This window comes from Zingiber officinale, chromosome 9A, assembly GCF_018446385.1.
Source record: "Zingiber officinale cultivar Zhangliang chromosome 9A, Zo_v1.1, whole genome shotgun sequence".
Classification (NCBI taxonomy): domain Eukaryota; kingdom Viridiplantae; phylum Streptophyta; class Magnoliopsida; order Zingiberales; family Zingiberaceae; genus Zingiber; species Zingiber officinale.
Window position 1 is genome coordinate 116,111,134 of NC_056002.1, and position 53,290 is coordinate 116,164,423.

At 33.4% G+C, this 53,290-nt stretch overlaps 1 protein-coding gene across 2 annotated transcripts; it reads right to left on the reverse strand.

Moving 5' to 3' along the window:
* Positions 1–1,718: 1,718 nt before the first annotated feature.
* LOC122018964 (MADS-box transcription factor 51-like) lies at positions 1,719–48,365 on the reverse strand. Of its 2 annotated transcripts, none has more exons than XM_042576456.1 (5): positions 48,063–48,363; positions 4,501–4,579; positions 2,861–2,919; positions 2,690–2,786; positions 1,719–2,227 (listed from the first exon to the last, which is right to left on the reverse strand). In XM_042576456.1, exons 1-5 carry the CDS (start codon positions 48,248–48,250, stop codon positions 2,117–2,119), a joined length of 534 nt encoding a protein of 177 aa, XP_042432390.1. In that variant the 5' UTR covers positions 48,251–48,363; the 3' UTR covers positions 1,719–2,116. The 2 variants fall into 2 exon arrangements, 1 of the variants encoding a protein (XP_042432390.1); XR_006121964.1 differs by lacking the exon at positions 1,719–2,227 and adding an exon at positions 46,891–46,985 and having other exon boundaries at positions 2,696–2,786; positions 2,861–3,017; positions 48,063–48,365.
* Positions 48,366–53,290: the final 4,925 nt, after the last annotated feature.

The window sequence follows — 53,290 nt, forward strand, 5'->3', positions numbered from 1 at the left end:
GAAGAAAATTATTAAAATAAGATCTTTTTTTAAAAAGTAGGGTCTTCCATATCTTTTTAAAAACAGCTTATAAGCCCCAAAACAGCTTATTCTGACATCTTATAAGCTATTTGAAAAAAAATTTACTAAACAAATTTAAAAAGCTTATAAACTCCAAAACAACTTATAAACTGTTTTAGAGAGTTTATAAGCTCAGCCAAACACCCTCTAGTTGATGAAGGTACTAATATAATACATTTTTTAACTAAGCTTGAGGATCTACCTATATGATACTGCTTAAGACAATTTAATCATATAACTTTTATAAAACTAAGTTAAACTAAACATACATATTTTGCTTAAAATTTTTGAAAACATATAATCAAAATAATTTCACTTGAGAAGATAATGGATTCTTTAACATTTCAAATATTAATGATTATGTAACCTTGGGATCAACCCTCACTCGGACATAATTCTTTCGGGGAGCAAACACTAGTTGAAGAATGGAAGCCTTACACCAGAGGGAGATCACGTAGTCGTCTATGAAGAGCTGAGAGCTATGGTTCTTGATTTCATTGATGAGGCATGAGCGAGACTAGTGAAAGTGCTGGTAAACATTAAATGGAGGTAGGATGGTGAAGTAAAAGTAGGCTTTTAGGTCATTTTCGTATGTGGGAACTAGGGTTTTCGATTTGTCCAATGAAGTGAAAGCGAGGCGGTGTCAGGATTTTTTTTTTTTTTTTTTTTTGCAAGAAAATGTGAGTGGTTCGGTGAGATACCTCATACGGCCATTTAAACCATCTCTTCTTTGGATGATCACGCGACCATGCACATGATTTTTAGGAAAAGTAAAATGGGAAATGAACCCACATGAGGCTATGCGATTTGGACAATCCCAAAACCACCAACATGATTTGGGTAAAATGCATAACGGCCTACGCGGTTTGGGAAATCATCGATTTTTTAAATGGATTTGTTATTTTATTTTTTGTTACTTAAATTATGCCCTAAACATGCGTTTCTATATTTCTTCATAGGTATCCTTGGTCTATTTAAAAATCATGATAGGAATGAGATCTTTAGTTTATTTCTAATGTATATGTAGTTCTTTATAGAAATGATATTGCAAGTTGGTTTTGAAGGAAATTGAAATATGTATTAACGAGGATCTTAGTCATTCTAAATAAAAGTATTGATAAGGAAATTGTCATTCTAAATGGATTTATTTTTAATAAGGGAAGTCGGAAGGATGATGGAGTTGGGAGAAGATGCAAGTAACAATCTTGCCATTATAATGACTGCCGTGTTTAAGATGCTCAATTATACTTCTTTCATAATACAAATTAAAAAAGTTATAAATTTTTTAAAGAAGTACTCGAATTGTAATTTTGTGAGATTAGAAATTCAAGAGGGGTAGGTTGGATTGTAGAAAAGAAGGGCTGTAAATAAGGATGAATCGGGTGTTGGATGAAACTGATCGAGCCATTTGGGTAAGTTAAGCTGCTCAAGTTAGTTGAGCTAGATAAAACATGCCGAGTATGCCAAACAAACCAAGTATCCTTGCTAGGCACACTAATTTTCGCTCAAGCTCTAACATGCCAATCAAGCCAAGAGGACCATGATAAGTTGCTCAATTTGGTCAAGTTAATTGAGCCAAGTGGCCCAAGCCTATCTCGTCAACTTATTTCATCTAATGGTAAACTGATCGTGTTGATCAAGCAAGCTGAAACTTAAAGTAAACAAGCAGAAAGATTACACTACTTACATTCATGTCACCATATTTATCCACAACTGTCCAAAGTATCATTGATCTTAAATCTGTTTGTCGTGTACTAAGTTGATTTATGTCCTAAAGTTGCCATCTTTCCCCGGCTGCACAATCAGAAAGAAAGAACAGCAGACGTCACAGCATTCCTTAGAATGTTTCTTAAGAAAGGGAGGATGATTACGTGAGAACCTTTAGAATGTGCCATGTGAAAGAAGAAAAATGCCATTAAATAATTGGAAGTCATTGTACGGATTGAACACTTGTAAGGGCAGTGAAAGCGGTGGAGGTTCAACAGTGATGGAGCAGTCAGCAAACCACGGCGTTGTACGTGTCTACGTCCGGCTGACCACCAGCGACGGTGGTCCTTCATGCGCCTTCGTGATCCCTTACCTCCACGATCTCATTCCCGATGCTGGCACCTTTATTGCCGGCGTCGACGTGGACACCGTTACCCTGTATGCGCACGCCAACTGCCGCCTGTCTTGCAGGAAATCAGAGTCAGAACTTATTCGTGATCTCTGATAAATATACAGGAAATGAATGGAAAAAAAATGTATAGCCGATGTGTTTCTCGCATCTTCCAGGTACACCTCCACTCCTCATGGCATCTCCTGGACCTTGACAAACAATCCACTTGATCATCCATGCATGTTCATGTAGAGAGGTACACAAGCTTTTCTTACTGCTTGTCCAACAATCCACATTTTGTTTTACTTTTATTTTTTCAGTTTTTCTTTTCATTTGTTGAGTCTAATCCTATATTAATTTGCTTTCGGATTTGATTGATAAGCTGACTTAGTGATGATATAAGATTCAATCTAATTCTATTTTTTAATTAAGTATGATATCATGTTGAATATTCTAAAGTGCATCCTATATATTTGTTTATGATATGCGTGGAAAATCAGTGAAGAACTATGATCGGTGATTGTATCTCACCTTTCTTTTACTTGTGCGATTTAATGCATAGCTTAGGTCTTTCTCCAATGCTTCAAGCTCATCTGCGTTTAGCTTTGAAAATTTTCTCTCTTGTAATCTGCCAAGAAACTAGGATAATTTTAGATGGCATTCATTGAATCTTGGTATCAACATGGTAGGAAATACGCCAACCTTTTACCAATCTCCAGCAATTTGGGATCATCTCCTAGACAAGCAATTTCTTCATGACTCTGTTGTTATAATGAAAGCAATTAATATCGCAATAAGAAAGTAAGGTGAGTATAACATACCCTGCATTAGTTCGCCACGTTTGTGATGCTGAAGACAACTGAAACAAATTTCAGTAGAAACTGAAAATATAAGACCAATGATCTGATATCTATATATATATATATATATAAGTTAGCAGATATATATTAGTTATGACACAACAGTATTCTAGTATTATGAGTTCAAAAATTTGAAATCTATATAAGATTCCAAAAGAGTAAGATTGTTAGTTGACACGTTTTAGAAGCTAAAATCTATCTATAAAAATTTTGCTTATTTAGAAACCGGTGAAACAACATTGAGATAATTTAGGATTAATTTATCAGAGTGAGTTCCACAGTTTTGGTTGCTTTTGTTTGTTTGGTCAGGACATCTCCCACTTTGGGATCTACTAATAAAGAGACATTTTATACTCTTAAAAAAATTGAAGAATTTGAATCAGGTTGAAAATTAGAAATGTTGAGTACATCAGTCAAACTACCACTATCCTAATGGGACCAATCAAAACAGATCACCTTGGTTAGATATTGGTGCTTTCTTCAAAATGACAGGAAACATTCAATCATATAAAAGCACAATAAGCATGGCCTCAATGAAGATAAGTTTGCCTATGGTATAAGTCAACTGTCATTCATGCTCATGATGTTTAGGGTATAAGCCATATATTTTAAGTTGATATATATGGGGAACAGCACATCTTATTCTATGGATATGATATTTACTTTTCCATTGTCAACAATGACCGACTTAAAATTTTATATCCAATGTTTGAGATCAAATAATTTGGATTTTCAGGCCATTGTTTCTTTTTGGCCCATGTTCCTAGTTGGACCAGCAGCAACTAAATACCTTTTTGATTCATGTCAGTTTTTTTAGTATCTATCTACTTCTTGCACGTCATGCATAAGATTTTTTTTTTTTTCTGTTTTGTAATCTTGATTCCTCTAGCAAGTAGTTACCTCTTCTTGCTAAAATACTTGGAAATAAATTGAAAAGATTCTTCTACATCTGATGTCTAGTCTACGGTCTGTCTCAATTGTGTTCTACAATGCCATTATGGATCTCCATTGTTCTGTACGACAACATTATGCTGCCTTTCAAGGTTAGCAGCCACAGAAATACAAGAAAAGATATCATCCCTCTAGAGTCTAGAGTTATTTTATTATTTAACCAAGAGAGTTTGAAAGAGAATAAGACGAATATCAAAAGGGTCAGCCTCAATTGTGTGCTCCATTGTCACTAGACTTTGTCCAATGAGTTTAAATCTAGCTCAGATTTAGATAGGGACCAATTTGTCCCTCTAAAACCATTTTGTTCCAAAGAATATGAGATCAAGAGTGGATAGGCATAGAGAATGATGAGCTAGAATTGATGGACTGCCTAATTCAGACCATGCCAATAGAATTTTCAAATATCCATTTTCTCCCTGTCGAACAATGGTCAAATGGCTTCTCATGGTAGTGTTGAGTTGCTGCTAAGCTCCTCAAATTTATTATTAAACCACGGAATGGAAAGGAATATGATGAACATTGGGAAGTTACCTGAGCGTTAACATCAAGTTTGTCAACTGTTTTCTCTGAATCCACATATTTCTTGCTCCGTTCCATTGTGCTCTCCAGACTGAACCAAACAATATAGTCTATCAGCCGCTGTACAATGTAAATAGAGAAGAGGGTACTACAACAATTTATCATAATATGACTAGATTTCTCCTTTTAGTAAAGTCTTGTTATGTATAACTTGGAAAATCAATAACTCTGTCAAGTATTGAATATTATTCATATCACAACCTTTCAGGGATTGTAGAAGTATGTCAAGGTTCCAATGGTCATTTATTTTGTCAGTTATAAAGGTAATTGGTCTCAACTTTTATGATTTCTAAAACAATATCCGCACCTAAGTACTCTCTTTAACATATGCTATTTATTATTATAATTTTTCCATGAGTATAGTGGGTTTGAATAACTTTATATTACATGCCTACTGAACCATGTTTCTCCAGTCAGAACTGCATAAGTTTGGCAGCAAGAAGACATTAGAAACATCAATTGTTCACATGGCTCTAAGCAATGCCAAGAGGTACTGAACACTAAATGCCCTTCTGGATGCCATAATATCGTTAGCTTTAAATTATTTATTGTGCATTGAGGTTTTTTTCCTTAAAGTTCTAAAATTTATTTTTTTCAAATCCTTCTGAGGACATGCATCCCATGTTATGTTGCCATGCCTTAAAAAAATCAAACCTTTAAATTCTCTCTTTGAGATCAGTATCCAGTTTGCCAATATAATACAGCATAATTTGAACAGTCCAACCATTGTATCATAAACAGCAGCCTATTACTCTCAGTGGGCGTCTTATTGATTCATCATCTAATAAAAACTCAAATTAGCTTAATATCCAAAGATTTCATGTGCTAAAATTACATTCAAAGTCTACTTGTAGTAGAACATATGTAACAAGACACCTGTTCTATAGTCACCTCATTGTAGTTTTACTACTACTCTGCAAGCGTTGATAGACTCATGGTGTATCTGTACAGTGAAGTGTAATTATCTTTCCTTTCTTTTTCCCTTTTTGTTAAATATATGCCTTTTTTGTTTTACTTTTCTGTCATTTACATTTTATTAGAGGCAAACTTTTCTCTGTGTTTTGCTTAACAAACTAACTCAGTAATCATATTTTGACATATTCAAGTCAAATTGATACATCTCAAGTGGCGGGATAAGATACATGTAAAGCAATAGCATTTAGTTGGAAACAATAGGTTGTTATTGTTTGTGGTGGCATCCCTTCAATAGGTTGACCAAAGCCTATGATTCATCATATACTTCGACGAGCAACGTGCCATTATACCACTCGTGCACCCTGCACTAGCAATGTTGTTACATTTATCACCTCTCTTTTTATATTGGTTTCTTGTGTTCCTAGATGATTGTGCTTATATATGGAATAACGATCTTAAATAGCTCAATACAAGGTAGAAATGATCTGGCACGGCAACATGCATGATCATTGCACAATGAAGCATTAGAAGGGATGATAACTCGCCAACTCCAATAAATGTAAGAGTTTCAAAACTCATTAGATGGTTATCTAAGCAACTTATATGTGACAAATTTGAAAGCCAAGCAAGCATCAAAGCTTAAAGTTTTCAAGGGGATGTACCATATTTAGTGGTGTCAATGGAGATGAATAGATAATAGCCGTGCTGATCACATGGGCTCGCTTTGTCTTTTTCTTTTTCATGTTGTGGCCAGCATGACCTAGGTTGGGTCATGCCAGGCACTAACAAGATAAGACATTTTAATCTTACTCTATAACATGGATGTATATACAATTTATAATAAAACCTTAAACCTTGTACTAACGTAGGACTAAGCCAACTATACCTATAAATCCAATACCTCTCATAAGACAAAGCAGAAATGCATGTTCAACTTATTACATAAACAAAACTAATGAGCAAAAACATATATTAGACGTGATGACCGGAAACAATTAATGCTTCATTTGGTCTGTAAAGATCTAGAAATAGCTGATGAAATACACAAATTGTTGGGTCATGAGCAGATGAATCAACAATGTCCACATTGGCGCAAGGTATGAATATTGCTGGGGGCTATTGGATTCAAATAGTGGGTGGCAGAGATAATCTTGCATTATTGAATGTCCTAGTAATGAAGGCAGGCAGTTGGGATGTGAATTGTGGCTAGTATTGTCAGTTCTCCCCATTGATTGGTTTCGTCATTACTTTTAAATCTTTAAAGGGAGAGTTAGTGTTTTCTGATCCCCGAGGTCTGTTGGACATGCTTGGTGGCTAGAATATTACCAAGCTATCAAATTGTGAGAAATGGATCTTCGTGATAATACTTGAGTTATCTGATGTCTTAGTAGTGAGCAGAGGTTGAACTTCATGAGTGCTTTTATCATTGCTTTCTTATCCTCAAAGGGAGATCTACAACTTTATGATTAGTAGGTGAGATAATGTCTTCACCCTCTTTGTATTCATCACCATCATCTTCATCCTCATTAGAGTGATGAAGGATTGCAGTGGCAGTGAAGACGGCATTCAAGCAGACTTGAAATTTGAGCAAAAGTAAAATTAAAAAGACACTCAAAAGGAAAAAGTGTAATAGGGAAAAGAAGAGGGTAGTTCAACGCTTCAATTGTAACCATGAATGACACACAAAAGGATAGTTGCCCCAAATGAAAAGTGAAGAAAAAAGTGGGGAAATATGGAAGAATAAAAGCAGGAGAAACATGCGTCTTTGCGAGCAACTTGGGATGATACATCAACGTCCAACAAAGAAAAACAAAAAAAGAAAAGCCAAGAAACAAGTACAATGTTACACAAAACCTAGCACTAATGATCATGATGGGGTGTTGTCCAAGAAAGAAGAAGAAGCACAAAGCCCTAAAAGCATGTACCATCAAGCACTAATGGCAGTTCATGACAGAGTAGCTTCAAGTGATGAGGAGAGACTCTAGCACTAGCCAAGGGGAGTTTTGCACAACACTAATGATAAATTCTCCCCTAGTTGATGAATTGCTTGATACAATTACTAGCTTATCAAAATCATTGAGGAAGGGCAAAAGCAAGACCAAACACTTAGAGAAATTAGTTTTAACTTCATAGGATAAGATTAGGGCATTACCACCACCATGTGATGAATCACATGAAAATGAACAACTTCGAATTGAGGATCTCGAAGTTTAAATTGAAGATCTCAAGTCACAACTAGTGAACTTAAGTAAGCCCCAAGAGAAGTTTACCATTACCTTAAAAAGCTATAGCCACTCAATTCTGGATTAGGTTACAATGTAAAATTTAAGGAAAAGATCTATTCATCGATTAGCATCACAGGTCAACTTAAAGTGAAAAAACATAACAAATGGACCAACTTGGGTAGGTAAAAAGGAAAAGAACATCTCTAGAAGATGGATCTCTAAGAGGTATTTTGTAACCTTCATGCTAAATAATATGCTTTATATACATTTGCAATTTGTATTAAATAGACAATAATAAATTTATATGCTATTCATGCTAATGAGAGTGATTCATGAGTGGTATACTATGTTTATATGCCATGATTGCTTATATAATATGAATTTCTATCTGTATGGAATCATGATGGAGTTTATGGTGGACAGATAAATGATGCATGATAACTTTTGTATAAATGTAATTAGCATGCTCACATAGCAAAATTTGGGATAACACCATTGACATCTCACATTAAGCTTAAGACATACTATTGTTCATGAATTGAAAAATGCACACAACAAGTTAAATGTTAGGATGATATTTTGGTCCATCATGTTATGATGCATTTATTTGGACTAGAAGTATCAAAATTGTAAATAATTATGCAAATGACCAATCATGGAAAAACATAACAAATGAACCTATTTGGAATGAACATTAAAGGCAAAGAACATTTATAGAAAATGGATTTATATGAGATATTTTGTAAATTCAGTTGGATCTGAACTTTATTAGTTGCCCAAATCATCTAGATGCCAACTATTGGGGAGAATGATTTATATGTTATTCATGCTAATGCGGGTGATTCATGAGTGGTATACCATTCTTATATGCCATGGTTACTTGCATATACACCACGCTTGCTTATATAATATGAATGTCTACATGCGATCTGCCTTAGCCTACTGGAGTCATTTTCTATTGGGAAATCTCAAACCCTATGAAGATAATGGTCAATGAATAAGAGAAAGGCTATTAAATCGCCTTTGAACCTTTCTAAACACCTTAATGCACTCTGTAGTACTCTACAATTAGATAAACACAAAATATATATCATTCATTGTTCGTAATGTTAATTGATTAGGATTGTTACAAGTGATGAATCTTAGTGGAATGAACTCTAGGCAAGAGAAAAAGTCTCTAGGCAAGAGAAAAAGTCTTAGAAGTATAGAAGCTTCTTGGCATGATAAAGTCACAAAAGGATGGAGGCTTCTTGGGATGGTGAAGTCACGGAAGCATATAGGCTTCTTGGCATAGTGAAGTCCCTGAATCCTAGAGGTTTCTTGGTAAAATGAAGTCTTGGAGGCACGAGATGGCTTCTTAACATGATGAAGTTCTGGAGACATGAGGAGTCTTTTAAGTTGAGGTCAATCGAATACTAGGTTCGGATGAAATCTTGGTAAATCAAAGTCAACTTATAATGGGGGGAAAAAAAAAAAGAAGTCCTGAGACATGGGATTTCTTAGCACAATATGAATTCAGCCTTGATATGATTAAAATCAGAGTTAGTCTGGTGAAGAGAAATAGCCGATTAATGAAACTAAAACTACAAAGTTATGGTTTGATTAAATTTAGAGTTTAGAGCACCGACCGATATGGATCTGCAGTTGATTGATGGCATAGTTAACTGATGGAATGGTGTAATCAACTAAATAACTAGAAACTATGAAGTTTAGATTTGGTCAGATTTGTGGCATCAATTAATCGACTAACACTATTAGCGATTGACTAGTGGAACACTCGACTAAGCAGTCACGTTAGGTATCAATGAAAGCAAATACAATGTTTCTCTTTGATTTAATTTATTTTGCGACCAATCAACTAACAAGTCGATTGGTGCATCAACACTTGACTGAGATGGTAATATGAGTTGACTGATGTCAAACTATGCTTTCTTTTTAATAGTGACCTATTGCTTCCCCACATAATAATCCTTTCTTTTTAATAGTGAATAATTTAAGACAAAATGTTCTAATCCTAAGATTTAATTTAGAAGTGAAAATCTTTATTCCACCATACCAAAAATTAAACTTAGAATAAGTTATTATCTCGAAACTAAAATAAAGATCTAAAATGAATAAGTCAAATAGACAGAGCAGTTGACCTAATTTAATTGATGAAGAGAGACCTTGCATTGGGATATGGATGGAATAGTCTATCAAGGGGAATCAATCAGACTAGTCAAATTGAGTAAACTAGTTAGTTAGGAGATTGGGCAGAATAGATAGGCCACATATTAATTGGGAGTTCTAAGTTGAGTGAATCAATCATGTTGAATAGCTAAGTCATATCAAGTTGGTTGAGCGGGCTTCATACGCCAAGCATGCTAATATAGCAAGTTAGGCTTGTAAGCAAGCAAAGTAATCAAGTCAATCAAATATTAATTTATAATATTGATTTTTACAATGCAAGTTGATTTGCAATTTAACTTATATTATGTTTTTAAAGGAAGATTACAATAGAAGGTATTGTGGAGAAAAAGAAATGTTTTTTGATGAATAAATTTATAGAGTTTTTTAATTGAAGATATTAAACTTTGAAAAGCAATTTTAGTAATAATAATAATAATAATAATAAAAGGTGCCAAAGGTGGAGCGACTAACTTTTTATATTAACTATGACAGGAAATTTTTGATAGATGATATTAACAAAGTTACTAAAGCTGACTAATTACTTAAAAGATAAAATTTTGAAAGTTGATATAGATGCAAAAAAATGAATATAATGTGTGAACTTGGTCCTATCAAAATTAGGGGGTAAACAAGCTAAGTTGCTCACGAACTATTTGAGTCTCGGTTCGAAAAACTTCATTGAAGTTTGTTCGATTAAGATAACGAGTCGAGCTCAAGCCTGATTTCAAGCTCGAAAATATTATTGAGCCAAGCTCAAACTTAACAGTATTATATATATATATATATATATATATATATATATATATATATATAACTTAAAAACAAAACAACATCGTTAACTCGAGCTTGGTTTAACGATATGAAAATGATATGCTAACGACTAAGCTCTAACTAAACTCATTTAACTTTTAACAAGCTCTAGCCATTTGCGAACTATTTAATTTCATTACGAATCAAGCTCGAGTTTAAGAATTAAAGCTTGAATCAAAATCGAACTCGAACTCGAACCGAGCTTAAGGAAAAATCAACCAAGTCGAACTCGAACCTCTTATTGTTCGGCTTGATTCAATTACACCCGTAATCAAAATATGATTTAGATAATCTATCTAGTCCGCAGCAAACAGCTAATAGTAAAGACACATCAAATCCGTTTATGGTTGGAGCTTTGCCAAAAAGCCCATGAGGGTGAATAGACCTACCATAAAGGTCTATCTAGTCCGCAATAAACAACTCGTGATAAGGACAACATCAAAATTGTTTATGGTTAGGGCTTTGCCAAAAAGCCTAGGAGGATGCATAGGCCAACCACAAAAGCCTATTTAGTCCCCAGCAAGCTGTTCGCAGTAAAGATACATCAAATTTGTTGACAGCTAATCACTTGCTAAAAGTGACTTCATGAGACTTGGATATGACATCAGGCGATCCTAGACTCATGACACAGGAGGAGGTTGACAGAGATATTTGGAGTCATTGGTGGCTCACGGACATATGATAGAGATACACGGCATGGAGGGTGTGGAGGCATATGCTGATAGAGGATGTAGTACAGAGCATGGATAGTGATGATGCGAAGACATGAGCAGTATGGACAGAGATCATGGACAGTGCTGATTGATACCTCAACTTCGATACCTCATATGGGGGATGAGTAGGCAATCAACATGCGTCGTAGAGAGAGTGAGAGATGGTACACGAGTTAGCATATGTACGCGACCGTGATTCTCCTTCCAGATCTGACAATTCGTCAGATATGACATAAGAGGCTTCGTGATTATTTTGTATGATTGTGTACATTTTTATGGTACATATTTATCTTTTCATAATATATATATATATATATATATATATATATATATATATATAATATCTCAGGCATTTATTTCAGAGGAGTGCTATTAGGATTAATCATAGATAAAAGAGGAGTGCTGTTAGGATGATTGATGTGGTAGAAAAAAAGTATATTTAAGTAGTTTTATTACAAGCTACTTACCTATAGAGAAATATGGACAATGTTGTAGCAACATTAATAAACTCACTAATTGTGCTAGGCACGAGTTGGGTTAGCTTGGATCTGGATTGTTTAGGTAAATTTAGATCATAAGATCCAAAGGTGTGGATCACAATCTTAACTATCCTGATTAGAATTATGAATTGTGGTTTAAAAAAATAAATAGCACAACATTTGTTGCCCATTTTTCAATTGCAAACTATTGCCATTAATGGAAAAATTAATTGATCGATAACTCTTACTAAATTTAATCACATAGGATCATAATGAAAGTACCAACAATGGGCAATGACCATTATGAGTTATTTACCAAAGGTCCTAACTATCTTAAATGGAAGTGTTATAAGAATGCCAAAAGAATCTACAAATGCATGTAATAATCCCATAGGATCATAAAAGGAAAAAGGATGTTAAAAGAGGTGTTTCATGTGGTAGATGAGAGTAGGGACCTTATGAGATCATGGAAGAAAAAAGAGTTGCTTTAGGGACATTAAATATAGAAGGGACACAAAGTGCAACATGGAAAGAGAACAGATCACATAGATAGGGGTAGTGAAAGGGGTGAGTGATGGAAACAAATTGATCAGTCTTGTGAGATCATGTAATGATGGAAAGCAAAAGATCTTTAAAATTAAAAGGAGAAGGCAAATAAATCATGACTATTGGTGCAATCCGGCCGATCATGATTGATGGAAGGTTTTAGGTTTTGATGTTTAAGTAAAGAGTTTTAGGGCATATGTTGTGCTTGATATATGTATTTGAGTCACACAAGACTCACTAAATATACACATTGAGATGACTTAACATGGGCAACATTAGTGAGTACATGGATGTGTAATGGCTCGAGATTCAAAGAGATTAAACAAGGGTGACATCCGATAAATCCTACAAGACTCAAATACAATATATATCCTATCTTTAATCCTTTGTCCAAATTAAGGTTTAAAATTTTAAGCTATGTCAAAATTTCAAACGGGATCAGAAAAATACACTATATTGATACAGTTTTCATACCATATCTAAATATATGTGATAATTTATAAAAATATTTAAACTTATTATACATATCTATTTGAAAATTTAAATTATTTTAATCAATCAAAATATATAATTAAAACATAAAATATTTAAAAAGTAAATGAATTCTTAAACTAATTTATTTTAAAAAAAATAGAAGTTTTTATACTTTTCAAGTGTTTAAGAATAATTTTAAAAAATTTATTATTTTTTTAATATATAAGCTTTCAAATTATTATTAATTTAAAAGTTCCTATTTTTTAAAAATAATTATCAAAAATATTTTAGAATACATTTTATATATTTTTTAAAATATTTTAAATTTTTAACAATTTTATTTGATTATATTTATTTTAATTATTAATTATGTAGGAGTTCTCATACTATAAGAATAAATATTAAAAAAAAAATAATTATCTAAGATTTGAAATATGAAATTTAGGAACGCTCAATAGAGATAGTAGATACGATAATTAGAAAACAATTAATATTTTATGTATATAAGAGACAAAATGGGTAAGGGAGAAGATAAAAATAATAAAGAATTAGAGTTTTAAATTATGAAAAAAAAAAACAAAACCAAAAATATATTAGATATTACGGTAAATAGTTTGTTAAATGATGAAATAGTATGGGTAGTTAGAAAGGGGAATGGGATTATAATTCATAAGATAGAGATGACGAAATAAACTATTAATGTAATTAGTTTATATGCACCTTAAATAGGATTAGAGGAATATATCAAATCTAGATTTTGGGTCGACTTAGATGAGGTATTATATTATATTATGTCAATTTCGAATCAAAATGATTTTAATAGAAAAACTAAATGGGCATGTGGGAGTAAAAAATAAGGAATATAATAGGGTGCATAAAATTATAGATTTGAAAAAATTGAAGAAGAGAGAACTATATTAGATTGACCTTATATTAGTTAATATGTTTTTTTAAAAAAGCAAAACAAGAATACCATGTTATGTTCAAAAGTGGGAATAATAAGTTGTTAAATTGATTTCTTTATGGTTAGAAAGAAGTATAAAAAGATCTGTAAAAATTGTAAAGTTATATTTGAAGAAAACTTTAATACACAACATATATTAATAATTAATAATGTTGGACATGCACTTCAAGTAGAAGGAAAATGTGCAAAGTTCCTAGAATATGTGGTGTAAGTGGAAAGGAAAATATATTTTAGGAGAGATAAGAAGTACAAGTATTAGGAGAAATACATAACGACTTAAAGATAATATGAGATAAAATTGTATAAAAATTGTAAATAATCATCAAAAGTATACTCGATGAATCCAAGAAACATGCATTACCAAATAAAAATCTTAGTAGTGAAATAAAAAAGTACAAGAGAAATAAAAAAATGAACAATTTAGGTGTTATACACAAAACAAAAAAAAACTTAAGAAGAGTATACAATATCCAAGCAAAAGGTCAAGAATGAAAGAAAATTATATACCAAAGAAAGGGAATGGACATTTATAAAATAGTTAAATTAAGAAAGAGATAGACAACAGATTTTATCCAAATAAAGCGTATTAAAAAAAATATAATATGCTATTATTAAATAATGAGGAAATAAAGGAACGATGATAGAGATAATTTTAATGAAAATTTAGATGATCAATTTAATTTAGATAATTTAAGTAGATCAAATAAATATAAAAATTTAAATTTTTATCGTAAAATTTAAATTTAAAAATAAAATAAATTTTAAATGGAATGTAAAATGAAAAAATAGTTAAACTATAAAATGAAAAAGTAGTCAGACCATATGATAATCCGATAAATAGAAGTATAGAAGTGCCTAGGGAAATAAGATATCAAATAATTTATAAAGTTATTCAACCTGATATTAAAAAAAATCTAATTAATGGAGAGTAAGCACTTTAGTTCCATTATATAAGAACAAAAGAGACATATAAAATTGTGTAAACTATAGGGGTTTAAATAATGAATCAATACCATGAAATTTTAAGAAAGAAGAATAGAAAAAATCTTAAAGGAGACCACGATGATTGAAAAATAATTTAAATTTATATCTACAAGGTCAACAAAAAGCTATACATCTTCTTAGGAAATTAATTGAAAAGTATTAGGAACAAAAACAAGACTTACATATGGTATTTGTCAACTTAAAAAAAAAATTATATAGTAATTACATGAATTTTTTTTTAAAAAAAAAGAGTGGTTAGCATTGCATATATTGAATTAATTAAGGATATGTATGAAAATATAACGACAAGAGTAAAAATTTTAGGCTAATTGATAGAAATGTTTCCCATAAAAATAGGGTTATATTAAAGATTAACGTTAGATCCCTATCTTTTTACATTAATCATAGACGAACTTTAAAATACAGTACCATGATATTTGTTAATTGTAAATGATATTGTTTTGATAGATGAGAGTGAAGAAGTAAATGTTAAATTTGAATCTTGGAAGAAAATGCCAGAAGTGAAAGGTTTTAGGCTTAATAGAGTCTAGATAAAATATGTAAAATTTAAATTTAACAATATTAGATGTAATAAGATAATTATTGTAATTAAGAATTTTAAGTATTTAAAATCTTTTTTTATAAAAGATAGAAAGATTGAGAGAGATGTGTTACATAAAATACAAACAGGATGGTTGAAATAGAGGAGAACGTTAAATGTTCTTTGTGATAGTAAAGTATCTTTAAGATTTAAAAAAAAATTACAACAGAACGATCAAACCTGCTATGTTATATGGAATTGAATGTTGGGCTATAACTCAAGCATATAAAAGAGATGAGGGTGTTAAGGTGGATACACGGGCATATAAGCAATAAATAAAAATATTAGATAGAAAATCGTAATTGTACCTGAAGAAAAATTCCTAGAGATGCATTTAAGATGGTATGAACATATGCATACAACCAATAAATACTCTAATTAGACAAATAAAACTATGACAAATATATCCATCAAATAAGGAAAATAAAGATAAAAAATAAACTTGATTAGTAACAATAAAATAAAATAAATTTTATTTAAATATAAATGATAATGTAATAGGGGATATAACTCATTAACGTAGAAGGATTTATACAATCAACCTCACTTAATTTATTGTATTAATTATAATAATTTTAATTAATACTTTAATATTTTCTATTTAAATTGATAAATATTAAATGGTTAATAAATATATTGTTGATATTTTAAAAATTAATTAATTAAATATTAATTTTTAATCTATTTAATTAAAATGACAATAAAATTGATATATAATATATTATTAATATTTGATTAATTAATTAAAATCACATCAATTTTAATTAAATTGATATGTTTTAATTGAAACATGAGTTTTTTTATGATTTTAAATTTAAATTTTTGTCGCTGCTCTCACTTCCTCCCCATTGTAATTTTGATGATGATCATTGATGATTAGCCAATGGTCATTTGCAGTTGCGCCCTTTTACTCTTAACTATAATTTATTAGTTGGGTTGTCATTACTCCGAAAAAGAGTCGACACTTGTTGTTGTAGTGTTTGTTCCTTATGGCTCGTCTCTAGTAACTTCTCATTGACGCTCGCTACTAAGATCCTTAGTTTTTAGCTTTTATGACCTCTCATTCCTCTTGAGCTTTTATAGCTTCTCATGAGTGTCACCATCAATGTTTCTTCTATGATTTTGTGTCTACCATGAGCATGCGAGTTGTATGATCAACTATGAAAGTCTCGTGCAATACGACCAACACAAGTGTGTCAATAGAGTTTTAGTGTTGATCTTGTATTAGATGAGTAAACCTCCTTTATCGAACAACAAGCGTCAACCTTGAAAACACGAATCCAAACATTAAAAGCCTTGATTGATCCTCATCACTTAAGGCCTAATTGCATTAACAATTTTTTCTTTTTTTGTGTTTAGAAATATGCAACCTCTGATGAACAATTTCTTGATCACTTAAAGCATAATTGCACTATCACTTTTTAAATTTTATTAATATGTTTAAGCTAGATAAATTAGAAGGGAAGCCTTGGTGTAATAGTAAAATTGTTGTCGTATGACCTAGAAGGTCATGAGTTTGAGTTTCTAAAATAATCTCTTGCAAAACACGATAGATTGCATATAATAGATCCTTACTGGAACTCCATATTGACGAGAATTTTATACACCGAACTACCTTTTTATGTTTAAACTAGGTAAACAATGAAATAAAATTGGAATCTAAAATAGACTCCCTCTACATTTAAGCTTGCCTAAATATATAAATTTTAAGGTTTAAATTTTCATTTTAGTCAAAAGAGGAGAAATTAAGTTTTCTAAAGTAGATCTCATCTCTTTTCCTCTTACATCCATCAAAAACATCTTAAATGGAATCCTCAAGCTTATTTGGACAAAATCAAGTTAAAAGTTTCAATGTTGAACTTTCATGTCTTAATTAAGTTAATTTCACCCCGTTGCTAGGTTAATTGCTCCTGAACTATACTCATGCGCCAAATTCAAAATACATAAAATTATACAAATTTCTAGACAAGTTTGCAAGAACATTAGTTTTAAGGCAATTTATCAGGGAAAAGTATTTTTTTCCATGATAATTCAAATTAACTTGTCGAAGGGGGTAAAGTTGTCATGTGATCTATAGGTCACGAATTTGAGTCACAGAAATAATCTTATGCAATGTAGGATAAGACTGCGTATAATAGACTCAATATGATTTGACTCTTCCTCGAAATCCCACATTGACAGGAGTTTCGTACATCGAATTGTCTACATTTTAAATTTAAATTAACTTGCTCAAATTTTAAAAATTTACATAAACTTTCAGTTATGTATTAACCATGTAATGTTTTGTTTTGAAATCTTATGTTTGGTAAGAGTTACCTTAAGTTTTTAAAACATTAGATTATATTTTTCAAAATAAATTTTCAAGGAAGATCTTAGAATGAACAATATACTATAAATACATTGATTTTCTCTACAATTAGTCAATAATTATTACATTTATAATTCATCTAAATGCCTAAAGCATTGTGCATCAATAGTATTACCCTAGCATCTCACATTATATTTAGGTTCCTAAATACAACAATGAACTTTTTCCTATGTTTATATGTGAGATGTAGATCAAAGTGTTTCTAACTTAGATAGGTGAGCATTCAATTCTACTCAATCTAAGTATTAAGTTAACTATGCATTATAGATATTGATAGAAACCATTATCATTGACTATATAGGTTATTCTAAGAAGCAAATATGAATTTGGATGCATTTTTTTTTTCTTATTAGTTTTTTCCAAATATATGATTAAACAAGAAATTACATCTAATAAATTCAGATAGGAAAGTTCTTTACCTAACTTACCATGTTTTCTAATTCAACTCCCTTTCATTTCAATTCTCTTTTACTTCTTCCTTGGAGGAGATTGATGTTGGAGTTGTAAGATTACAAACAAAGTTTCACATTAAAAATATATGAGAAAGATTATGGGTTTATAATGAAACGATATATTCATTGGTACGAGGCTTTGAGTAAAATCCAAAAATAAAAACTAAGATGGCTTAAGATCAAAGTGGACAATATCATACCATTGTATTAATATCTAAATTTCTTCAGTCCTAAAATTGGTATCAAAGTCCGGACTGTCAGAAGATCTAATCGCCAACTATACACAAGAGTTATGCTCTAATCGAACTATATGAGTAGAATATTAATCTCAAACAAAAGAAGTGGGGGCTCCCGTGTCTGGATTAAAAGGACCGGACACCAGACAGAAAGCCCTAGTGGATAGCCAGGCAGAGAAGCTCTAGTAGTATCTATACAAGAAAGACGTAGTAAGTTAGTTGGACTGAGGGGCAAGAAAGTCCTAATAGATCGATTGGATCAGAAGGCGAAAAGACCTAGTAGGTCGATTAGACCGAGGGGCGGGAAGACCTGGTGGGTCGAGGATCGAACGTCAAATGTGTTGGTTCAAGTTGGTCGACTAGAGGAGGTGAATAGCCCAACGAGTAAAGTTACCACTTCTCTTGCTTTCGAACTAATAAGAAACACATATTAATTAATTAAAATAAATAACATAAAAAAGGAATAAGCGACCAGAAATTTACTTGGTATATAAGCAAAGAGTGAAAGCGCACTAAAGATCTTTATCATTGAAGGTGGATAGCCTCTTACCGAAATTAAGAATATAGTCTTAAAACATAATTAAGAATTGAAAGTACAAGTGTGCTGTCTTGAATCTCGAGTATCAAGGCTTATTTATAGCCACTATGCTCGAAGTGACCATTTGTTGGCGTGGCAACTTCCGAATGCCTGGAAGTAATTCGAGCACGTGGTCGAGATCAATTCACTTGGCAATGGCCCACCCAATGGCTCTGGATGACTTTTCCGGATTCAAGCGCTTGGAAGCAATCCAAGTGTATGGAGTCTGTTGATGTGGTCGTCGTCCTCATCCGTTTCGATAACAGGATTCTGATGTGGCCACCCAGTCCAGCGCCTGGAATAGAATTCCAGATTAACCATTCTTTGACCTCCATTCGCCTAGGTGATTGTTCGATCGTCCGAAGTTGAGCTTATTCGAACTCAACTCCGGTCTTCTTCTTGAGCAGGCCTCCTCCCGACTTCTCGTTCCTCGGCTGCACCGAGTTCGTCGATTCTCTTCCCGTGTCATCTTTTTCGCTCGTTGAGTCTTCAACTCAACATCTTATGTTCCTAAGCTCTTAGATACCCGACATCATAACTACATAGGATCTAACTTAATCGGGTCGATCACATCAAAACTATCCTGGAATATTTACAATCTCTCCTTTTTTAATGTGCATCAACCCGAGTTAAGATTAGGATAATGAAAGAACAATTGATTAAAAAAATATTATACAATTCTCTTCCTAAATTTAATCCTCATAAAATCTCTCCTTTTGATCACATCAAACAATAGAGTAAGGATATAAAAACAAAAAAATATATATAGAAAATCTAAAAAATTTTCTAGAGTTGTTTACATTGGATCTAAGATTTAAAATTTTTATCAAAATTATTTTATAAACGAGAATAATTTTTAAGAATTTAATCTAAGATATACCAAAATAATTTAAATTTTTAAAAAATTATCAATATTCAAGTTAATATGATCATAAATAAAATTTTCACGAGTTATTTTATAAATTAAATACTTGAAAATAATTTGATTCATCAAAATAATTTATAATTTTTCTGAGCATAGAAAAGCTAATATTTATCTACAGAAAAATCAAATAATTCAAACATCAATGTCTGAAAATTTTTAGCTTAAAAATTTATTTTTTTGATAAAAAATTATATAACAATCAAAAAAAAATTATGTTATAAGATAATCTATTTATGCATCACAGAAAAAATTTAACCTTAAGAAAATTTGTAAAAAACTATATGAAAAATATTTTTTAATAATAACTAAAATAAATTAATTTCTAACGTGTAACTTGAAAAGGCTAAACAGGATTTCAGGATTTTGAAACCAAATATAGATTTTTACCTACTGAATTTATCAAAAAAAATTTAGATATTTTATTTTTATAACTTTTATAATTTGACCTATATGATTTTTTAAAATATCAATTTAGTCCTTCATAATATCTAATTTTTGACCTTGGTAAGAAATTTGAATATATAGAATCTTTTCCTAATATCAATGTTTATATTTCTACGTTTAATTTAAAATTTTTGACCTTTATTGTATCAAAATCTTCTAGCAGACATGCATAATTTTTCTTGAATTCCTAGTTTTACAAAGTGATTTACTTAGTATTTTAGTAGCTTCATATAACTAATCGAAGGATAGAAATTGTACCTCATTTACCGTATCAAACTCGAAGGTAGATGCTCCCCCTTCATCAATGAGTGGTTGGTAGCTTCAATCTTGAAAAGATTTTATCGTCTTCAAGTACATGGATGGTTGTTAGCGCTACTCCAATGATTTCCTCATACTCGAAATTCTCTTATAAAAATTCATAGAAGAATCAAATTCTTCTTCTTTTTATTTTTCATAGAATTTCAAGAACTTTTTTTAAAGTTCTTGAGTAGCATTCTCAAAACGTGGAATTCGACTTTTCCATTTGTCATAAATTTGTTGCACTGGATTTTAGTCCAACGATACTCCTTGAATTATTTTCCATCTTTACTTTTCGGCACTTTAAAACCCAATTTAATTAAGAGCATTATATCAAAATCAATTTGAAAATATACCTTCATTTGTCATTTCAAAAATGCGAACTCTGGTGGGTGGTGATCATCTTCTTATTACTTTAGTTGGCAGTTAGTCCATCTAAAGCGGTTGGACTCTAATACTAATTATTAGTTCGAGTCGGTCGGCTAGAGGGGATGAATAACCCTGCAAGTAATGTTAACACTTTATGTTAACACTTCTCTTGCTTTTGAACTCAGGAAAGAACGCACATTAATTAATCAAAATAAATAACATAAAAAGGAAGAGATCAACAGGAGAGGTTGTTAATCTAAGGTAGTGTAAGCACACTAAAGATCTCCTATGTTGCAGACGGAGTAATCTCTTACAATAATTAAAAGTACATACTTAAAATAAAATTAAGAATTGAGAGTACAAGTGTGTTGTCTTGAAATCTCGAGCATCATGTCCTATTTATAGCCACTATGCTCGAAGTGATCGTTCGCTGATGTGGCGACTTCCGGACGCCTAGAAACAATCCGGGTGCCTATACTTGATCAAGGTCGATCCACTTGGCAACGGTTCATCCAACGGCTCTGGATGACTTTTCCCAATCCAGTCGCTTGGAAGCAATTTAGGCGCCTAGAGTCTGCTGATGTGGCTAACGTCCTCATCCATTTCAACAACGGGCTTTTGACGTGGCCACCCAATCCAGTGCTTGGAATGGTAAACTTCTAGGTTTACCATTCTTTGACCTCCATTCGCATGGGTGATTATTCAGTTGTCCTGAGTTAAGTTTATCCGAATCTAACTCTGGCTTTCTCCTGGCTTCACGTCCCTCGGATGCGCTGCGTGTATTCTTCTCGTCCATCGGTGTACTCTTCCGTAGCTCTTTTTGTCTCTCGGATGCACCAAGTCCATCGACTTTTCTCGTGTCATTTTTTTTTGCTTGCTGCGTCTTTTACTGGACTTTTTGTGTTCCTAAGCTCCTGCACACTTTGACATAAGATATCAAAACTACATGACCTAACTTAACACGGTTAATCACATCAAACTATCCCGAGATACTTATAAAACGGATAGGCTTTCGCTTAGAAATTGTTGAGGCTGCAAGGTTGCAAACAAAATCCTACATTAAAAATAACAAGATCATGAAATTATAAGGGAAAGATATCTTTATTAGTATTAGATCTTTTGATTAAAAACTTAAAAATAAAAACCATGAGGGCTTAGACCAAAATGAGTAATATTATATATTATAAAGATATCTAAATTCCTTTAGCCATAGCAATTGAGACTTCATATCAATTTACATGAAAATAATGTTGGTCCTACTTCTTTCAATCATGAGGAAAACATCTCATCATCCCAATGCTCTTTAAACTTTTTCTCTTTCCCTCAACCTTTGAATTTTCATTTTTATTTTTCCTTCTATTTTTTTAAACCTGCCAACATTGATCCAAACCCGGATGAAAAATGACAAGGATTGCATGTCAAATTGCCAGGTATCTTGGATTTTTAAAAAAATATTTAATGAATGAATCCATCAAACTATTGTACTAATGTAAGGATGTCTTTCCTTATACCTTGGCCACCTGTAATAATGACTAGTAGTCACCCGTGATTTACCTCTTCCGTGTTGGCCTACGGACGGGTTGACTAGGGCGCTGGAGACGAGCGAATCGTCTTTTGCCATATGATGTTAGGATGTTTCCAGGAAGGAACATATTGCAATGCCCGACTATAATATCTTAACAAGAATCACATCTCAACGAGAATTTGAGTATAATATTAAATATACAAGAGTTCTCACATCGAGTAAGCAATAGAACAAATATTATAAAAAAAAAATAATTGTCTAAAATTTGAAATATAAAATCTAGGAAGGCTCACTAGTAAGCGGGGAGAAGAATTAATATACAAAAGACAATGTGTAGGAAAATTTGGATTTTTAAGTTATGAAATACAGAAGGAGTAGTAATTCTTGTCGATTCATAAAGGATGAAATGACATGAGTAATTAGAAGGAGCACAAGATTATATCTCTCAAAATAATGATGAAAAATAATTATTAATATAATTAGCATACATGCACCTCGAGTAGGAATAGATGACCATACCAAATTTAAATTTTAGGAAGACATAAATAAAATATTACAAAATATTCTACCAATCAAAGTGACTTTAATAGATCTAAATGAACATGTAGGAGTAAAAAATGAGAAATATGATAGGGCATATAAAAGTTATTAGTTTGAAATAAAAAATGAAGAAGAAAAAATTATATTAAATTTTATAATAGGATGTAACCTTATACTAACTAATATAATTTTTAAGAAAAGAAACAACACTAGGTACGTTCAAAAGTGGGAATAATAAATCAAAATTTGACTTTCTTATAGTTTTGAAGAATAATAGAAAGATTTGTAAAGATTACAATGTCATCCCTAGAGAAAACTTAACTACCAGTATAAGTTAGTAGGGTTGAATATACACTGCTCTACAAATTAAGTGGTGGAAGTTAAATGATGAAAAATAAAACAATGAGAAGATGAGAGTACAAGTATTAAAAGAAATATACGATTCAAATATGACATGAAATAAGATGATATCAAAGTTGAAAACAGTAGCTAAGAGAACACTCAATAAGTCAAGGGACGTGCACCATCAAAATAAGAATGTTGGTGGTGAAATGAGAAAGTATGAGAGAAAGTAAAGAAAAAATGAACAACCCATAAGTTATTATATACTTATAAAAATGAGAAAATTTTTAAAAAAATATATAGAATAGCCTATAAGAATGAACCTATGCATAAAATTTTTAAATGCTTATATCGAAAATTGAATTAAAAAAATGACATTTACAAAATAGTTAAAACGAAAGAAAAAAGATGAGATCTTATTTGATCTTATCAAATAAGATCTATTAAATATGAATGCAATATAATACTAGAAAATGATGATAAAATAAAAGAGCAATGTATTAAATTTTAAATAAAAATTTAAGTAACCAACTTAACTTAGGTAATTTAAGTATGTCGAATAAATATAAAATTTAAATTTTTATCATAAAATTTAAACTTCAAACTTTAAAAGTAAAATAAACTTTAAATAGGATACAACATAGTAGAGTAGTTGAACTTATTCCGATAGAGATATGAAAGTACTTAGGGGAATAAGATGTGAATGACTTACAAAGTTATTCAACTTATATTAAAAATATAGAAAATATCTAATTAGTGGAGGGTAAGTACTCTAATTCTCTTATATAAGAATAAAGAATAAGTATAAAATTATACAAATTATAGGGGTATTAAACTAATACGTTATACTATAAAACTTCAAAAAAAGAATAATTGAAAAAAAAAATTAACAATACCAAGGTAATCAAAAATTAATTTAGACTTATGCCTGAAAGGTCGACAATAAAAGTTATATATATTCTCAAACAACTAATCGAAAAATATTTGGACAAAAGCAAGACTTAGAAAAAATAGAATCATAAGAAAAATTATATGGAAAATTCTAGAAAAGATGTTGTAATAACATATATTGAACTAATTAAAGATATGCATGAGAATATAATGACAAAAGTGAAGACGTCAGATTGATTAACTGAAGTATTTCCAATAAAAATAGGGTTATATCAATGATCAACTCTAAGTTCCTATCTTTTTACACTAATTATGGACAAACTCACTAGACACATTAAAGATACGGGGCCGTGGTATATATTATTTGCAAATGATCCGTGAAAGAATAAATGTTAAATTTGAATTTTGATGGAAAACACTAAAAGTGACAAATTTTAAGTTTACTAGAGTAAAGATATAATATATGAAATTTAAATCTAATGTGACAAATGTTATTCTAGAGATGACGAAATGTTTATAATTAAGAGAGATGTCTTACAATATGTTTTATACAAAAAATGATCTTTAGGAGTTTCTCATATCTGGCAAAGTACCAAATCAAATAAAGCACGTAGGTACCAGTATACATGAATTTGCACACTTGAAGATCCTTTCTATGCTTAATTGTCCCTCACCAAAGAAATTTCTATTTCGATCCTTTCATACAAAATGAATTATAGATAAGGTAAGATGACGAACCTTTGTCAACATCCGGCTCCCACGGTAATATTTTCCGTCGATAGGTGGATAACTCTAGTTGCATATGGAGTTAGTTTATGATCCTCCACTATAATTCTGCAATAGGGGGCACCCAAAGAATAGGTACTCTTGTATCTACGATACCTAGCTACAAAAGGGCACTATTGATTTTCTTAGTAATCCTTTCTATCTCTGATGGGGAGACGTATCTGTGCCAACATCTAAAAGGTGATTACATGACTTGATTATAAGTTAGTCTTCCACACTATCTGGGTCGTGACTTCTTAAGACTAGAATGTCTAAAAAAATCATATGTCCGAGCTACCCCTCCATCCTAATTGAACCAGTCTCTCTCCGGCAGTCTCTGGGGACAATGGTCGATAATATAAGATCCTATAGCAATCACTTGATCAAAGAGGAATCTGAATGAGCTACCTCTCATGTCCCTACATCAGCACACCTCAAGTATGATGGATCCATTTGATCCAAATGGCGCTCTTCGTCTGTATCCGCCACACAACCTTAGATAGGAGGGCTAGGTTCTAAGACCGCAAATCCTAAAACCAAGTCACTTTCTTCTTTAGGTATGTAAATATCTTCCCATGACACTAGGAATGTTTATAGGCCCACATGAAAGACATGTAAATGTTGTAGATGCGGTCAATGGTACCTATGATAGTGGCAAGATGGATAATCAATAGCATCCCACTCCCTGAAGCACAAAAGTGATGAGTTATGTCTTGCCAGGTAGATCCCCAAAAATTTGAAAGGCATTATGCCCTCCTAAAAATCGGTGATGGAAAGCAGCCTCCTGCGTGTTGTGTATTAACTCCTGTCAAATAAATGTTCAACCTCAATTATTCACTTGAAATATCGCTATCATCCCAAACTCATGTAAATAGGAAGATAATATACTAACCAAGTCATATCTCCCATGCAAAAAAAAAAGAGTAAATTATCTGTATTTACCAGGTGTGCTAATATGAGTTAGGTACACTAAGAGTGGAACCTAAAGCCCGGTATGGTTCAGGTTGAAATGGAGAAATACAAATGGGGTGATTGAAATGGAAGAGAGCGTTAAGTGTTATTTGTGATCGTAAAGTTCTTCTAAAATTTAAAAATAAAAAATAAAATGACGATTAAATCTGCTATGTTATGTGGAGCTAAATGTTGGACTATAACTCGAGCATATGGAAAGAAAATGAGAGTTACATATATGAGAGTGTTAAGATGGATGTATGAACATACAAGGATGAATAAGATAAGAAATAAAATCTTAGATACAAAATTAGGGTTGCATCTATTAATAAAAAATTTTAGAAAACACGTTTAAAATGATATAGATATGTACTTACACAACCCATAAATGTTCTAATTAGACGATATGAAATCATGACAAATGTGCATATTAAATGAGGAAGATCAAAAAAAGACTTGGTTAATAACGATAAGATAAGATATAATTTATTTAAATATAAATGATGATATAATAGGGGATAAAGTTTAATGGCGTAGAAGGATCCATATAACCAACTCAACCTAGTGAAATAATACTTGATTATTGTTGTCGTCTCCTATCTCTTTTTTTTACTTTGGGCATTGATCTCTTATAACTTCTGGACAATTGTAGCATCTCATCATTTTTGTTTCGTCTTCCTTAGTATCTTTTTAATATCACTTGCCAAAGTTTAGTTTTCTAAAGGTTTTACCTACTTGTCTTACAATGTAGGCCTTATTTAGAAGAAGATTTTGGTGTAGGATACTGCTTCACCATTCTTACATTTGACAAGAGTTACTCGACTTGTCCTAGGAGCTTCCCTATTATTCTTGCAATTCCATAGTAAAAAATAAATATTCTAAACTACATACTTCGAGGTTCCTAGACATATAAAATGAGTCCATCATAGATACCCATTAAGCTTCTTGGGATGGCAGCAATGACGCTCTACAACATCTCAATTTGATTAGTTTTCCCAAGTGCTTATCAAAACTTCTTGAATCTTCCATGCAATTTTTCCATTGATTTAGGCCGTTGTGTCAACAACTCTCTCTTGCTTTTCAGATGCAGCTTAAGTCGACTCCCCACTTGAATTAATGAGGAATAAAAATATTCCACTTCTAAGTGATCAGCTGGAGTCAATTGTCTGGTTCACTTAGCCCAACCAATTGACTAACCACAATTTTAGCCCCAAATAAAACCATTTTATTCGTTGGCATTAAGTCAAGTGTTTGGTTCGTTTTTCAAAATGTAACAATGTCTCAATGTTTTACGTTGCACTGCTACATGAATTATCATTTATTTTGCTCTTACTTTTAGAATTCCCCCTCATGCTATGCACATTTAGTTGCACCACTACAAGACTACCATTAACCAAAATTTTGTAAAATTTCAAGATAAAGAATAATAATGATGTATTGGAAAACGTTATAACTTATGTAAATTTAATATGTGCAAGGTTTTCTATACTATAACTTTCATTTATATAGATTTATATAAAAAGGTTTAACATATAATATGAAAAGAGAAGTGTTTGTTTGTGAATTTAGAACAGTTTAGCCATATATAATAGTTAGCTACTACATAGTTTTAAACTAATCTATATTTAGAAAAAAAAATAGACAAGGTGCATAGCGACCTTAGAAGCTCTGGGAAATAGGAAATGTATAGTAGTGCCTTTATGAATTTAGGAAATGTATAGTAGTGCCTTTATGAATTTAGAGTTAAAACTACTATATAATCCAAAATCGATCAAAATAAAAAAAAAAATAAAAAAAGTATATAATCACATGGTCTAAGGAACACGAGAGTGTTTTTTTTTTTTTCAATTTGGAGTAGTTAGAATAGTTAGAATCATGTGAGAGTTTTGGGCAACTCTGCTAAATTAAATTGCCTTAAATTGGAAAAGGAAGGTAAATAGCAACACTTGAGGGTATAAGGAACCTTATAAAAAAAAAACCTATTCATGAATTTAGGACTATATATATATATATATTATTAATCTAAACTTGTCAAAATTAAAAATTGCTATATGCCTCTAAATTAATTTAAAATTAAAAAGGAAAATATTTTTGACTTTTTTTAATAACCCTATGTGACTCTAAACTTACTTAAAATTGAAAGAGAGAGTTTTTTTAAAAATTTTTTTAGAAATTTATAGATCACATAACAAATTTTAAAAATTTATATATTTTTTCTTTTTTTATCTTTTTAAGATTTCTTTGAGTACTTAAATTTTTATAAAAAAATTTAATTTAGTTAACAATTTTGATCAAAATTATTATATGAATTTACTTAGAGGCACACTTCGAAGGAGTTAGACACCTAATTTAACTTTTTTAGGCTAGCAATAAAAGTGCACCAAATTTAGTTGAACAAATTTAAAAGAAAACACCAAAATAGAGAATCTTGAGGCGCTATTTCAATGCTAAAAATATAAAGAAGTGCTTATTTGATGACTCATATGAGAGTTTTGGGCAACTCTGCTAAATTAAATTGCCTTGAATTGGAAAAGGAAGGTAAATAGCAACACTTGAGGGTATAAGGAACCTTATAAAAAAAATACCTATTCATGAATTTAGGACTATATATATATTATTAATCTAAACTTGTCAAAATTAAAAATTGCTATATGCCTCTAAATTAATTTAAAATTAAAAAGGAAAATATTTTTGACTTTTTTTTTAATAACCCTATGTGACTCTAAACTTTTATAAAAAAATTTAATTTCGTTAACAATTTTGATCAAAATTATTATATGAATTTGCTTAGAGGCACACTTCGAAGGGGTTAGACACCTAATTTAACTTTTTTAGGCTAGCAATAAAAGTGCACCAAATTTAGTTGAACAAATTTAAAAGAAAACACCAAAATAGAGAATCTTGAGGCGCTCTTTCAATACTAAAAATATAAAGAAGTGCTTATTTGATGACTTTAAAAAAGCTATATCCTTTTGAGGATATTTTTATTGTATACAACTCCAGCACTCAAGTTCCCATTTTTTTCAACTATTATAAATAGATCTTCATAATTAAGTCATGGAATGAAACTCAAAAGACAGTCCACCCGCCAATCTATACAATTCTACATGAACTCCACAATCATTATTATATTCTTGTAATAATTGTGGTGAATCTACTCAACTAGATGAAGTTACTTCCAACTCCTTGTGACAATAAGCTATAATAACAAGCCCGTCTTATCCTATTAGGTGAGATGATTCTCATGCGTTATTAAACTTTATCTTCTACTATATCTATATTTAAATAAATTTTATCTTATTTTTTCTTAATCAATCTCGTTTCATTTTATCTTCCTTTTCTTCGTTTAATGTGCTTATTTGTCATAGTTTGATATTACTTAACTGAAAATTTTGTCGGTCATCTAAATAATGACCATCATAAGCACACCTCTTGAAATTTTTCCTGTTCACTTTCTTTCTAATATTCTCATTTCTTATTTATTCATCCTAGTATATCCGCACATTGATCTTAACATTCTCATCTCTATTACTCTCATTTTTAATTTGTGTACTAAAGTTATGGTCTAACATTAAGTTCTATATAATATAGTAGGTATAACCGTCATTTTGTAGAACTTTCTTTTAAATTCTAAAAGTACTTTGTCAATAAATTCTTCTTTCATTTTTGTTATAGTTGTATATCGCTTGATTACCTCTCTAAGTTTTCCATTATTGTTGTATATATCCTTATAATTATTGTTGTATTTCTTTCTATATTAGACCTTAGGATTAAGGGATTTGATAAGCTGTAATCATGGTTGTATCTCTTCATATATTAGACACTAGGATAGTTTTGATAATTGTTGATGTCTATATATTGTAATCCTCTTATCGAAATGAGATAGAAAATATTTTTAGAAATTCTCATTTATTTTTTTGTCATGGTATCCGAGTCAAAAACGATCATTTCATCTTGTGTGTTGGTTCCTTGTCTAGCTCCAAGATCTTAGTATTTTGTTTTTTTTCATGTTCTTCTAGTCTATTTTCTTATACTTGATTTCTTAGTACTTGTTTCTGGTTGAATCATGTCTTTAGAACGATCTGAACATTTTCTTGTTTATTCATCCTAGTATATCCGCACATTCATCTTAATATCCTCATCTCTACTACTCTCATTTTTAATTTGTGTACTAAAGTTATGGTCTAACATTAAGCTCTATATAATATAGTAGGTCTAACCGTCATTTTGTAGAACTTTTTTTTAAATTCTAAAAGTACTTTGTCAATAAATTCTTCTTTCATTTTTGTTATAGTTGTATATCGCTTGATTACCTCTCTAAGTTTTCCATTATTGTTGTATATATCCTTATAATTATTGTTGTATTTCTTTCTATATTAGACCTTAGGATTAAGGGATTTGATAAGCTGTAATTATGATTGTATCTCTTCATATATTAGACACTAGGATAGTTTTGATAATTGTTGATGTCTATATATTGTAATCCTCTTGTCGAAATGAGATAGAAAATATTTTTAGAAATTCTCGTTTATTTTTTTGTCATGGTATCCGAGTCAAAACGATCATTTCATCTTGTGTGTTGGTTCCTTGTCTAGCTCCAAGATCTTAGTATTTTGTTCTTTTTCAGGTTCTTCTAGTCTATTTTCTTAGACTTGATTTCTTAATACTTGTTTCTGGTTGAATCATGTCTTTAGAACGATCTGAACATTTTCTTGTTCCATGTAATGACAAAAACTATTTTGCGTGGGTATTCCAATTTCAGATCTTTGTCAAGAGAAAAGAATTATCGGATCAGATTGATGGGACAAATCATACACCTAACAGTGAGAAGTGAATCATCCATCTAACAATGAGGAAAAATATATGAAATGGGAGATGAAAGATGCTCAGATTATATCTTGAATCCTTAGAAGTGTGGAAACCTTCGTACTTCTCAATCTCAAGCCTTATAAGATAATAAGGCATGAAGGTTTAAATGAGAACTCAAATTGGGTCAGCTCAATCAAGGGAGTGTGTCAATCCAAGAGTTTGATTCTTTATTGAAAATCTTTGGGCTGAGTACACCGATATTGTGTATACAAGTGTGCCTCCTAAAAGACTTATTGTTATCCAAAGTGTGCATGAGACTAGCAAACGTGACTAGTTTTTAAAGAAGTTAAGAGGGAATTTGAAACAATCAATGCCAACCTTATGAACAAAGAACCAATTCCTTTATTGGATATTTGTATAAGAGAGCTTCTCAGGAAAGAGTCAATGACTCATTACATAAGCTGTCTTAGAGCAAAAAGTTCTACATTTACGCGAATTCCTGTTGCCTATATTACTCAAGAGAGGTTTAAAGGAGGTAGAGATATGACTAATGTGCAATGCTATAATTGTAAAGGATTCGAGCATAATGCCACTAATTCTATTAAAAAATTCTACAATTATCGTACGAAATCAGCGCATATCATCAAAAATTATTCCACTCAACCTCCAAAAAAAAAATCTGAAACTACATATAATTGGTTCCTTAAATGCCCATAGTCTTGGTTAATCCTCCTAAAATGATCCAACAAATGATAATTTTTAGGCCTTTCAAATAACAAAAATTTTAATCCTAAGCTTTAGTATCTAATTCTAGTGCTTCCAATCACATGATCAATATTATCTTATCTTTAAAAAATATTTCAAAAATAAAAAGGAGGGCTTCATATATATATCAAAGGTAATTCCTTGCTTATCACTGGTGATATTTTAGCCTTTAAATATTATTTTTGTTTCCTAAGTTCTCTATTAATTTTATATATATTGGTCAATTAATTGACGACAATTAGATTGTTCAATTTTCAAATTGTCTTTTGTAGGATCCAGTGTCCAAGAAAATGATTGTGAAAGGATCTAAAGTGAGACACCTCTTGCCTTTGTTTCTATCTCCCTCTTTGATGTCAAACTATATTACTTGTAATGTTGTTCAATCTGATAATCAAGTGTTGCATAAATGTTTAGGACACCTTAACTCTCATGTACTTCAAGTCTTGTTTAAATCTGGTTTACATGAAAATAAAAAAAAATTGACTTCTTCTAATATTGATTTTGTTGGTTGTGCATCTTGCAAATTTGATAAAAGCAAAACACTTCCTTTACTATTGCATAAATATCACCCCACCAAATTTTTCGAATTCGTACGTACTGATGTATGAGGTACTGTTATGTAATCTTTCATGAACATTACAAATACTGTGTTACATTTATCGATGATTTCACTCACTTTACATAGATATATATATTTTTCTATCTAAAAGTGATATTTTCTCTATATTTAAAGTCTTTCATGCTTTAGTCTGCTTTAGTAGAAACATAATTTTCTATCAAAATCAAAATCTTATAATTGTTGGAGTAATCGATGTGATCCTAGATTTTGATATTTGGATAAAAGTTTAAGTTAGATTATTATTGTATTTGATATACACGCTTATAAGTGTGCAGGATGCAAGTACAACAAGGTAAAGTCCAAGTGTAATCTTAGCGAAGGCAAGTCCAAGTGTGGAGGCTTAGCGGTGTATGTTCAAGTGAAGTCTTAGAGGTGAGGAGCCTCTTGGCAATGAAAGACCCGACAACAAGGACAAGGTCGATGAAAGTTCTTGAAGGTAAGGTGTAAGGGATGGAGAGGCATCTGAGGGACGCAAGACTGATAGAGGAGGCTAGAAGACAAGGTCAAGAGTTGTGCGGGTGAGGACGAGTGCATGACTGGGGTATGTCTTAGTCGATTGATAGGGTACAGCCGACTAAAAGCGAACAGAAGCATTATGTTCGCTCAACACATATGGAGCAGTCGACTAGTCATGACATTAATCGACTGATATCGAGTCATTGAGGTGTAATGATCAATTTTCTACAAAGGTCAGTTGACTGGTAACGAAAAAATAGCTTGGTTGTTTTTCCCCCAAACTATATATAATGAAGCTTGGGATGGCTGGCTTGAGTGACGAAATTAGAGATGGTTAACCCCTACTTAGAGTCACTAAGCTCTCGTATGAACCTCGTGCTCTTGATCAAGTTGTGAGCTTTCTTCACTGACAAAGAGGTTTGAGCTGGCCAAAATTTGTCGGGAACTAATCCACCGACGGATAGGGGCCATCTACCTTACAAACAGTCATGGAATAGGAGTCATAATCTCTGAACCATGCTAATCAACATTTTAGGTTTGCTTTTTTATTTTAGTTTAGTTTTTGTATTTGTATTTCTATTGTGGGCTAACAAGTATAAGAAGCGAACGTCGTGGGTAATTAACTATTCATCCCCTTTTAGCCAATGTCAAAGGTCCCAACAATAATCATATTCAAGTGGGAAATATATGTCGAATGAATTTTAATTTTTTTCTTTGAAGTCATGAGATCATATCATAACATTTTTGTTCTTTCACTCCACAACAAAGCGGTATGGTTGAAAGAATCATCTTTTTGATGTTGTTCACACTCTTCTAATTGAGTCTTGTGTTCCTTCTCATTTTTGGTGTGAAAAATGATTCTCCCTACTTTCATTTGCTTGGGCATGCACCAAATTATTCCAATCTTTATATTTTTAGATGTATTTATTTTGTTCACCTTACACTTGAAAGAGCTCAGTCAAGTGTGCTTTTTAAGGATATGTTAAAATCCAAAAATGATTTCTTAGCTATGATCCTCATGTTCATTGAACTTGTGTTTCTAGGAATGTTATTTTTAAAAAAACATTAATCCTCCTTTAGCACACAATAGACTTAAGAATTCCCTTTTCTATCTGCTTTATCATATTTTTCTAAGATACCAACATCAGTTTTAAGATTTAAACTTAATTATGTTTATTATAGACACACTCCTCCTGCATTTGATCATCTTATAGGTCTCATTGAGGTTCCTTCACATCTTATTGTGACATTGGATTTTGTTTCTAATGATCCGCCTCCTCTTCAAAGAAGCTCTAGACCTCACAAATCACCTAAAAGATATGATTTTTTAACCATATGTTTGTCTACTATGTCTTCTATTTCCATTCCCACTTGTTATAAACAAGTTAGGGAACATAAGTGTTGGCAAAGCAGTGGAAGCAAAACTACAAGTACTTGAGGAAAATCATATTTAGGACATTGTTTCTTGTCCTCCAAATGTTAAGCATATTGATAATAAATGAGTCTATATTGTAAAACTCAAGTTTGATGGGTCTTTAGATAAATACAAAACTTGATTGGTTGCTCTTAGCAATAAACAAGAATATAACCTCAACTATGAAAAAATATTTGCACCAGTTGCTAAGATACCACGGTGAGAACCATTTTTGTTATTGCATCCTCTAAATCTTAGCTTTTACATTAGATGAATGTAAAAAAATATCTTTTTGAATGGGGATCTTAAGACAAAGGTTTACATGAAACTTCCACTGTATGTCAATGACAACTTCTCATAAAGTTTGCAAGCTAAGATGCTCTCTGTATGAGTTGAAGCAAACACCAATAGCTTGGTTTGCGAAGTTTCGTAGCACTCTTCTCACCTTCTCTTTTACATAAAGTTAATATGATTCATCACTTTTCTTTCACAAGACAACCACTCCATTAGTATGATCTTTCTATAAACTAATCATTAAGCTTCAAAATATGTTGCATAGTACATTTAAAATGAATGATCTTGAGCATCTCACGTATTTTTTGGATCGAAAGTTCACCCTCAATATCATGATTTACACCCTCAATATCATGATTTATTCTTGAATCAACATAATTATATCTAAAATCTCATTGAGCTGGCTGATTTTTAGGATGCTACTGTTGTTGATACGTCAATGAAGGTGAATGTGAAATACCGAAAAGATGAAGGCGAGTTTTTACTTGATCATTTTTAATATAGGCAACTTGTTGGTAGTCTTATCTATCTAACAATCATAAGGTCTGATATCTCACATGTTATCTATATAGTTAGCAAATTTATGCAATCACCTCGACATCTTCATCTTGCTGTAGTTCGTCATATTATTCGATACTTAATTGGGTCATCTACTCATGGATTATTTTTTTTCCCATAAAATCTGTTCATTTGACTGCATATAGTGATATAGATTAGACTAATTGCCCAAACACTATGAAGTCTACAATAGACTAGTGTATTTTTCTTTGAGATGCGTTAATTTCTTAGAAGTGCAAGAAGTATAATTGTGTCTTGTTCTGAAATTGTATAGTTATGTGGTCTTCTTTTTGAACTTTGATTTCCTCCACCTAATCCTTTTCTATTTCATGATGATAATACTAGTATTATTCAAATAGTTGTAAATCTATAATTTTTATTGTATTTCTTCCTATAATGTGGTAAATAGGAAGAAATACAATAAAAATTGTATTTCTTCCTATAATGATCGTATGAACAAGGGATTTGATAAACTGTAATTATGGATATATCTCTTCTTATATTGTACCCTAGGATTAAAGGATTTGATCATTTTTGATGTCTTTATATTGTAATCTTCTAAAATGAGATAGAAAATATTTTTAGAAATTTTTATTTATTTCTATCCTATTTTACTATCACAAAGTACACCAATATTCTGTTCATTTTAACCATCCTATTTATATTATATATAACTTTTTTTTTTATGACTTTCATCAATTTATAAAAATAATTCTAAATATTAAAGCTTTTACTTACACCTTGGGAAAATAAAATATAATAGAAAATTTGCAAACAATCTAGAAGAATAGAAATGGAGACTTAGTTAACCTTTTAAATTCACAATTGTGAGATGCTAACACAAAACTCCCATATTATAATTTTATTATATTCTTGTAATATTGTTGGAATATGCTGAATGTTATTTTGAGAACAGGAATATGATAAAGCATTTACCAACTTTGTCTTTATTATTTCTTGATTTAATAAGTGTCAAATATTTATTATTATTTTTTCTTTTAAACTTTCTTGTATATATGAAAGAGGTTTTCAACATAATAGCATATGAAAATATTTTTTCAAAATTCACTTATCTTTTTCTTTCTTTACATTCTCTTATTTTTTTTTATTTCTTTATATGATATATATAGAGATTTATTTCTGAGAAAATTATTTATCTAAATTCAACTTCTTCACCATCAAACAAAGTTAAAGGAAGTGTCTTTGTTGACACTCTTGATCATTTTCTTCTTCACCATTCAAATCTGTTAGAATAATTATAGGGATATTTTTATCTTTTGGTGTATATCTTCTTTCATATATAAAGGTCTAACTCATGGTTCCCAAGATATGAAATTTTAGATTTTACTTTCAACATGATATCAGAGCAAAATTAAAACCCTAATTTCTTTCCCCTCCGTCTGCTATGTCGTCATCCTCTTGCTCCCCGTCGCGAACGCCTCAAGCTCGCCGTCTCCGCCGCGCTCTTCTTCCTTGGCCTCGCTCGAACAGATCTTCCTTGTCTTCCGCGTCGTCTGCCTCTTCCCCATCCAGGAGGGTTTGCGCCGCGTCTCACTTCCGCGAGTTCTCCAGCGGCAAAGGGCTTCTTCACTCGTTTCTTTTCTTCCTCTGCCCTATAAAGGCCGCCACGTCTTCATCACCGGAGGCTCCAGCGGGATCGGCCTCGCCCTAGCCCGCCAGGCCGCTATCAAGGGCACCCGCGTCTCCATCCTCGCCCGTAGTCCGACAACTGCAGCCCCTCCCTTTTTCTTCTTCTATGGTTGGTTGCTAGGAAATCTCTTCCAGCATAAGCAAGCTCACTTCATCTATTCTAGCAGTTCGATTCACAGTTCTATTCATGGCTACATCTGGCGCCGCAAAGCTAGATACATCAATCTTTACCAACCATATCACTACGCTTCTTTCTTCCGAGCAGTTGGATGGTAAAAATTATATCTCTTGGGAATCTCACATTGAGCTTTGACTGGTTGGACAGGGTTATGAGACACATCTCACTCAAACTGAAGAAGATGTTCAAGTTGCTGATCGTCCTCTGTGGAAGAAGGTTGGCGCTCAGTTGTGTTGTATTATCCGAGCCACCATCCATCCATCTCTTAGGAATGTCTTCCGTGCTCATAAAACCTGCAAAGTTGTTTGAATACAAGCTCAACAACTCTTTACAAACACCTCTCGGTGACTCTATCAAGTTTGTGAAGATCTCATGACCATCCTCAGCGCCCATCAGATTAAGGATTCAATGTCAACTTATCTGGGTTCAGTCTCTAGCCTTCTTTGTGATTTCAATGAACTGCTCCCACCTGCGGTCAATCCTATTGAAGAGCTTGAAAATCGGAAGAAATTTTTCATATCTCTGGCTTTATATGATCTGTCCACAGATTATTCTCATGTCCGTGACCAGATCCTGGGCAGCCCCACAGAAGTTATCATGGACAACACTTGGACGACTCTTCTCCGTGTCCCGGCCAAAGTCTTGACGATGCCTTCTTCTGTTCCTGTCGACTCGTCAGCTTTGGTCTCTCAACACAAAGGACCTCCACCTCGTAAAAGGACATCCTTGGTGTGATCACTGCCACCGACCGGGACACACGATTGATAAGTGCTGGAGTCTACATGGTCGTCCTCCTCGTGCTGCTCAGATCGTTCAGAGTTCTGTTGCTTCTCCAGCTTCCACTTCACAATTAACACCGGATTCGACTCCAACACCTTCCTATATTGACTTTCTGAAATGGTTTGAGGATCGTCAGACTTCTGCTTCCACTGCTACCATTGCACACGCTGGTACTTCCTTTGCTGACATATCTCATTCTTCGGGTCCTTAGATTCTTGATTCTAGGGCCACAAATCATATCACTCGTAATAAATTTCTATTTTCCTCCCTCACTACTTCTGGTAATTTGCTAATGGTCACTATGGCCAATGGTTCCCAAACTCAATCTCAGGGTATTGGCATTGTTTATCTTTCTTCATCTCTTTCCATTCATAATGTTCTTTATATTCCCGACGCTCCCTTTAATTTATTATCAATAAGTCAACTTACTCGATCTCTTAATTGTATCATTTTTTTTACTAATACATCTGTTTCCTTACAAGACCGGAGTACGGGGAGGATGATTGGCTTCGGATATGAATCTCATGGCCTCTATCGGCTTCACCAATCCTCTTTTGTTGGTTCGGCGGCGGCATCTCCACTATTTAATCATGCTCAGTTGGGTCATCTAGGTCTTAATAAGTTAAAACAGTTACATCCTAGTCTTTCTCACTTAGAATCTTTATCTTGTGAGTCCTGTCAATTAGGTAAGCATGTTCGTAGTTTTTTTTCTCCTCGTATTGAGAGTCGGGCTATGTCTTCTTTTGCTTTGGTTCATTCTGATGTTTGAGGTCCGAGTCGTGTTTCTTCTACAATGGGGTCAAGGTATTTTGTTATTTTCATAAACGATTTTTCCCGTTGTACATGGTTATATCTAATGAAGGATCGTTCAAAATTATTTTCTATTTTTGAATCTTTTTTTCTAGAAATAAAAACTCAATTTGGTACTTCCCTTCGAACTTTGCAAAGTGATAATGCACGTGAGTATTTATCTACTCAATTTCGTACCTTCTTGACATCTCATGGTGTGTTGCATCGCATGTCTTGCCCTCCTACCCCTCAACAGAATGGGATTCCAGAACGCAAGAATCGTAATCTCCTCGAGATCACTCAAACTCTTCTTCTCCATTCTCATGTCCCTCATCAATTTTGGGGTGATGTCGTACTTACTGCATGTTATCTCATCAATCGCGTGCCTTCATCCACTCTCTAGGATAAAATACCTCATCAGATACTTTATCCGCATCAGCCTCTTCATCCTCTACCACCTCTGGTCTTTGGTTCTATATGTTTTGCTCATGCTCTTGATCCCGGCATTGACAAACTTTCTTCCTGGTCTCATAAGTGTGTCTTCCTTGGGTACCCACGGTCTCAGAAAGGGTACAAGTGTTATTCCCCTACTCTTCGTCGGCACTTCATTTCTACTGATGTCCCATTTTTTGAGTCAGTTTCTTTTTTTTATCCTTCTGCTTCATAGGCCGAGGTTTCTCACTCTCCATCTGTTCCAGTAACTATCTTTTGTCCTCCGGAGACATCTCTATCATTTCCAGTCTTGTCTCCTCCTTTGCAGGTTTATCAGCGTCGTCCTCGTTCTGCTTTGCCGCCGGCCAACACTGACACTGCCGTGGGCACATCTTTGGAGCCAAGTCCTTCGTCGTTTCCTCCGGTCTCATCTCCTGACTCTTATGTTCCTATTGCACTTCGGAAGGATATGCGTTCCACTCGTAATCCTTCTCCTCACTATGTTTCTTTGAGCTATCATCGTCTTTCTCCATCCTATTATTATTGTCTGTCTTCCTTGTCATCTGTTTCTCTTCCAAAGACTACAAGTGATGTCTTTGCCCATCCAAGATGGAAACAGACTATGCTTGATGAAATGAGTGCCTTACAGAGTAGTGGGACTTGGGACCTCGTTCCTCTACCTCCTGGGAAGTCAGTGGTTGGTTGTCGATAGGTGTTTACGGTGAAAGTTGGTGTAGACGGCACGATTGATCGGCTTAAGGCTTGTCTTGTCGCTAAAGGCTATACTCAGGCATTTGGATTGGATAATGGAGACACATTTTCTCCTGTTGCCAAAATGTCTTCTGTGCGTCTTTTCCTGTCTATTGTTGCAATTCGCCATTAGCCCCTTCATCAATTGGACATCAAAAATACATTCTTACATGGTGACCTGCTCGAGGAAGTCTACATGGAGCAACCTTCATATTTTGTTGCTCAGGGAGAATCTTCTGGTCTTGTATGTCGCTCGCGAAAATCTTTATATGGTCTCAAGCAGTCACCCAGAGCATGGTTCAGTAGATTTAGTACCGTAATTTAACAGTTTGGCATGACTCAAAGCGAGGTTGATCATTCTGTCTTTTATCGCCACTCATCTACTGGTTGCATCTATGTAGTAGTTTATGCTGATGATAATGTCATCACAGATAATGATCATCTTGGGATTTCACAAGTAAAACATCTTTTCAAACATTTCCAGACAAAAGATCTCGACAAACTCAAATATTTCCTCGAGATAGAAGTAGCACAGTCTAAAGATGAGATTATTATATCCCAAAGGAAGTATGCAATGGATATTCTGGAAGAAACAGGAATATTAAACTCAAAGACAGTCGACAATCCCATGGATCCTAATGTCAAGCTCCTGCCAAATCAGGGGGAGCCTCTTTCAGATCCTGAACAGTACAGATAATTGGTAGGGAAACTAAGCTACCTTATTATCACTCGTCCGGATATCTCATTTGTAGTAAGTGTAGTAAGTCAGTTTCTTAACTCTCCGTGCAAAGAACATTGGGATGCCGTGACTCGCATTATTCGATATATCAGGGGTGCAGCAAGAAAGAGCTTCTATATGAAGACAAAGGGCATACTCAAGTCGTGGGGTATTCTGATACAGATTGGACAGGATCTCCTTCTGATAGAAGATTTACTTCTGGATTTTGCATATTTGTCGGAGATAACCTTGTTTCTTGGAAAAGCAAAAAACAGAATGTTGTGGCAAGATCCAGTGCAGAAGCAAAATATCGAGCTATGACTATTGCCAGTCAAGAACTTATACAGTTAAAACAATTGCTTCAGGAACTAAGGTTTGGAGAGGTTACACAAATGTCACTTATATGTGACAACCAGACCGCTATGCATATTGCCTCAAATCCAGTCTTCCATGAGAGAACAAAGCATATTGAAGTTGACTGTCACTTTGTCAGAGAAAAAGTCATATCTGGAGAAATATCTACTAGTTTTGTCAACTCACATGATCAGCTAGCAGATATATTCACTAAGTCACTTAGAGGTCCCCGAATTGACTACATATATAACAAGCTTGGTACATATGATCTATATTCACAAGCTTGAGGGAGAGTGTTAGAATAATTATAGGGGTATTTTTATCTTTTGGTATATATCTTCTTTCCTATATAAAGGTCTAACTCGTGGTTCCCAAGATACGAGATTTTAGATTTTACTTTCAATAAAATCATTCAAGGATTATTTCGATCGCCAAACCTTTAAATGGTGGCAACTACGACACTTGTTGTTCAATGAATATAGCTCTTTACACCAAAAATAAAATAGAAAGAGAGAATCCTTTGCAAATAATTCTTAGTCAGAGACTCCAAGTTTTATAGATGAACAATATCAACAACTCTTACATCTTTTGAATAATAAAGATTCTCAACCGAAGGCAAATGTTATAGGTCTAATCACTCCCTTTAATGTTATAGGTCTAATTATTCTCTTTAATGTTATAGGTCTAATCACTCCCTCTTGCTCTTCATGCTATATTGATTCTAAAACTTCTTGAAAATGAATCATTGATAGTGAGGCCACTAACCACATGATTTCATCACCTAAATTATTACTAACATAAAATCTCTTTCATATTTATTACCCAATGAATGGACATAAAACACAAATTATTTCAATTAGATTTGCAAAACTTAGTTGAGATCTTATCATCAAAGATGTCCTTTGTGTGCCTTCCTTTTGTGTCAACTTATTATCTATTAATAAGATGACTAAATCCTTAAATTGATCGTCACTTTCTTTCCTAATTTTTGTCTTTTACAAACCTTGTCAACAAGAAAGATGATTGAATCTAGGGAGGTAACATAATGACCTTTATCACATCTCTTACACACCATCAATTCCATTTGTTCCTAGAGTTAATAATGCATCTTCATAACATGATCTTTGGCAAAAACGACTAATCACCCATCCATATGCACCCTATGAAGCATCTTGCACAATCAGTTAGTAAAATTTATATTTGTTCAAATAAAGTTTGTGATATTTGCCCTTTAGCAAAGCAAACGAGATTAGTTTTAGGGAGCTTTCGAATTATCTCCCATTCGGGGTGATTATTTTTTAACCATTGTGGATGATTTTTCTAAACATACATGGATATTTCTTATGCATTATAAGTCTGAGATGCAATCTTAGCTAAAATCTTTCTTTGTATATGCCGAAACCCAATTTAATAGAAAAGTTAAAAGATTTCAAATAGATAGAGGGGATGAGTTTTATTCAAAGAGGAATTTTTTTTATGATCATGGGATAAATATATGAAAGTACTGTCAGTTCCACATCCCAATAAAACAGTGTAGCAAAAACATTACATATCTTGAGTGTGGCTAGAACCTTGAGGTTTCAATCACATCTACCACTAACCTTTTGAGGGAAAGTGTGCTTACTTCTGTTTATTTTATCAATCACATACCTACACCTTTACTTTTTAAGAAAATACCATTTAAGATTCTCTACAATAAACCACCCATTTATCATCATTTACGAGTGTTTGGATAATTGTGTTTTACCATCAATATCAAGCCAAACATAAATTTGATCAATAGACTCAAGAATATATTTTTGTGGGATATTCTATTGGTCAAGGCTTATAAAGTCTATGACATAGAGGCTAAATAATTTTTTTTTAAAATTGAGATGCTATTTTTTATGATCACATATTTCCTTTTTGATCTATGAAAGAAAATAACTCTTTGGTGCTATCTTTTACCAATATATAATCATGCTACTTCATTTTAAAAAGAAACATTTCATATTCTTGAATACTTAGAAAATCTAAAGACCATATTATTGATGAAAGACTCACATATAATATATCACCTCCAATAGTTCAATCCAATAAATCTATATTATGAAAACAATAGCGTATTCGCCACACATCAATTGGGCTACGTGATTTCCATTGCTCGCAAACCAAGTTGTTTTCCCCAAGCTCATCATCATCTTCAATGGCAAAGTCATGTAAGAGCACCCGTTATCCTTTAGCAAATTTTATATGTTATAAAACTTATCTTCTTCTCACATATCTTTAGTCTTATAGAACCCAACACATTTGCCCCAAGTTGAGAAAGATCCTAAGTGGCGAGAGACCATGAGTTTGGAATTCAAGAATTTGGAGAATATGGGACATGGACCTTTCTTTACTAAGAGGAAAGAAGCAAATTGGTTGTGAGTGGTTGTATAAAATCAACTACAAATATTGAATATCACAAGGCAAAACTCATCGCTAGAGGTTATACACAAGTTAAGGGTTGTATTACAATGAAACTTTTGCACATGTTGTCAAGTTAGTTATGCTCCGTTGTCTACTTGTTATAGTTGTTAGTTGGCAAGTTGGCAAAAAAGCAATTGCGCTTGCCCAACACCTCTGCCAATCCGTCTCAGAGTCAACACAGAAGAGATAAATCACAGATGACTACTAATCCTTGAAATAGTGACTGGCACATGAAGGAGACATTTATCTCGGCTATGCCAAGATTCAAACTCCAGTTATAGTTGTTAGTGATTGATCTCTCCATCAACTCTATGGCGACCTAGATGAAGAAGTTTACATGCTTTCGCCAATAGGGGATGTTGTCGACTAAACAAGTCACTCTTCGGATAAAGCAAGCTTATCACAATTGGTATTCTAAATTTTCTATAGCTATTCAAAAGGGCGACTATAAACAATCTATGGCAGATTATTCACACTTTACACGAGCACGTGGGAACTCATTCACAGATACATTAATCTATATTGGTGACAAGATAGTCACGGGAAATGATCATCATGTCACTCTCAAAAGCTTTCTCCATGAGCAGTTTCAAATAAAAGACTTCGGAAAGTAAAGTTAGTTACATCGAAACAAGGAATTTCTATATCACATCAAAAACATATGTTGGATTTACAAAATGAGATGAGTCTCCTTAAAGTTGCTCTAGTCACTTTTCCCATGGAATAAAACTTAAAACTCACAATAACAAATGGAGAAATCCTTAAAGATCCTTCATGATATAGAAGGCTTGTTGAAAAACTTATTTATCTAACAATTACTCGTCCACATATCACTTATTCAGCGCATCTTCTTAGTCAGTTTATGCCCCATCCACGCAACTCACATCTTGACGTAGCGATATTTGAAGGGAACATCTGGACAAAGTATTTTTCTTTCTAGCAAAAATGATCTTAATTTAATTGATTATTGTGATGTAGATTGAGGAGCCTATCCCACTAAAAGAAGATTAATTTTTGGATATTGTGTTTTCCTGTGCTCCCCTCTTAATGTTTGGAAGATAAAGAAATAAATTTTTTCGCGTTTCTCGAAAGAGGCGGAGTATAGAGCAATGACTTGCGTGTAAGTTAACTTGGTTGAAATACCTCTTACAAGACTTACAAATCAATAATTTGGATCCTGTCATATTGCACTATGATAACAAAGTGACATTATATATTGTGGCGAATCCTTTTTTTCATGAGCAGACAAAATATATTGAAATGCACTATCATGACCTTTACACTGCCGCACACTCAAATTGCGAATATCCTTACTAAACCACTTAGAAAGTCATTCTTTCAATCTCATTTGCGCAAGTTGGGCATTTCAAATATGAATGCTCCAACTTCAGGGGGAGTGTTAGAATATGTTAAGTGTTATTTGGGAAACAACTCCAAGATTATAGTTTTATTATATTCTTACAATATTATATGAATGTACTTCATTAATGAAACCTCCTTTAACTCTGCGTAAGTGTACGATCAAACAAAGAAGTGCAAACACTCTAAAAGACAAAATCAAAACGCAAGATTTGGTTAAGTTTCCTTTGAAAAAAAACTAACAATGTGATGAAAATGAATCCGAGATAAGTTTCCTCTGGAAAAAAAAACCAACAATGCGATGAAAATGGATCCGAGAAAAAAAAAATCACACCAATGAAGGTGTAGAATGTTACAAAGCTTCTCTTATGACAAAAGGTCTCGAACAAAAATATAAAATCATCATTTCCTTCAATCATCCAGCTAACCATTATTTAAACTCTCATTGTTATAATTGCAACTTGAAAATGGTCCTTTCTCAAAATAGATATAAAGAATGCAATAAGATAAGTTTATATGAAATCCCTGACTTTTCACATCCTTCAAAAAGAGTTTATTGTATGTATTAAACAGCTTATAGACTCGAGCAAGCCACAAGCATGGTTTGCTAATTAAGTTCAACTTCATTATGCTTATATGGAAGTAAGAGTTTCAAATATAGTTTCAATTATTTAAAAAAAAAAAGGCAAATTCTATATTTTGGATCTCTGATCATTCAATAATGAGAAAGGAAGAACAATTGTAACAAGCAAGGAAGAACAATTGTAATAGATAAAAGTTTCTAGCTATTTGTGATCATCACAATCTTCTAGACTATAAGATTGTAATACAACCTACATTATCTTAGTAGCACGAATGGTTAAGGGAGAGATTGCTGGAACCCTAAGTGGTGTATACTATAATTTTGATGTTTGGTCAAATAAGTTAACTTATGTTTTACTATGTTTCTGATATGTATGTTTGAGTGTGCAAGGACTCATGAAGCACATAGGTACCTAATGATTATGAATCCGGTGAAGTATGGTGAGTATGGGACACCTGACAAATTGAAAAAGACAGTATCGGAGACCGCTAGAAGTGGAGTCGAAGATGCAAAAAAAAAAAAAAAGATGGCATAGAAAAGGAGTTGACAGGCTTGGTGCATTCGAGGTACGAGAAAGTTGATGAAAGAGTATACCGATAGAGCGAGAAAGTCGCATGGGGAATGAGCCTGAAGAGCTCCATGCATTCGAGGGAAAGAAGATGGAAGAAAGGTTGTGAAAGGTAAGTTAGTGAGTTGAGTTGAGTGAATTGTACTCAAGATAAGGGTAGACTCAACTTAAGCGAACTCAGTCATAGTAGAGTTGAGTTAGGGTTCCGAAAGACCGAAATTGAATTCCTAGTGACCTAAAACCCGAGCGATTGGATTTGATCAGGATGGCCCCATGCACTATACACTTATCTTTGAACAGATCTAAGATCCAAGTAATTTGGGTAGTCAGGGCGACTAGAAGGACCTCCAAACGATCGAAAGCATACATGGAGCACAACAGAATCAAATGGTCAGAGACATGATTGACCAGTCGGTGACCAGAAGGGTGCCAAGTTAGCCTGATCGGATAAGGGTCGCCTATTCCTAAATGAGGCTGAGGCGTTGATTAAGCACGATCCGAGGGACCGAAAGGGCTTCAAGTGACGAGAGCAGTGCGTCATCGACAAGTTGATAGTTGGAGACCAAAGGCTATTAAAGGAGGCTTGTGGCTCGAAGACATAACAACACACACCACACTCAAGAGATTTATTCTATTTCCTACGGTTAAATCTTAGTTCTTTATACTTGTACTCATCTTGTGTATAAGAGATTTTTCCACCTCCAACATTTTACCAAAAAGGAGAAAGTTAATGGACGACATTGTGCATAGGCCTTGTAACAAACCCGGGGGTTGTGAGCCAACTAAACTATTGTATCCTTTCGGTGTGCATATTCTATATCATTTCTAATATGTGTCCTTGCTAAGTAATTAACAAAAGAAAGAAAGAATATTTTGTTGTTGTAGGTATGGCGATCTTGTCCGCTGCACTATCACGTGCTTTATGGATAAAAAATTATTGCCAAGTACTAAATAACAATAAAACTTAATATACCAAAAAAATTGAAGATGGATATGTGGCATTAATATGAACATAAGAAAACTTGAGAGTGATTAGGAGTATACGTGATATGAAGAGAAAGCATAAACAGTATAGAAATGTATAAAGGTGATTAATAAATAAAGTAGTTTGACAAGATAAATTGATTAGAGTTGTAGACATAAGGATCATTAAATCGTTAATTAATGTAATCTTAAGTGATTTAATAAATAGAAGTAGTACTAATGACATAAATGCCAGATCCGTGATACAAACCGGAGTAGATAAAACTCACACAACTTGTTGATGATGATATCGTTATCCATGTGTATGTGCGCTGATTGAGTTGAACGTTCGTCAATTGGGTGGTGCACCACAATACAAACCCACCTAAGTAGTTTGAGCATAGTCAACCTCCTAAAGCTCATGGCTTGTTAAGATTATTGATTTGACCAACTTCATCAAATGTAGCACTCAGGTCATGATAAATCAAATGAAAGACGACCTAAATCAATAACCTACTCTAATTATACTCTCATATATTGACAGAAGTATGAGAACATACAAGAATGTTGCTTCACTAAATAGAAATATGTTGTGCTTAACAAGTCACCGCCTATGATTTTTGAAAGAACAAAAGTTTTTTTTCAACTTCCAAAACTAATGAATCGTACATATTCATGGATTCGACGATGATGTTGTAAATAAAGAACGAGCTAACAAGAAAAACGTAAATATGTAACCGCCTAATAAAAATTACAAACTTAAATGCCACAGAAACTTAAATCCTGTGCACGTGTTAATCCACTAGGCGTCTCATGAACAAAACGACAGTGTTAAATGCACTAGGTAACTCATGAATAAACGAGAGTTTTAAATGCAAACGTGTAATAGATACAAGAGGGTTAATTCGATCCTGCCTGTTCTTCTGAGCGTTGGAAGGTACGCAACGATTAACGTGGCAGAAAGCACAGCCTCTCAGATATAAATAAAAAACAGTTTGTTCTAAAACATAAATTGAATAGGTTGGCAAATAAATAAAACAGGAAACTGGAACTTTAAAAATACGCTACGCCCAAGTATGACGCTCTGTGTGATACTTTGAGAATAATCAAAATTCACGTAAATTATAAGCATGCAATCGTAATGACAGGACGTGTCATTATGTACGAGAAGACAAACTCCAAGCCGACTACTTTCTTATGCGGGCAGCACATAAAACTTCCTCGAGCCCGATCGGGAGCCGATCGCCCGATTCCCGAATATTACACTCACTAACGTGCCTAAATCTCCTTACCCCTCTGCGAAACTATGAAATCAGAAGACAGACCATATTCCTAGGGTTCCAGAAGTTGACTTAGACGACGGCGACGGCGACGGCGTCATGGAAAGAGGAAACGAAAAGAAGAAGCAACTAATCGAAGCGATAGGAGGCGGTTCAAGCGGCAAGAGGGAGGAGCAGCGCACCTGGATATGCTGGAGAATTCGTAGAGCTTCCCGGCAGGGGAGAACACGACGAGCGCGACCTCAGCGTCGCAGAGCACCGCGAGCTCGTACGCCTTCTTGAACAGGCCGCTACGTCGCTTGGAGAAGCGGATCTGGCGGCTGGTCCGGTCCTCGATCCGCCGCAGCTCCACCTTCCCCCGCCGCCCCATCGCCTCGCCTCACCGCCGAGGGAACTCCAACAGCAACCTACGCCAGCGATTCTCGATAGTGCGTTGGCGTTTGTGGACTACTGTGGATGCGTAGGGAATCGCGTGGCGGACGAGTAAATAGAAAGGAAATTAAAAAATCGCAAAAAGACAAGGAGGTGGTGGGGCCTGGTGGCTAGTTACCGACTACAAAAACTCACTCGCGAGGCCCCACCTGCCACCGCATGGTGGCGACATGAATTCCTTTGCCGCTGTGCAATGCTTACGTGGACACTCCAAGTTCGAGGGGCGAATTAAGCTGCTTCGCGTTGCCTAGAAGATAAGACCGCCAGGGCGACCGTGGGGCCTACCAAGGCAGACGATCTGAAGCGTCCATCTTGAAGCGCGAACCGTACTTCCATCTCAGCGAGTCCGACTGCCCCGCAGTCAACGTGCTGTGGGCCACGCTACGGTTAAACTGATTTTTGTTCACCTTAATGCCCTGTTTACTCTGATGGATGGATGAGTGAAAGAAAGGAAAGTTTTCTGCATGCAAAATTTTTCACTGTTTACTACACAAAGAGGATGGATTGTTCATCCTTTCTCTTGTTTACATCTTCTGAAAAAACGGATGGATGGTTGACGAAACCATCAATGGATCCATTTTAAGGCATTTTTTCATCCTCTTAAAATCGGACAGAAAGTAACCATCCGTCTTTCGTTGCAACTCCGCCTCAACTTTGTGCGCTGCCTCTATATGCCAACAGACTACCATCCTAGTATTGTACTACTCTTCCATGTCCGCTGCCACCTTCCCCGGCGAGATCTACTTCATAACGGAGAAGCAAAGATCGATAAAGCAGCTCCAATGGAAGTCTCTCAAACACTTCAAATCCGGTTCTGCCTCCCAAAGCTCAAAGTGGCTTCATATCCCCTCATCGATCTCGCTCTCTACTCCCTCCTCCCCCGCAAGTTCCCTACTCACTTCAAGCCCTGATCTTGTGTGTGTGAGCTGACAGGCGGTGAGGGGCTCGTTTGCTTGCAGACGGGCGACGAGGGGCTCACTCGTGAGTCGAAGGGTTGTTGGGGGCTCGCCCACAAGCTGGAACGCCTTTCCTTCGTCAACCACGCGAGCCTCCGACGACTCTGACGGCTCCACCAGCTTTGCACAACATTCGTCGTAGCTATTTCTGAGCCAACATCCGCCATAGCTGCTTGCTCTAACAAAACGAGGCAAACAAAAAAATCTTATTTTTATCTGTTCGATGTGAGTTGGAACCAAGAAATCAAGGAGGAGGATCGAAATTGAAGCTACCTGATCGTAGATTAATCTACTCGATTTCATCCATCTCTCATTTTGTTGGCAAGCTCTTCAGAGAATATAGAAGAAATAGAGTCAAACGAGAGGCAAAATCCAATGGAGACAATGGCAGATAGTTTGCTCTGTTTATCGTGGAAGTTGACAGCAGGCGGAGGTGGAAACGGTGTGAAGATTTTATCGGAGGTGAACAGTCTTATCCCCCTCTGCCGTCTCCCTCTGTCTTCTCCTCTGTTTGTAGAAATTTTTTTCTCTTCCCTTCCTTTCTTGTCCTTTCCCCTTCCCTACCCCTAGGGATATTTTTCTACAGTAGAATCCTTTCTCTCACTTATCCACTCCTTCGAGTAAACATAGCCTAAATTGAAAAATCGAGGAGAGGTGAAGCAAGCTGAATTACTGAGATTAGTCATCGCATACATGTATTATATGTGTAATATAATATATAATATAAATTATATAACATACATTTTAATTGTCAAATAATTAAATAATATTATTTAATACAGTATAATTTATTTTATAAATTTTTTAATATAAAAATAAAATAAAAATTAAATTATTAATCTTACTTCAAGTTATATAGTGAGAATGTCTTAACCGATAAGATACAAAAATGAATAAACATGATTATATTTTTTAACGAAGAATTGATGGGATACAAATAGATTAATACGACCGTATCGATATGTAGAAAAGTTGAAATAGATAGATTAATGTATTGTAATATAAAAAGGATGAGAAGGAGAAAATTGTAGCAAAACTTGAAGAGAGAGGGGAGGAGAGATCGATGAAAATTGATAAAGCAGAAGTAATGCAAATAGTAAAAATTAGGTTATGACTCAAGTTATGACAAGATAATCGATAACTTAACAAAAATTATGTAATGCAAAACTTGAGTAGATGGATTGATACTTCTGTAATTTAAGAAAGATAAAAAGTTGAAATTACTAATAAATCTTAAAATTATCTTTGATGTAAATAGAAAAAAAAGACATTAAGATAACTTAATTTTAATTTTCACCAAATCAACTGAGGGGGCATTTGGTTTAGGGTAATAAGAGTGGGGAATGGGAATGGGAATCATTGATTCCCATTGTTAATGTTTGGATTATAGGAATAGGAATACAAATAAGGGAATAAATCCTTGAAATTGGGTAATAACTCATTCCCATATACCCCCCCTTCAATGAGCTATTACCCTATTTTCATCAATCAAAATATTCCCTTATTCCAAAAATACCCTTGACTAAAACTAAAATTTTCTCCATTAATATCAAATATCAAAATATATTTATTTATTTTTTCTTTCATATCACTTATCTCTCCTTATTCTCTCTCATTATATTTTCTCTTTCATCATAGTTTCTCTCTCATCGTTTTATAACACACTTTCTCTCTCCTTAATCTCTCCTATCACACTCTCTTTCCTCTTTTTTCTCATTATATTTTCTCTCTCATCATACTTTCTCTCTCCTCAATCTCTTCCATCGCACTTTCTTCCTTCTTTTTTTCCTCATCACACTTTCTCTCTCCTCAATCTTTCCCATCACACACTCTTTTTTCTCATCACACTTTCTCTCTCATTATACTTTCTCTTTCATCATACTTTCTCTTTCATCATACTTTCTCTCTCCTCAATCTCTCTTATCACACTTACTCATTTTTTCCTCAACACACTTTCTCTCTCATCATACTTTCTCTCTCCTCAATCTCTCCCATCATATTCACCGTTCTCTTTTTTTCTCACCATACTTTCTCTCTCCTCAATCTCTCTCATTACACACTCTCTCCTCATTTTTTCTCACTATATTTTCTCTCTCTTCATCCTCTCCTATCATACTTTCTCTGACATCATATTTTCTCTCATCATGCTCTCTCCAATCACACTCTCTTGTTTCATTTTCTCTCATCACACTTTCTCTCTCTTCATTCTTTCTTATCACACTTTCTCTCTCATAATACTTTCTCTCTCATCATTCTCTTTCATCATATTTTTCTCTCACATTCATCTTTCTCTCACATCTAATTTTTTCTCTTATTATCCTTTAAGGGTAAAAAAGGAAACTTTGATTTATTCCGATAGAAGATATACAACTAACCAAACATTGCTTTTAAGAATGATATCCATGCTCATACCCATTCCCATTCCACAATACAATGATTCCCATTCCGATTCCTATTCCTAGGAAAGAACCAAACGCCCCTTGAGTGTTGGTTATTAAAAGGCTCAAATTCTTAATTAAATAGTAAAATATAATGGTGTTAGTCTATATATCTACGGTAGACAATTATTGTGAACAAGAACAACCCTTACAAATTAGGATTCCCCAATCAATATAATACCTTGATCATTTTCACTTTTCAGTGTGCCCCATCACTGAAAATAGGGCGCTCACAATGGGCACCCATCACTCTCCGTGCACACTTAAAAAAATTTTAGTTAATTTTTTTACACTTAAAAATATAATCTAATTTCTAAACTCTAAATTAAACATAAAATTTTATTGGTATAACTAGATATATATATAATTAATTAAGACCTTGCATATCCATTCAATGTATACTTTTGCAGCATCTTCATATATCTGAATACCTAGATGTATAAGGGTCATTCAGGTATGATCATCAAACCGGCTCCTACTTAGAACTTCTCAATTGACTTTTCTGAGCTTTTCAAGCTTGTTTTAGTGTGTGTTTTTTTTTTTACTTTTTAACTCATTGAGTTTCCTATTTTAAGATCCTAACCTATGTACTCTATACATAACCTATGTACTCTATACGTAGGTCATAAGTACAGATGGGGAGTGCATGGTTCTGTGGCTGAAAGGTCCAGGGGTCGATCCCCGGGGTGTCACTGCCTGGGGTTAACGTCTCCGCTATGTACTTTCCACCTGTGTACCTGTATTTACCTCCCTCCATATTTATGGGACCGGCTCTAGGGAGACCGCTGATGTGACGATTCCACATTTTTTTTTTTTCTATACGTAGGTCATAAGTTACCATCATTATTTTCAAAATTAATGGTTAATAATAATAACTCAACAAGTGGGTGGTTAATGCTGGAAAAGATTGAATACAAGGTGAAGTTTTCGAGGCGATTTTTTTTTTAAATTTTAGGACAAAATTTATTCGGTTTAATTATCAATTAAATTTCCTGACACAAATATTTTAGCATTTTATATGAGTCAACTTGGGCGGACGGCCATTTGGTGTCATTGGACCATTTGACCGATGTGACGGATCCAGTCAATTTATCATCTTGACGGTTGAAAAATCTCCTACCCAACATAACTTAAGAAAGATTATGGACTCAACGCCCAACGGGCCAATCTACGAACTGATCAAAAAATTTAAATATATATATAGATTAAAATGTGTTGAAAAATCTCCTACTCAACATAACTTAAGAAAGATTATGGGCTCAACGGGCCAATCTACGAACTGATTAAAAAATAAAAAAAATTAAAATATATATAGAAAATATTAAAAATTCTAAATTTAAATTATATATTAAACGAGTTAAAATTTTAAGTTGATTGAATTTTCTATATTGTTTTAAATTCACGAGAAAAAATTATTTTTTCTTAATCGATCAATTCAAGCATCGATCCGTATGAGTCACAGATCCAGATGGATCGGCTCAATCTTTTTTTTAATAAATTAATAAAATTTTAATTTAATTTATTTAAATTATTTTGTGAGATAGAAGAGTATTAAGATGGATTTTCATGTAATAAGGATTTTAA

What these genes read in the sequence shown, in the direction of transcription:
- LOC122018964 (XM_042576456.1), bottom strand. Translation starts at nt 48,250, where the DNA reads ATGGGGCGGCGGGGGAAGGTGGAGCTGCGGCGGATCGAGGACCGGACC. An exon ending in GAATTCTCCAGCATATCCAG is followed by an intron (nt 4,580 to 48,062) that starts GTGCGCTGCTCC and finishes TGTTTGGTTCAG; the next exon opens with TCTGGAGAGCACAATGGAAC. An exon ending in AACTTGATGTTAACGCTCAG is followed by an intron (nt 2,920 to 4,500) that starts GTAACTTCCCAA and finishes TTATAACAACAG; the next exon opens with AGTCATGAAGAAATTGCTTG.